Source organism: Tachypleus tridentatus, chromosome 4 (assembly GCF_004210375.1).
Source record: "Tachypleus tridentatus isolate NWPU-2018 chromosome 4, ASM421037v1, whole genome shotgun sequence".
NCBI classification, from domain to species: Eukaryota; Metazoa; Arthropoda; class Merostomata; order Xiphosura; family Limulidae; genus Tachypleus; species Tachypleus tridentatus.
In genome coordinates this window covers 43,073,861-43,145,949 of record NC_134828.1, presented here as the reverse complement: position 1 = coordinate 43,145,949, position 72,089 = coordinate 43,073,861, and the positions used below count along the sequence as shown (strand labels likewise).

Genomic DNA, 72,089 nt, shown 5'->3' with positions numbered 1-72,089 from the left:
TCCATATAACATTCTACATTCTGATTGAAGCCCTACCATCACCACCTCTCAGTGAAGCTACAGATACTTAGCATCTTATCATACAAATTCCTTGTAGATGGAAGCAGCAATAGATGATTCTTGTAATAAATCAAGTCATTCAAGTAAAACCACCAGGCTTAATAGTATGTATAGATTTCATTGTGATAAATGTTGATAAACTTAGACTGAATGGAGGGGGTAAATATTTTACTATGTCTCAATAACATGGCTCAAAGAAAGAAAGTGGTCATTGCCAATCTCAGTTCTGGCATTAGCATCTTTGTAATGGGTGTACTACAGAGGTTATCAGTTAGTTTTTCTGAGAAACCATTTCACTGATAGTACGTGAGAGAATTATCCAATGTCAAACATACGAGGGCTGTTCAAAAAATACGCGGACTGACGTCATAAAACAAAATGTACTTTATTTAGAAGTTACAGGTCTGGGACCCCTTCAAAGTACTCTCCTCCCCAACGCACACACTTATCCCAATGGTGTTTCCACTTGTTGAAACAGTCCTGGTACGCTTCTTTTGTAATGTCCTCCAGCTCCTTCGTCGCATTTGCCTTAATCTTGGGAATCGTCTCAAATCTTCTTCCTTTCAAGGGTCTTTTGAGTTTGGGGAACAAGAAAAAATAGCAAGGAGCAAGGTCAGGTGAGTAGGGGGGTGGGGAAGAACAGTGATCGAGTGTTTGGCCAAAAACTCACGAGTTCTGAGGCACAAATTTCGCAGCAACGCGGTGCATCTTCAATCTTTCGGTCAAAATCTCGTAACAAGATCCAACTGATATCCCACACTCTTCAGCAAGCTCCCTGACAGTCAGACGTCGATTTGCCCGCACCAGGGTGTTGATTTTGTCGACGTGTGGGTCGTCAGTTGACGTGGAAGGACGTCCAGGACGCTCATAATCTTCAATGGACTGTCGACCATCCTTAAAACGTTCATGCCACTTGAAACATGCCGTACGCTTCATAGCAAAATCACCGTAAGCCGTGTTAAGCATAGCAAAAGTTTCAGTCGCAGATTTTCCAGTTTAACACAAAATTTCACAGCAAGTCGTTGCTCCTTCAGGTCATTCATTCTGAAATCCGCCAAACGAAAAAATCGCACTTCACTTAAAACCGCGTAGCTAATACATAAATAAAGATATTTGCAATCGAGAAATGGCGTCGTAATCAGCTGATCTGTGCCAACCTATCGACACCAAGCGGATTCCCCTGCAACCAACTGGAGCCGCGCAATTCAAACAGTCCGCGTATTTTTTGAACAGACCTCGTATTAGACCTAAGAACAGTAAAACGTACATGTGCATGTGTAAGAGCAAGTGACAGTACTTCCATGTATCCAAATGGGGTTCTGTGATTTACTGTTGGTGAAGTCTGATACATAAGCGCTATGTGATGTAATTATAGAACCTATGGATGAAATTAGTTGTTTCTTATCCAAAAAGCAAGAATCATTAGTTTATGCAGTTACCAGTTCAAGGAGAAATGAAGTTCTAGTAATATTTTGAAACTATGAGTGATCAGTTATTCAGCTTTCTACTTATTTAAGACTATTAAAAAAAAAACATTTCCTGTAATGTAGAAGTCTAAGGCATTCTTTGATTTGCTGCACCCTTTGCAATATAATACATGTTTACATATTTAAGGTTTATCAGTCCACAGGGGCGTAGATCCTGGGGGGATGGGTGGGATACACCCCCTTCATTTTAGGTGGGGGGTATGGTGCATACAATCATCCCCGCTACAGTTTGCTCTGTTAAATTGTTTTATTGTATCACAGGCCTACAAATTGTATGTTTGTTCTTGTGATTCTCGTGTTCTTACCAATCGAATTACATAATTAGGCCTAGATGTAGGCTTTTTCAGTAGCCAAAATGCACATCTTTAATATAGGCGTGCTTCTAAGCTTTTCGATCTAAGCGATAGTTCGTAAGTATCAGTCAGTAGGCCAAAGTATACATGCAAGGCTTGCAAGCACTATCACAGAATCTACCTACGTCTTATACGTAGTGTAAGATTAAGTAAAATTTTCATCACAACGGATTTAACAGAGCATGAAACTCGAAAATATTACTCCCAAGCGTAAACTCCTGTGATTTAGATCTGGCAGGCCATTTGTTGCTTGTAGCTGCATCGATCTTATATATATATTGTGCAGTTTTCCTACGCTATTTCTTCTTATGCATGTCTAACCGGTTTTATTGCCGAACACCTTACTCTCCTTAGCTGCCGAATTCGCTGACCATAGCGTACGTTTAGTGTACAGTTAACGACAGGTTCGGGCCGCTCGGATCCAGACGCGCCCTACATCACCCCTCTCCGCTCCCTTTAGTCTGAGCTTTGATTTTACAACAGGGCTCATTAGACCTGTGTTTGTGGCCCTCATTAATCCATGAAATTTCAGATTATCACTGCTCTCTAATAAAGTGCTGGTGCTTTATGGTAAAAGAACAATATATTATCTTATTATAGATAGTAAAAATATTGTATTTTCTTGTATAATTAGAACACAAAAGGAGCGATTTCAACGGCCTGAAGCCTCTACTCGAATTGTATTGTTAGTTTTTGTTTAGGTGTTTTTATTTAATAGACGTGCTTATAGACATTATATCACAACGTGTTTGCCTTTTGATGAGCTTTAACAGGAATATAATATATTTGTGATTGTTTAAGTATTTTTCGAGAAACTCGCAATTACTTATGTTGTAACTAGCACACATTATTGTCCCAGCGATGCCAAGGCGGTAAGCCGGCTCGGTAGTTACTGTGAGGTTCGCGCATTCGACTTAAATACATTGTACAGTTCTGTCCTACTTCCATTCTGTTCTATCTTCGATCGTTGTATTAGAGTTTTTCAATAAAGACTGTATTTTAGCTAGTTGAGTCATCTGGGAAACAGATTCCAATTATGACAAAAAAGCGTCTGAAACTTTCCGATATTAGACAGTCCTGCAAGCCAGTTACTGGTACTACAAGAGACAATTCAGATGCAGATAATCCAACAACCTCAAGCAAAGGAATAAAAACTTGCCATACAGAGGAAATACCATGTTCATCAGAGGACGAGTCTGAAAATGCTTGTGCAACTATTGCACATCATGAACCCCAGTTAGTTGTGAAACAAGTTTGTGCAGTAATGAAAAATCTGACACTCCACAGATACAGTGTGGAAAGCCATATCATCCAGACGCACAACTAATACCACGACAGAAAGCAAAGTCTCAAAATATCAACTTCCAGGGCAAGTGGTTTGATGAGTTCCCATGGCTGCACTTCGACAATCAGACTCAGAAAGTCATATGCTTTCATTGTGCCAAGGCGGAAAATAGAGGCCTTTTTACAGGGAAATTGGAGAGGCCAATGGAGTATACCTTCATATCCACCGGTTTTTGCAACTGGAAAAAAGCAAAACAGAAATTCAACGAACACCAATCCTCCTCTCAGCACAGATTCGCTATATCTCCAGAAGGTTCATTTGATGTAACTCCAGTGACTGTCCAGCTACATGATGGAAAAAAGAAGCAGCAGGAAGAATGCAAAAGAAGTCTAGCCAAAATATTCAGAAGTTTAAGTTTCTTACTGCGTCAATGTTTAGCATTACGTGTACATACTCATACGGAGAGGAACTTCTTGCAGTTAATGAAGCTCTTGGAAGAGGAAGATTTTGAGTTGACAGCCTACTTGTCAAAGAAAACCACATTCACATCACCCCAGGCTCAGAATAAAATAATGGAGATGTTCAGCCATCAAATACTGAGGAACATAACACACGAAGTGCAGCAAAGTAAAATCTTTGCATTAATGGTTGATGGCACTCAAGATGTTACAGGTGCCGAACAGGAAGCAATATGTGTACGATACGTAGATGAGAACCTTGACATCCATGAGACATTTCTTGGTTTGTACAGTGTTTCCAATACAACTGGTGAAACAATATTATCGCCTATACTTGATGTACTGACTAGACTCAATTTACCACTGTCAGGATTAAGAGCACAAACTTATGATGGAGCCGCTAACATGAGTGGTGCGTACAGTGGATGTCAGGCAAAAATAAAAGAGAAGCAACCATCAGCTTTGTTTTTTCACTGCGGATCACACAAGGCTAATTTAATAATGCAACATGCAGTTGAAGATTGTGAATATGTTCGAGATTATATCCAGTGGGTACATGAACTTGGTGTTTTGCTTCATAGGTCAGGCAAATACAAGACAATCTTTGAAAATATTGTATCATCAGACAGCCACAACGGTCCAGTTAAATACATCCACCCACTGTGTCGAACATGCTGGTTGTGCCGCCTATCTGCAATTACATGTGTTAATGATCACTACAGTGACATTTTTCATTCTTTGTCTGAATTAGCAAATGAAAAATCAGATGTAGCAGTGAAAGCACGAGGTATGCTGGGCAGATTTGACAAAGGAAAGACATTTTTAGGACTGTTGATAGCTCATCATCCATTAGCTGCATTAGAGGAACTAAACCGTGCATTCCAAGCAAAATTAGCGACAGTATCTGGCATGATTGAAGCATCTGCAATAACAGTTGAGCAATTGCGGGTATTGCGAACAGAGGAAAATTAAACAAGATATTTGATGAAGCTGAGAAAAAGGTAACTTCCCTAGATCTGGTGCCTATTGAACTACCACGCATTTGCTGACCCCCCAGAAGGATCACAGGTGATGGCTCAGCACACCATTTTGCAACGGCTGGAGATTACTACAGAAGCCAATATTTGGAATTTATGGACACAGTCATAGAACATCTGACCACTAGATTCAAGCAGACAACAATGACTTGAGGCAATATCTGGCACTTGAGAACATGATCACATATGGCAAGATTGACAACTTGGTTATAAATTTATATCCAGAAATCTCTGCACAACGACTCGAGTTTCAGTTGTCCATGTTCAAAAGAACAACAAAAGCAGTATCTCTGAAAGGTGCGAAGGATGCTTACTGTAAAATGCATGAAACAAGCCAGCAGATGTTTAGTGAAGTGTTTCTTCTCATGAAAATTTTGCTTGTATGTCCAGTATCCAGCTACGAATGTGAACGCAGCTTTTTTGCATTAAGACAGTTGAAGACGTGGTTAAGGTCAACTATGTCTCAGTGCCGCCTCAACCAAGTGGCAGTTTGTCACACTCAGAAAGATGAGGTCGACAAGATAAATATAGAAGAGCTTATGAAAGAATTCATAAACAGATCATCATAAAGGAGGTCTACGTTTGGGAACATGTAGACTAGAGGACTAAATGAATCTTACTTGAATAAAAAGTATGAATAATTATGTGCTACTTTCTATTGATATGTAATTTTCAAGAGTTCGCAAAGACATTTTAATTATTTTTATCAAACAACATGAACAGTTCTTCAGTAGATATAAACTTATCGAGGGTAATTACTAATTTTATTAATATTTGAAAACGTAATTCATGCAGTGAAAGTTATTAGTAACGTTGTCAAGTATAATGACCATCTTTTATACTGTGCAGTGTGCAGGAATAAATTCATGTGGCAGTTAATTTGTGACACATTTGTCTTTATTCTATTAACATTTTGAAAACTGTTCACAACACCTCACTTATACAAACCTACATGGAAACCTTGAAGTATCGTGGCAACAAGATTACTCTGTGACTGCATGTTTACAGCTTTCAGGTTCACGTAATCAGAGATTACCAATTTGCAAATTGAACAGTCCACATAAGTGGTTGCAAAAATCATTCTCTCCATCGGATGTAAAAAAACCTACTCCCCTGTTAGTACAGCTTGAGTCACAGATAATATTTTGAATTTTACTAATGGTGAAAGGAAAAAATCTGTAATATAACCACTAAACAGATGGTCTGTTGTATAATATGAACAAGATACCAGGCACAATGCTGTAATAGTGTTCTCCATAAAAGTCTCAGATAATCAACTGAGGATTGTACAAAAAAACTTGCAACCAAAAACCTCGTGACTTATTTGAATATCCTGATTTATTTATGAAACCAACTAGCCAATTTGGGCAGAAAACATTGACATACCTTACATAAATACAGGTTACGCATATTCAATTAAACAACCACTGTGCAGGCTTCCTTGGAGCATTATGGATGTAGCCATTGCTGAGATACCATAGATGTATAAGTCTGATCATGCAATGTTCAAAGAGTGTTTGGTCATCTCCAATATGGGCTATAAGAAAATAGATAGAACCATATCTTTGTTGATTTTAGACAAGTAAACACAGTAAATTATATTAGTGTTTAAATGCATTGAAAAGCTCCTATTAGTTGAATATTTTAGATTTAGTATCTGTATACTTGCAAGTCAAAATAAATGACGAAAGCAGATCTAAGATCACTTTTACAACGAGCGATGGCTTTTATGAGTTTTGTGTCATGCTATTCAGCCTCTGTTATGTGCTTGTAGTTTTTCAGAGGTAAATTGAGCTTACACTGAAATTGCTGCAGTGGGAAAGTGTTTGGTCTATATTGATAACATCTTAGTAATTGTTCCACATTGGGATCTGTGACTGATAACTTAAAAATAGTAGTTCAGCAGATGAAAAACTCAGGCTTGAAACTGAAGTCAGGACAATATGTGCTCATGTTGATGAAAGTCGAATATTTGAGTTATATTGTAGGTAGCAGACTTCAGCAGCAATTTGTTGAATTTTCTTTACTGAGAATAGGCATGGATATCAGTATCCACTCCAAGAGACAAAATGAGATTGTCTGTATATACTCATTGTTATTTACTATGCCACAACTCAGTGTTGGATAGCATGGTTTCGAACATATATTTCAAGATGGCTGGCATGAGTATTAAAACTTTTACTAAAATAAAGTAGAAAACAACGTTCGACCTTCTTACGTCGTCTTCACGAAAGGCTTGAAACACTTGAAAAGATCTGCGTACGTGTGTAGACTATTCTCTGAGGCGTGCAAGTCACTGGACATAATGAATATACACACTTCATTTTATCACTTCCAGTTTGATAATGTAGCAGAACAAGTAAGATAAATTCTCAAGTATATGAAGGCTAGCTTCGTTACGCATGATTGAACTGACTGGGATGAACACTTAACCGTTTCGCAACGGATATATCAAAGTGTGCATGTCACACGGCCTTTTACAGAGAGATTGAACATTTAATTAAACTACTTTGTAATCAACGTATGCGAATAAACTTGGTATAAAAATATACGCAATAAATCAAATTATACGAATGTACATTTACGTGGATGTATAATTTAGCGTATATGAATAAAAATGTAGATAATAAATCAAATTGTAATGTTATTGAAGTTTGAAATTATTAATTTTATAATGAAATATTTCATAAAATTCTCAATCTGCCCTTTATATGAGAATCTAACATTTGTTTTCTAGATCTTCCCATTGAACTATGGAATTTAACATAAATTATTTATTGTAATATAGGTATTATTAAGGAAAATAGTTCAATTTTCATAGCCTTCGACTGTTCTTGTTTACAGAGTCTTAAAAAGTAGAAAATCAGACCCACTTTCCATGCCACCTACCACATCCTCTCTTTCATAAATTGCCATTAATTCTCTCTGAGGCCTGGCATGGCCTAGCGCGTTAAGGCGTGCGCTTCGTAATCCGAGGGTCGCGGGTTCGCGCCCGAGTCGCGCCAAACATGCTCGCCCTCCCAGCCGTGGGGGCGTATAATGTGACGGTCAATCCCACTATTCGTTGGTAAAAGAGTAGCCCAAGAGTTGGCGGTGGGTGGTGATGACTAGCTGCCTTCCCTCTAGTCTTACACTGCTAAATTAGGGACGGCTAGCACAGATAGCCCTCGAGTAGCTTTGTGCGAAATTCCAAAACAAACAAACAAATCTCTCTGACAGTTTATATAATTTATAACTAATACAAATTTTTAATCCAACAAGTGACATAAATGCTACATCATTTTCAGTACAGAGTATTGTCAATTTCGTTTATTGTTTGGAAGTTTATCTCGTGGTGTTCGGGTCGAAAAGTAAATGGAATTAATTTAACTTGTTTGTTTGTTTTTTAATTTCGTGCAAAGCTACACGAGGGCTATTTACGCTAGCCATCCCTAATTTAGTAATGTAAGACTAGAGAGAAGGCAGTTAGTCATTCCATCCACCGCCAACTCTTGGGCTACTCTTTTACCAACGAATAGTGGGATTGACCACACATTATAATGCCCCCACGGATCACGAGTCGAGTGCCTTAATCACCTGGCCATGCCGGGCCCTGTAAAGCGAAACGTTGAGTGTCTAATTGAATAGTAACAAATTTAGGTGTTATAAGGTCGTTTATTTCTGATATTACTCTCTTCTATATAGAACATAATAACATAGCATAATGTTTCGGGACAACAAGGGACCTGTTGCTCCATTTCGGCCATCCAGTCCTCTAAGTAAAACTAAACCTATTAAATAAATAAATTTAAAAAGGTAATTTAAAGCCAGCCCTTATCATTCATATCTATCTCGCTTTTCCTTTTTTTTTAGATTCACTTAAATTTACTGCTTCCACCACATCCAAAGGCAATTCATTCCATAGGCCAACCAACATATCTGAAAAATAAAATTGTCTCAGATGAAGGCAGTTTCTACTTGCTTAAATTTATATTTGTGTCCCCTAGTTCTATAATTCTCACTTTTAAGTACGAAAAATGTTGAAAAATCAACGTTACCAATTTTTCAATCTTAAACACTTCAATCATATCCCTCTCTAACTCTTCTTTTTTTCAAAGTGAAAACAGATTCTGTCTTTGTAAGACAACCTCTCATCCAAGATACTATTTTAGTAGCCCTCCTCTGAATCTTTTCTAATAATTCAATGCCTTTCCTAAGGCAAGGAGCCAAGACTGAACATAATACTCCAAATGTGGCCTAAACAGTGACCTGTAGAATGAAATAACAACCTCTTTAGTTTTGCATTCAGTATGTCTGAAGCAGGGGCGTAAATTTTTTACACCCGATGGGGGGATGATTTTTGCAACCACTTATGTGGACTGTTTAATTTGCAAATTGGTAATCTCTGATTACGTGAACCTGAAAGCTGTAAACATGCAGTCAAAGAGTAATATTGTTGCTACGATACTTGCATGTATACTAAGGCCTACTGACTGATATTTACGAACTATCGCTTAGATCGAAAAGCTTAGAAGCACGCCTATATTAAAGATGTACATTTCGGCTATTGAAAAAGCCTACATCTAGGCCTAATTATATAATTCGATTGGTAAGAAGACGAGAATCACAAGAAGAAACACACAATTTGTAGGCCTGTGATACAATAAAACAATTCAATAGACCAAACTGTAGGGGGGATGATTGTATGCACCATACCCCCACCTAAAATGAAGGGGTGATGTATACCCCCATCCCCCCAGGATCTACATCCTTGGTCTAAATATACAACATAAAATCCTATTGGCACTACCACTAACAACAGCCTACTGCGTAGATGTCTTACAAGACTGACCAACCATTACACTAAGATCATTTTCTTTCATGGCACTGTTCAGGTCATTTCCATCTAAATTATACTTATAATTCAAATTATGATAACCCACGTGCAATATCTTGCATTTATCATAAATTAAAACCAATACGCCATTTATTTGCTCATCTCACTAAATGATCCATCCAGCAGCATCCTCTTCACAGTCAGCAACACCAAAAACCTTGATATCATCAGCAAATTTAAGTAACTTATTGATCATTATTTCATCTATGTCATTAATTTAAAGAAAAAAGATCCTAAGACTGAACCCGGAGGTACACCATTTGCAATATTAATGCAGTTTGAATGAATTCCATTTATAACAACCTTGTACTTTCTTCTATCAAGCCACTATCCAATTAGTTAACTTAACCTTAATACTTATAGAAGTAAGTTTCTTTACAAGCATTTTATATGGCACTTTGTCAAATACTTTTGAAAAGCATGCTCAAAGATTTGTAAGGCAAGATTTTCCATTATTGAAACCATGTTGACTATCCGATAAAGTTTTAAACTCTGTTAAATAGCTTTGCAAAGTATCTTTTATCAGACAACATTTTTTTTTCCACAAGTGATGTAAAACTAATAGGTTTTTAATTACTGTAAGAGCTTCTATTACTTTCCTCGGAGATAGAAGTGACATTAGCTAATTTCCAATCTGTTGATACTTGTCCACTATTAAAGGACTTACAAAATATTTTGGGAAGTGGCTCACATATCCAGTTCTTGACCTCTCTTAAAACCCTTGGGGAAATTTTAATTAGTCCAGAAACCTTATCATTCTTTAAACTTCTCAATTTTATTTTAATAAGCTCAGAATTTGTGCAATTGTCTTGTTCAACTTTGTTTCATCTATCAATTGCTCAAGAAGAAGAATACTGCTTAAGTCTTCATTATGTACTACAGAAGTTCAATCAAGATGATCGATTGTTGCTCTGTCGTATAATTTTTGCATCTTAGCAACAGTTTAAACACATTACGCAACATATGATGGAAGAATACGATATAAAATTCTATAGTCACAAGACAAATAAAACTCAAATACTACATCCATAATTTAGATGTTAAGTCATTTTCATATACTAAATATCAGACTGTTGCATATGAAATGTCAGATTTTTAAAGCAAAATGTGAAACAAGTATAACTTTTTGTTGTTTGATTTATTTACTCAAAATAAGTTCCATTAGGCTCAGTACATTTCTGCCAATGAGTTTAGAGTTTACAAGTGTCAAATTTAAAAAGCTGGAAGTCCTTTGATGCAATGAAGTCTTCGAAGGCACTTTCAAATGACCTTTGGCTTGCAAAGTTTTTTCCTTTAAAAATCTCCAAATGTTCAAAAAAGCGAAAATCTGTATGGAAAAGATCTGGTGATAACGGTGGATGAGGTAAAGTTTTGTACTGAAGTTCGTTTAATTTTTGGACAGTAACGCGTAAGGCATGAGGTCGAGCATTGTCAAGAAACAATATAGGTCCACTGTGATTGACTGTTGCTGAATGTTTTTGTGACAACTTTTGATGCATACTTTTAAAGTTCACAACAATATTTCTCTGTTGTGATTGTTTATCCTAGGTTTAAAAATGAATAATGACTGAACCTGCTGACGACCACCAAACTCTGACCATAAGCTTCGTAGGGTAAAGAGTTGTTTTTGGCATATGTTTTGGTGCTTCATTATAGTCAAACCATTTTCTGGATCGTCGTCGATTGTCATAAAGAATTAATTTTTTTCATCACAGGAGACAATTCTATGGAGAAACAGATTGTTTTTGTTGTATGTAAAGAGAGAGGAACAAATTTCCACTCGTCTTGTTTGATGATTTTTCAGTCAGTTTGTAAGGTACCCATCCATCGAGCTTTTCACCTTACCAATTGTTGAATAATGAACATTAAGTTTGTCAGCAAGTTCGCTCACGATATCTGATTCAACTAAGTTTGTTTGTTTTTTGGAATTTCGCACAAAGCTACTCGAGGGCTATCTGTGCTAGCCGTCCCTAATTTAGTAGTGTAAGACTAGAGGGAAGGCAGCTAGTCATCACCACCCACTGCCAACTCTTGGGCTACTCTTTTACCAACGAAAAGTGAGATTGACCGTCACATTATAACGCCCCCACGGCTGGGAGGGCGAGCATGTTTGGCGCGACTCGGGCGCGAACCCGCGACCCTCAGATTACGAAGCGCACGCCTTAACGCGCTAGGCCATGCCAGGCCCTGATTCAACTAAGACCTTCAAATTCTTCCTCATTATTGAGACTGTCTGAGGGCAGCTCCAAGACTTATTGTCAAGGCTTGTGTTACCAGAGCAACATCTCCTAAACAAATGCTATACTGTGCGCTCATTAGCTGTGCCATCACAAAATGCACGATTGATATTAAGAGCTGCTATCTCTGCATTGTGATCAAGCTTGAACTCGTGCAAGAAAATTACACGAATATCAATTTTATCTATGGTGCCAAAAGTCAGTATAAATGCGGTTTAGTTTCTGAAATAAGAAAAATAAAGTGAGCTTGAAATAAAACAGATAATATACTATATTATTCTGACAAATTTACGATAATGCTACGCTTTGAGCCACTAAATTGAAAATATGGCTTATAACATTGTGGTACTTGATGTTAAATGTAGCGACAGCACCTAGAGAGGATTTTAGCCTGACACATTGTGTACAGAAGAGGGATGGTATAAAAAATAGACCCGCTTTGACAGTTTTGTGTGAGTTGGTCTTATGAAACACGTAATATTTGTTTCCCTGTTTTATTCATCCCATCACGCTTTTTTTTAAATGTATATTTCCCCCTTTTTAATAAAATAGAGAGTTCTGAATACTTTAAAATTAATTTTGTGGCAAATAAGTTTCAGAAATTAGTTTATTTGTTGGCATTTTCTTTTATCCTTTTTATTGTTGTTTTCTTAGAACAAAGCCAAACTGGGCTGTCTGCTGTGTCCACCGCGGGGAATTGATTTTAGCAATGTGAATCCGGAAACTAGTTTGTTTGTTTTGAATTTCGCCCAAAGTTACATGACGGCTATCTGCGCTAGCCGTCCCTAAGTTAGTAGTGTAAGACTAGAGGAAAGGCAGCTAGTCATCACTATCCACCGTCAACTCTTGGGCTACTCTTTTACCAACGAAAAGTGGAATTGGCCGTCACATTATAACGCCCCACGGCTTAAAGGACGAGCATGTTTGGTGCGATTGGGATTCGAACCCGCGACCATCAGATTAGGAGTCGAACGCTTTAACCCATCTGGCTATGCCGGGCCTCCGGAAACTAAACAGTGACTCACCGGACTTTACGATTTCTATTAATAAAATCTAACAGCTGTTAAGTAAATAACTGTCAGATGGATAATAATAATCTGTGTACTATAATTTTGCTTATTTGTTGCTAGCTACAGAAGCCGATCAAGATTGATTGAGCCCGGCATGGCCAGGGGAGTTAAGGTGTTCGACTCGTAATCCGAGGGTCGTGGGTTCGAAACCCAATCGCACCAAACATGCTCGCCCTTTAAGCCGTGGGGCGTTATAATGTTGCGGCCAATCCCACTTTTTGTTGGTAAAAGAGTAGCCCAAGAGTTAGCGGTGGATGGTGATGATTATCTGCCTTCTCTCTAGTCTTACACTGCTAAATTAGGAACGATTAGCACAGATAGCCTTCGTGTAGTTTTGCGCGAATTTCAAAAACAAACAATCAAGATTGATTAAAGTTGTTATTTGGTATTTCAAGAGTTAGCCAAAATGTGCTGGCCTTGACGTTACATCTTTAACATTTATTTGTTTGGAAATTTTAGGCTAAAGAATGCTTACAAAATAGCTTAAAACCCGATTTTTGACTAACAGAAATATAAAGTTTTCATATATCTAGTGTAAAAATTAGCCTAATTTTTCTGTTCACCTAAGAGAAAAAACGCTCACTCCAAACCATGTCACACTTTTTACTAATGTTTTTTTAACTTTTTTGGGGTCAGCGGCTCGTAGAACGGCTCTGTGTTTGTTTGTCAGTACAAACTTTTAGCTCATAGCTTCGTCATCTCTTGACCAGTTGAAGATCTAATTACACTTTTGGCTTCAGGAGGTGAAACCCTTTCAATCGATGTATTTAACCAAGCCTAAAGTTTCATAAATTAATTTACTCTAATCCTAACTAAAATAATTTCAAATTGGAGCTGAATTGGTAACGAACCTGATAAGTAATAAATTCGAAACGGGTATACGCACTCCACACGCTTTGTTTTGCTGGCGCACAAAAATTTAGCTAATGAAAAGGAAAAGGGTCTCATAGATTAATTTACTTTAATTTTGCCTTAAGGAAGTTCAAGCTCCACGGCTACTGAGAATTCTCTCTTTTTCAAAGTTTGTTTTGGTATAATGAATAAGACGGCAAAAATAAACCTGTAGGTTTGTTGTTCTTAAATTATGTTATGTTATATAAATTTAAGTATCATATAATGTGAATGGAGAGGACGCTTTCATTGGATTGCAAACATGGCAACCGCAGAGGTAAATAATAAACTGAAGAAAAATTTAATATTATCTGTTCAAGATATCAAACTTGAAACAGAAGCTGCTGAACCAGTGCTGGTTAAAATAAATAGTTACGAAGAGGTAAAGTGGAAATTATTGTAATAGTTAAAAGTTACAGTTATTACTTTCAATTTAACAGTAATATCGTGGAGCTTTTGGTTTTCTACTGTGATGTCCACAATATAACTTTACTAATAAAATAATCATTGCTGTTAAGCTTGAAATATTTCATTTCAATGTAAAATTATTTTAAAACTTAAGGTGTAACTTTTAAAGAAACAGGAACTGTTCACGTAAGTTTAAGTGTAAAAGATAAACACATATTGTTGCAAATGTATAAGTACATTTTGAAATATGTAAGGAATGTATCAGTGATATTGTGAATAATAAAATAAATGTAACACGATTAACGGGCTAGAAACCCACTGTAATTGTCTACACTATTTTGTATGTTTAATGCTACATCCAGACAGTTAACTTGTGTTATTGATATAATTGATTACATATGAGCATCAATTACACACACAAGTGTAAAATAAAATAATCAGTTAACCAAAATCATGATTAAATTGCTTAATGTTACAAAAATAATTAATTGAAATTGGTGTTTTGAATTATTAATGTTTACAGTTATTCCTACTATCCAAGTTTTGTGAGAATAATTTAGTAGTCAGTATTATATTTTTCTGTGTTTGAATTTATATAAAATTATTTTGCCTTATGTACCATGCATGATATGTTCGTTTTTAATATTCAAAGAAGTTTTCCTTGTTACTTAATACAGTGAGTATAATCATATGAATAAATGAATATTACTATCCAAGTATTACACTGTATGGTAATATTACTATTTGTGTATTTAATATATACTTGTTTGTCTCTTTGAGTATTATGTGACAAGAAAATAAATCATGGGTTTACACCATCTTGTTGCTAGAATACTGACATGTTGAACACATGCTTGTCTCTAATGTGACCCCAATCTTTACAAGGCATTCCCACAGGCAAGTAGTGGAATTTGCTAATTGATTAATTGATAGCTCCATTAATTGATTACATTTGATTAGTCAATTTGCATGATGTTCTTCAAGCCATGGTACACTCAAGCATTAAAAAAATGATTGGTCGATATGCCATCCATATATTGCCCTTCTAGTCAACAGTTCACCACCTCCACTAACAATGAAAAAAAAAGTAAGAGGCTAGTGTTGCTAGAGAATTATGTCTCTTCAAATCAGCAGTTCAGAGCCATCAAAAACAAACTATCGACCAGTTGTATTTCCTCTAGAGTTACATAGTTTTCATGGGTTAGGGAATCCAGGAGAAGTCAGTGAATTTTATATTTTGCTTTTTTGGCCAAATAAATGTTACACATTTTTTTTTGGACAAAAACCAGTGAATCTTGTGATTCAGTTATACTCCTAGGACACAAGAAAAGTAAACTATCATTATCTCTAAAAAATAAATAAATTGCATAAAAGTTAATCCTGACACATTTAGGAAATTAGTGTCCATATTTTTTTTGCATAATCATTATTTTGTCTACATTAGTCTTTTTTTGTAATGAAGACATATATAATATATTATGTAAACAGTAGCCTAGATTCCTGCCTGATCAGAGTGTAAGAGCTCTGGACAAGGCTTTGTCTTGCATCCCTTAATATCATGGAAGATTATTTTACTGCAGCCAAAAAGCTCTTAACAAATTACTACTGAGAAAGAAGCTGTTTCCATGATCTAAATTTGGCCTTACAGATTTTAATGCATCAATAAAATAATCCCCATGACTAGTTACAGAAGGATGTATTTGTAGGAATAATTTGAAATGTGCCAAAGAAAAATAAAACAATTTGATTATTTTGTTGAAGTTTAACAGTTTAGAGATAGAGCAAATCTACAGTTTTGGTGAGTTTTTATTTTCATTTCATATCTGTACTTATATTTATTCCATTAATTATCAAAATAAATTAAATGTTATAATAATTATTTAAAATAAAAATTTATCAGTAATTTTATTATCTATTTATCATTAAATAGAATATACATCACTAAACATTGCCTACATCACACAATATCATGATGCATAGTACAGTTTAGGCAGGGTCTGTTGACAGGTGATACCTCAAAGAGACAGTTGTAATATCACCAGTGAAAACTAAGGGAAACATGTATAAAGCAAAATATGTATGGCAGTGTATAATATCAGTACTATGGTACAAATATATTGATTACAATTTTGCTGTTTTCTCTTCACTACTAAACACATAAACTTTCTTTGAATACACAGATTCTATTTACTCCAACATTAAATTCACTATCAAACTTGAAAATAACCAGCAGTGAAATTTTGTTAATATCAACAGTATTAGATCTGACACACTTCATAACCAAAATCCAACATAACAATGCTTACATGGTCATCTATATCCCCTGAAATTTCAAATAAAAAGGTCAATAAACTAATAACCCTCATAAATGCAGCTTCATGACTCTTCATGAAGAAACAACTTATAGAGCATTCTTTTATTCACACCAATAACTCTCCATACAATCACCAAAACAAAAATCTCTTAAGCTCAACTCATGAACAAAACTAATAACCCAAAGAATTATGTGACATTACACTGCAATTTACTGTTTATTTTTGAAAACAATTCAAGTATATAATTCATACTTAGACAAAATTTGCCATTAAATATATAATTCCTGTTGACTTCAAATTCACTTAAAAATTTGGCCATAAAATAAAACTGTTACTCAATAAAAGTTAACATATCTTAACTAAGCTATTAAACAATTGCCAATCAACTGATCTTTGTTCCATACAGTGTATATATATATTTCTGTATCAGTTGCTTGTACTTGGTGGTAACAAAACCTTGTCAAAATGTGGTACATTTGCTAGTTTATTAAACTTTTAATAACATTTTCTTCATTACCTATTCAGTCTCTCTCTAAACTTTAGTGTCCCAAAATGGGTTTCTTGTCATTCATCTTGATAAAAGTATATCAACAGCCTGGAATTTGTACTTGGTCTTACCTTAACACTAGTTTGATGGGGATTATTGTAGTTTATAAGGTTAATTAATATTTTAGATATTTTTGGATTTATTTGTAGGAACTTTACAAATACCATACCTTACTATATGTGTTTATATACTGTGATAAAAATGTGCATTATGTTAACTGTATTTGTTTGCATGTGTAAGTTATCTTTTGTAATTGAACTGCTGTATTTTGTATACCCAAAATTTTGTAAAATATGGCACTCATAACATTTGATACTGCTTCGTGTTTTGAAAACTTTACTACTACTACAATTTATGATAGATACAATTTTATTCTTAGAACAAAGATGAGGCACAGGAGAAAAGAGAAGTTGGGTTTACAGAGGTCTCTTTAGACACAAGTCAGAAAGCAATAAAAAAAACAAAAGTCCCCAAGAGAGTTCTTCATTTTAGCGATGGTGTCTTAGAAGAATACAGCACAGATGATGGAGAAGAAGTTGAAGATGTAACAGATTCTACAGCCTTGCTGGATACAGTAAGCACTATGTTCTTAGTGTTGTTGTAGCTTATGATATTTGAGCCATATTTGAAAAAAATGAAGTTGTCTAGAATGAATGAATAAATTTATTAGGACGAGTTATTCAGTACTGATTTTGTTAGTTAATAAGCAATATCAATCAGCTAGTTAGTTTGTTACTGTGAATATTTAATTCGGAAATCCTCCTAGCTTCTCAATAGATCAACTATCTAATACCTCAAACAACCATCAAAAGGTTTTTGCACATGAACCTTGATTTTAAATGAAACTACCACCCCTACCCATAATAACATGTATTATGCTAATTTATGATGCAGCCAGTATTAGCCTATAACCTTCCACCCATATGAAGGGGACACATTTTCTGTGTGCAAGATTTACCTTGAGCTTTTCTTTATATGCCAAAAGCTCAGTTTTTCCTTAGTACTATAGTGTTTAATCATGTTTTTTTTGCACTAGGAAATACAGAAAGTTTATACTTACTATTTTCAACTCTTAGTTAACATACGAAGTGTTATATTTCTTGATTTTGAGAAAGAAAGATACCAATTTTTAAAATTGATTTGGATTAGATTGTTTTAGTAAAAAGTTACATACTAGGCTATCTACTCAGTATCAGCCATGGAGAATTAAATATTTCAGTTGTACGTACTGACACAAATTATTATGTTTTATTATATTAATTTCATTTAATTTTTTAATTGAAGTACAGTATTTTGGGATATGTGTTTCACATTGTGTGATATGGTTTTTTTTACAGGAATATTCCCCATTGTCATTAATCCAGTGTTGAGGTTTCCATATTTGATTCCAGTTTTTGTCAATATGAAAATAACCAATGCCATAATACCAGAGACATACTAGACTTGCTGAAAAAAAAAAAAGATAATACATAATATTACTACTTTCTGTAAATTATGTTTTGTAGGTATTATTTAATATGATTTCTCATATTTATTCCTTCCACCTCCAAAGTACAACATTTTCTCCAGTTGAGTTGTCCTTTTTTTTTTTTTTAAATGGCAGTTAGAGTTACTCAGACTAAGCAGTGCTACCACCATTTTATATCATGAGGTTGGTTTTGTCCTTTTGTACATTCTTCATCTCATACCCAAAACTTCTGCTAAGGCTGTTTTTGTTTTTAGACATTTTATACCAGCTGTTTTCATGACTTTCCTTTTCACCTGGAAATTTTCCTCCTGTGGATAAAGTAACACCTACCTTTGTTTTTTGCTGCTCTTATAACTTCAGTTTTTTACATTTGTTCTTTTTCTGTCAGTTGCTTTAATGGTCCTCAGGTGATCTTCTTGCATATACTTTGTCATATAAAATTATTTCCCCCCTCTTCCCAGCATGTTAATTGTTGCATTTTTTGCAGATTCTTTCTGTCATTACTCCATGTTTACTCTCAGTTACCACATCCTTCTGAAACTTAAGACTCATTTCTCGTGGCCTGTAGTTGGAAATAGCTCTCTTATTCCTTGAATTCCTTCTCCAATCTTGGGAATTTTCTTCTTCCTCTCCTGCTTGGATCTTTTTTTTTAACCCTCAATCAGCTCTTCTATGTCTTTTTCTTACTCAACTTCTTAGCTTGCTGTCATTTTTTCACTCTTTCCTTTTGAGGTTCTGCATTCTGTACCATTACTCAACTGCATTATTGGGAAAGATTGTATTAACCTGTTCTTTATTCTGCCATATTTTCATCTTCAGATATTGTCCAATTCACTTGCTTGCTTTGTTCTTCAAATTTTCTTTATTGGATACCTGATTTTCTTGAATTAGAATCCTTCAGTTTCATCTTATGAAAATCAAATTAACATTCTTTTCTTCATGTGTATGTGTTTTGGAGAGTCCCTTATTCTGTGGCATTTTCATTGTGTACTTCTTCTAAATAGGCCAGTCATCATGAGGCTTATTGATCAGTTGTTTCTGGAACTACCCCTCATCTTTGATGTTGTGAAGACTATGTTGTTACACTTTGTCCATTTGTGAATTAACTTTGCAGAAAACTTCTAAGAGTATAGATTTTTCTCTCAAGAGTTTTCTTTGTCTTTTAGGACTCCCACTTGTCTGCTTTAAACTAATTCCTCAGAGCTTTCACATGGAGAATATACTTATTGGACCTACATTTCTACTACTATATCGACATTTAGCATTTCCTAGTTCTGCTGTTTTGGTCTTTGATCATTTAGGCGTGCTGGTCAGGCTTCTAAATCATTATTACACTTGTTCCATATTTGATTCATTTGAGGGTCTGTTTCTCCTCACTTACTGGATAGGCTCAACATTCTCCTTTATTTGCAAGACATGTAAGTTCTTGTTTCCAAGGTTTTATATGCATGCAGTTTTGCCTCTCTCAGCTCTTTCATGCCCCTTTTTCTTCTTTTGAATGTTTTCTTAAGTTTCACCTTCAGCAGCTTCTGGTAGATCAGTGTAATATATCCTGAAACCCATCATCTTCTTTCATTTCTCTTCCTCCATCTTTTTACTCCTTACTGTCATGTTGGCTCAAGTGTTTCTACATGACTCAGGAACACTTTTTTATCCAATCTAACCCAGGTTTACACCTGTTTATAGATATTTCTTTAGCTATTTGGTGTGCAATTATGGATACCTTCTCCATTTTTATGTTTGGTCTTCTGTGGATCAAGCTTTTCATATCAATGCCCTTGAGATGTGGGCACTTCTATGGAACTGCCACCATCTTTTGGTATAGTTGTCTGGACATTGTTTTCTTATATTTTGACAACTCTACTGCAGCTTCTTACACCAACCATCAAGGAGGTACTTATCCTTGGAACCCTCCACTTTCTTATTCTTTAGCTCTACTTTTTAGTTCATGACAACAGTACCTGGTTGTTAGTCTTTGGTCTTCTGGGAATTTTACTTAGTGGCAGATATGTGTCTTGCCCAGAATAAATCTTTCTGTGAGGGTAATATTTGTATCTTTTATTGTTTCTGTGAGTTCTTTCACACCTTATGAGTTCTCTTATTGATGCATTTGTGACTTCCCTCTAACCTTCTCTTCAGATTTTCCAAGGGTGATGCCTAATTCACATCACTTCTTGACAAATACCTCCTGTTACCTCTCTTTGTTACCTTCTTCATGATTTATTCTCTTTCACCTCTTGTATTTTTGAGGCCTTTATCTCTTCTGTTTTGAATGTATTTTTTATGTCCAACTTTCCTCAGGTGTTGTACATTTTTATCTTCATATGTGGCTTTTGTCCAGCATTTTCAAGATAGGGTCTTCTCATAAAGTAGCCCATTTTATTGCTCACTTTTGTTGTCCACCTACCTTTGCAATTTATCATTACAAGTGAATGGTTTATCAGTGCTGGCTATTTGCCTCCCATTTCCTCCATGTTTTTTCACTCTTCTTTATCTCACTTTTTTTTTGTCTGGCTTTCCAAGGATGGTCCATCCATTTCTGTACTCCTCAATTAAGTGAAGCATTATCAATGACCTGCCATCTTTGTCTTGGCTATTCACCTTTTCTTTCACCAGTCATTATCAAATTCTCCTAAGACTTTCTAATGTTATCTTCCTTATTCAGTTATACTTCTGATATGTACCTTAATCAGTTGGGTTAAGCAGTTCATCCAATTTCTCTATTTCTATATGAGAGATGATTCCTTTCAGTTTTTTTATGTCATCTCTAGCTAATAAGTAATATTACTGAAAACAAGTAACAGATTTGTAAGATAAGATTTCCCTTTGTTGAATCTTTGTTTGCTTTCATTTATAATATCATATTTGAACATGTGATTTTGCAAAACCTTTTTTAAAGCTGAAATCTTAATCTCACTGAAAAGTTTCTCATTAATTTCACCACTTTTATCTGGTGGTCTCTAACAAATTTTAACTAAGAGCTTTCTCACATTATATCTCATTAATTTGATCAATGTTATTGTTGATCAGTAATAAATTCCAACTGAAAGTTTACTCTCCCTATGTGGACATAGGCACCTACCATCTTTCTTTTGACTCATCACAAATAAAAGACAGAACCTCACATGTCTAATTTTTTACTTTCTACGTAATTTTAAGTAAAATCTTGTCTGGCCCTAGTGCTTTATCCAGATTGGATACAAACTAAATCAAGAGAAGGTTTAGAGATACTGTTACACATTAAGGGAGGGACAGTGCCACTAACTGGGACAAATGAATGTTTACTGTTATATAAGATAAGAAGCCTTTTATTACTGTTATTTTTTCAACTTTGAATAAGTTGCAGTGGCTTTTATTTCTTTTCTGAGTAATATATTTGTAATTTTTATACATACAGCAGGTGAAAGTGATACCACAGTATGATTGTTTTTGATGAAATATATATTCTTTCACAGAGAATTTCATAATTTGTTTAATTTAAATAATTTGGATGTATGATAAGTTAGTATTTTTAGTTCATATTGCCACTGATTCTGTGGATTGTAAACTAATATTTTAGATAAATTTATTTATTTTAATTTTATTACATTAGTGAACAGTTAAAAAGTTATTATTTGAAAAATGTGTATTTTGAGTCACCTATTCACTTTTAATGCATTTATTATGATTAAAAATGTTTGTGCTTTTTTTTTACCAATTATCTGAGTATCTTAAGAAAACAATTGGTAAGAAATGGCAGTAATATTTCTTGTTATGACATGCAGTTTAAATTATGTGGCATACACACTTTTCTTAGCCCTCTGTGGTAATTATTTTTATTTGTAGAAACAAATGGCTTGGATTCCATACTTGTGGTACCTAGCCTGGTGGATGGGAAGTCGAACTTTAGCTGGTAAGTTGCTTCCTGTACTGCATTCTGTCCTTAGCTAGTTAACTGCTTTATTGTGGTACCTTCTATTCTTAGTTGATAACCTACTTCCTTGTGTTACATTCTGTCCTCAGCTGGCAACTGTTTCTTTGTAGCACATTTTGCCCTTAGCTGGTGGGTTGCTTCCTTGTAGTGCATCCTGTCCTTTGCTGCTGGGCTTCTTTTTTAGTCACTCTTCTTATTTAGTCGCCCTAGGAAATTACTACACACACTATATGGGTGAAAAGTCTCATTTAATTCTGAGGCTAACTCAAAGCTAATACTTTTTTTTTTTGTGTATCTCTTTTGTTAGCTGAGCCCTTTTGAAAGATAGAGGTTCATTTGAAGTCCATTTCAGAAGAAAAGAAACTTTAATTTTTGAGAAAGCTTCAAGATTATCAAGTTTTTTAAGTATCATTATCACCTAACCTTATGCATTTGTTGCCTACACATATATATTATATATATATAATACTTTAGTATCACCAATACTTTAGAATTTCAGTTGACAAAAAAAATTACCTAGACTGTTTGATTTCCACAGCTTTATCCTCCCCTTCACTTTGTGCACCAGAGGTTCTCTATCTGTTGGGTACTTGGACTTCCTTGGAACCTCTTATCCCTTGAGTCATGCTTGCATGCTTCTATTACTATAGATTCTATATGATCAATGGATCATCTATTACAACCCCTTTTCTGGAATGTTCCCTCAATCTTTGTGTTTTTTCATGGTCTGAGCACCCTCACATTAATGCCTTTGCCACTTATGACAGTTATAATTACGCTTATTCGGGTCTCCTGTTCTACCTCCATAAGCATTGGCAGTGAATGTGTTCAGTCAGAAATGGTATAGTCTATTCCTTCATGCTTCATCTTGTCCCTCAAGTTTTCTTCTTCATTTAAGACACTTCTTATTGGGTTTATATGAAGTTGCCCTATTGGCTGGCTCAATCATGGTTTTCTTTGCCAAGTCTTCTGACTCACTCTTTTGCTCCCTTCTTTTTCATCCTTATACTTCTCTGTATCATCCAGCCATGTCACCACTCTGGCTTCACACGTGGGGCACGTCCAATTTCTTATAGGGTGATTGGACTCTCTTCACATAGAGCTTTCTTTCTGTCCTGGTCAAAAAGAGTTTCCATCTGTTAAAGAAATACAATGATCAAGATGTTTAGAACTATTTATTCCTATGCTTCAGCTTATAACATTCAGTAAATTGAAATATTCTTTCTTTTTTTCAAATTATGAATAATTCAGTAGCAAATTTTGAAGAGAATTAGTAAGATTTGTTGAAAACAGAATGTAGTGGAAGGGCATTAAATGAGGTGTTCAGTTTATTCCCCATGTGTTAAAATGCTTTGTTGCTATAAGTTATTTTTGCTCAGGGATATGTACTGTGTAAGTGTAGTATTCCACAGAAAGGTCATACAGGAGTAGAACAAAAAATAAAATGGACAATCCTAAGTGAAAAAGTGTCACATGATAGAAAGAAGTGAGCTTGAGAATTTATTTTAAATATTTACTTTTGAAATTAAGAAAAATAACTTGTACAGTATTAATATTAGAATTATAAACCATTTTTTAATCCAAATTTATCGATATACACTGATAATAAAGTTGTTCAATTAAATTTTGAATGTAACTTTGTAGAAAATGCTGTAACATGGGAATGTTCACTCATTGTGCTTGGAAAGGCTAAGAAAAAAATATTTTCAAGTCTTAAAAAAATAAAAGTACTGCCCACAACTATAAATAAGTATAGTAATTTTTTAAGCATATGTATTTTCTGGAGAAATGTTCAAGTAATCTTTATTATTAATGATTGACACATTGTATACAAATACATTTACTTACATACGTTCAAGAAATACTACTCCCATACAAGTGTATACCTCAGAAAGCATGCAAATCGGTAAAAATAATTGCTGAATAGTACATGTAGAATCAGGCTTTATTTATACAAATTTAGTTATTATTTACATATATTAGAAGGAAAAAGTCCTTTTGTGACAAAATAAAAAGCACTAATTGAACATATTAAACTACTGATTTGGAAAACTGACCCATTATAAAAGATGTCTATTGGGTCAGCTATGAACACACTAAATTTATAACACAATAAAATAGGAGGTTTGTGCTGATGAAACATCCTCTTTGAATTTTGTTATATTGAAAAGTCATAAATGTCCTGGTTCTTATAAGATGAAAATCATACAGTCAATACATATTCAAACTATGTTAGGCTTAAAGCTGTTAATTTGACAGGATATTATAATACCTGATACATATATTTTTCTGATGGATATCACTTTGCCTAGATGAACATAAATGTAGTATAGACACAACAGTCTGTACTTTCACTATAAAACATGTCTACCACATTTATAAGACCAAGTTTATAAACACTTTAATTTCCAGTTGGACCTACATTAAAAACATGATAGTCTATATGTTTCAGGTGTGCCAACCTTATAAAAAATTGGCCAATACTTCCATTTTTACTGAACTTTTTTCTAATATTCTTATTCTCTAGGTGAAACCAGCATTCAATTACTGTAGTTAAAAATTTATGAAAAGATTTGTTGTAGCAGTTATCAGTGATCATTTTATAGTGAACAAAACAAACTTAGTTTTTGGATTCTTAAAGAGATGTGTGATAGATTAAGTCATTGTTAATTGTTTTATCTTTATTAATAATATTGAGATTTACTTGTTAATAAAATATACAAACTTTTATAAACACACATTTTGCTTTTTATCATAAAATTCAAATTATTGTCTCAAATCAGTACTTATACTGGACAGATATTTTAATTTTTGATCAACAAATATATGATCAGTTTATATATAGATTACAGTTCTATTTACAAAACAAAATAGGGTTAGAAATATGACTTACGTTTTTGGCTGTTATAAACATTTATCTGAATGTTTTCAGCTTGTACTTTCAAATTTTGTTTTCGAATTTCTGACAGGTAAAATGTAACTTTTATGAATGTATTTCTGTATATATGAAACATAGTTTGGTAAAATCAACAGACACTCAGGTGAGTGTTACTGTATAAAACTTAAAGTTATTTTAATAAATACTTGTTAAATTCTAAGTAGAAATAATTGCTCCAAATTTTATAATTTGCTTGAAATTCAAAATTACATTTAATTGGTATTTTGTTATTTAATCAACATGCTTTTGAGAAGATGCTAAAACATTTGTAAAACCTCCCAATAGGAACTTGATATCAAATAGTTTTTGATGTGCTGATAGTAAATTGGTGTATAATACAAACAATATTCATGTTTTCTAAACATGTTTTAATTCCTAAGGTTGGAATGTACCTAGGTGCTATTGCGAAGTTGAATCCTTTGTTAAGTAGGTGTATATCGTCAGTGTTTAATTGTCTGTCGGATCTGTTAATTATGAGGTTAGTTAACGATTTGTCGTGTTGATGTATTTTCTGTTGTTTGCATCTTAGTTTTCTAGTTTTTTGTTGTGGCAGATCTTTTTGTCCCTGCCATTCCTAGTGTTGATTTGGTTTATGTTTCATTGTATAAGTTCGTAAATCTCTGGTTTAATGCAGCATGCCAGTTGATGGTCTAGGTTCATTTTTTGTTTCTGTAAGTCATGTAGTTCTTTGTATTTCATGTTCAACATGGCTTTAAGTAGTTTTTTTCTGTAAATTTTGGATAATGTTTATGCATTGATTAAAATTTTTTGATAGTTTTACCTTTACAAAGTTAGGGGTTAGTTGTTCCTTTCTACATTGTTGAATGAAATAGACGTCATTTCTTCTAGAAGACCTAGACACGAGATTTGTAATATTCATGTTTTATTGTACTTTTACATGTAAATAATTATAAATGTATTTAATAAGATTATTTTGCATTTTTTCAGGTAGTGAAGAACATATGATTGTCTGAAATTTATTTTTGTTAATGGACAAACTTGCAGTCTAGTGATATTTTGGATTTTATGAAAGTTAAATTGTATACTTTATACATTTTCTTAACCAAATTTCAACATTATAAACCTTTTAATCTTTTTTCAGGATGTGACTTCCTTGGTGAAAAGCTTGCATATTTCTTTGGAATCACCTCACCAAAGTATCAATATGAATTGGAAGAATACCAGAAAATGTTGGAAGAGGCAAATTTTGTTTTTTATATACTTATTTAATATTTTATTTAATAGCTGTAGTTGAGGTTTTTCTTATCTTGATATTGATAAACACTCAATATTGCAAAAAGTATAAAGTACGTGTATCCTCCAAAATTAAAATATGTTAAAGAAGCAATATTCAAAAGAATAAATTAAATAATCCTACAAAAGATCAAACTAATACAACTGAAATAAAAAAAATAGAATGGAAAGTAAGAATTTCAATAATAAAATATTGTATTTGTTTCAAACGTGAATAGATATATTTTTGGAAACTAGTATAATGATCTGTTTTGATTTCAATTTAAAAGTTGCATAATTGCAAATTATTATTGTTGCAGAAAGAGGAAGAGAAGAAAATAGAAAATACAGAAAATGTTGGCTGGAAGCAAATGGAAGAGCAGCTGAATAGTATTGAAGTCAAACCTCCAGGTAAAAATTCCCTGGAAGATAAGCAGTCCCTTTCTACTTTTGTTGGCAGTATCCCAGTGGATGGACCAAATGTTTTATCAGTAGATAGTGGAGACATCCAGATGACTACCAGAAACACCACTACAGATATCAAATCACAACTATCTGATGATACCTTCTTAACATATGGCACAGAGAACAACATGATTGAAAGTGGTTCTACAACATCCACAACTAATGATTTGGTTTACCAGAGTAGGGGTACTTCAGAAACATCTAAAGTTGATACTCAGCCCCAGGATTGGGAAAGATTTTGAAGTTATTTGGTGAAGTATTTGCACGGAATCTGTATGAAACTGCACTGTGTTCTACTAAAGTTCTAAATAATTTTTAAGACTGTTGTTCTTTTTGTTGTTGTTGTTGCACAGTAGTAACAAAAAAAAAGATTTATAAAGTAAATATGTACATACAGAAGATACTAAATTATTATGTCTAAACAAAGAGTTATTATACTTTAGATATTTTTTGCATGTGATAGAAGTGTTTAAAATTTGAGTTTTATGAAAAGCTTAGGAGAGAAAATAAGAACTGAACAATTGGTTTAGAAGTTTTGAGGAAATTGTGATTCAGGCTATTGAACAGCATGAAGTAATATTAAGCATACGAAATTAACAATATTCCCTATATAGAAGTTAAATATTATAGTACATATGCACCATATGCCTTTCCCATACTGATTTTTCTGCTTTAAATAGACCTGTTAGCTTATGCAAACTCAATACTATGTTTACTGAGACCTCCTTGAAGTGAGTGTGTGTGCTTCTCTTAGGAAAACCACATCGGGCTATCTGCTGTGTCCACCAAGGGGAATCGAACCCCTGATTTTAATGTTGTAAATCCATAGACTTACCACTGTACCAGTGGGGGACCCTTGAAGTGAGACATCAAATATAATATAATTAATAAGTCAAATCAGTTTTGTTATTCATTTTATTATAAGTATTTTTGTTACAAATATTACTATTTGAACATTGAATTTAGAAGGTTTGCAATGTTTTCACCAAAAGCTTCCATGCATGATAAAAACTGATATCAACAAAAATAAAATCTGTTGTTAATAGTGACAATAATTTATATTAACCCAATATAGACAGGCTAGCTAGGTCAGTTTAACTTTTTAACCACCATGTGAATATGATATTAGACACATAACTCTAAAATGTACTAAGTGTATCTTCGTAAAGTTTAGCAAGTTTTTAGAAAACATTACAAGTTTTTGTATACAAAAAATCAGATGTTTAAGAAAATATTTTTAGAAAAGCCTTTACTGAATCAATTTGAATGAAAGGAAACTTTTATGCTAGGAATAAGAATATTGCTTTTTATATTACAATTTTCATATTTCATTTTCATAACTTCTGTAATCTACTTAATTAAGATCAAAATTTTTTTAGTAAAATTTCATACTGTCTCTTATTTTCTCTACCCTAACACTATCTATAGTAAAATCATCAATGTATAGCAAGTTATATACTTAATAAAATCAAAAACTACTTTTTTACTGTATATTATAACAAACAACAAGAATTATTCTAACATCTTCAGGCCTCTTAACATTTTCACAGCTGCTTTCTTTAATTTTATTAGTTTTTGAACCATATCTAATTTGTATAGAAAAGTGATATAAGTCACGCAGTGAGAGCCTAAAAGTAAACAAACTTATTTCCAAGAAGAGACAAACACCATTATACAGAGAAAGCTATTTTTCCCATGAGTCTTCCTTAGAGACTTGCATGCCACTAGCCTATAGGTAACTCCTACTTAATCTCACAAGTTTTCTTATGAATTGCAGTACTGCATGATGACATTATGTGTGCTCTGTGTTGCTATTTAGCTTGTACTTCTCACTTTCAGGGTTTCCATCTTCAACTCTTATGTTCCCTGGGGTTTCTCTTCCTCCAGGGACAAATCTCCTTCTACCTTTAAAGGTATAGTCTGCCAATTTTTATATCTGGTCTACTCCTCGTAGGAAGTAGTTGCTTGCAGGTGATTTGCATTTCATCCCATAAGATTTGATTCTCTGATTCTCTCACTGCTTGTTTTCAGTGGGTACTCCTTCAAGCTTGCATGTGGACTACTTTGCATAGTTTCTTTTCTCATGCTCTTCACCACCTAGCTGCCTCATATACAGAAGGTTATTCCCTGTCTCAGTTTGCTATCCTACAGTTTATCCACAGTCTTTAGTCAGGTGAGTACTTTCTCTTTTGGTTTATAGCATTTACTGATCAAGTCCTACTGGGTGGCTGGTTGTGCCTCCCAAGGTACATTTACATCCCAAAATTATGCATTGAGCCAGGATATCAGAAGATACTCATACCATTCATCCTGGCTCCATATATTTCAACAGTTGTTATAGGGTATACTGCAAGACCTCAAGGTATCCTCATGGTATATTCTTATATCTGACTACTTGATCCATACTATTTCTATTCCATGAACTATAATGCCTGCTTCCTTGTCTTGTACTTGGTGGCTTTCAAAAGACTTTTCTAGCTAAAACAGGACCTAAGGGGACCTGGGCATTTTCTCTGGGTCTTCCCTCCTTCCTTTTCCTTGAGTGGAGCATTAAGGATTCCAACTACTTACCGTTTCCTAGGTGCTGAGGTGGTGAACCATAGAGAACCCTCACTGATTGGGACCTAGCTGCTGGGGCGAGAACTAGAGGTGCAAATCACTGAGAGGTTGGGTAGTAGAGACATTGTTAGTGTAGCACAGATCACTCATCATATCATTGTACCAACAATGTGGAGAAGCACTTTACATGATATTGTGCCCTCCTTCTGCAGTCTGCATCTGTCCATTAGAGTTAAGATGAGACATTACAAGACTGTGTCCTTCTCCTTTAGACTGTGATTGTTCAGTAGAGTTGAAGTGAGCATGTACCACTGTCCCATGTCTTCCTCCTATAGTTGTGTCTGTTCCACAGAGGTGAAGTGGGCATACGCTATACACATGTGCCCTGCAATCATGTCTGTTCAGTGAAATGAGATAAACACTTAATAACAAATCGTGCTTTCCTCCAGCAGTGTATGACTGTTCAGTCATGTTGACACAAGTATGCCCTATGTTACATACCTTAAGACATAAATTTCTGTACACTCCTCCTGCAACAGGTATCATTCCAATAATGTCTGATGGTAGATTTGAAGTGTGCACCAGGTACAGTCTGAACATGCCCCAACCACACTTGCACATATTAACTGTCCAACCTCTTTGGTGTACTTATTACACCCCTACCCACAACACATGTAGTTTGTTTGCTTTTGTTTTCATCTTCTATACAGGGCAAAGAGTGTATTCTGGAGGAGATGCAGTCTCCCATGTGTGAATGTCACACATCCTTCAGATGAAACAAAACAAAAACTCAACATACTAAGAAACCAAATAAACACAGCCATAAAATTGTGCTAACCAGATAAAATTAACAACGAATTAGACAAAATAAAACAATACTTCATCAAAATTAATAAGTTTTGTCCACAAACCGTAGAAAACATCATACACACACACCTAGACAAAAAGCAAAATCAACTATACTTCATCAACATCAATAAGTTTCCTCCACAAACAGTAGAAAACATCATACACACACACCTAGACAAAAAGCAAAATCAACTAACAAAAGTAAATATATCCCATGAATTAAAAAATCACGAAACCATATACTGCTGCATACCATATATTCCCGATATCAGCAGAAAAATAACCAACATTTGGCAAAAACTAGTAACAAAATATGGCATTCCAGTTAATACCAAATTTATTCAAAAACCAGGCACAAAACTAAGGTCTGTACTCTGTAAAAACTACACTGACAAACACCACACCAACATTATTTATAAAATACAATGTGATAACTGCCACGACTTCTATATTGGAGAAACAAGTAGAAACATGGAAACCAGATTCAGAGAACATAAAAAAAGTTATCTTCACATGTGTTTGAACACTGCAAATCAAATAAACACAACATAACCATAGAAAACACCCAAATAATAAATAAAGAAACAAACATACACAAATGCAAAATTAAAGAAGCCTTACTTATACGACAACTCAAGCCCAAAATAAACCAATACAAAGGAACACCTTTATACTTATATTAATAAATATAATCAAACATCTAAGTAAGCACGCCCTCTACATTCCTACACTCAGTTACACAACCCCATTCAAACATGTGGTCAGCTATTGATCATTCACCTCTTTCTTTTGTGAACCTGACAATGACCGAAGGTCGAAATGTTGTTCGCTCCTCTACATAAAAAATTTTCTTGAACCAAACCAGCCATTTTTACATATATATCTTTGTAAAATAAGTTTATCTTAATAAATGTCTCACCAATACCTCTACCACTTTTATGTGGGATTCTAACTTTCCATGCAAAGAGGGGTGTATTTTCTCAGAAGCTAACATTTTACTTACCTGAAACTGTATTTCTAATAGATATTGACTTCTATACACACTTCACACCCTCATCTCCACTTCCAGTGCATCTTAGACATACTTGTTTCATCAGTAATGGAAATTCATGAGTGCAAAAGCACAGAGACAGTTAATGTGCAGAGAGGACATTATAATGTTTTATAATAACATTAATATACAGTAGTGCAATTCCTGAGAAAACTCATGAGGTGGAAATAATTGCCTAAAAGGTAGTGGCATGCAGTTCTCTAAGACAGGAAAATTTAACTTTTTGTGTGAGAAGGTAAGCATCTGTTGGAAATACATTTTCATTTAAGAAAAATGTTAAAATTACTTCATGAGATGGCAGTCTGATCCAATAGAGATCATGGGAATATTTCAATTTAATTTTACTCATTCAAATCTTCTTATCTAACCTAATAAGTTTCTGATTTTTGTTTCAGTTGCTTTTATAAATAAAAGTGTATACCAATAAACAAAAAATAACATAAAAGACAAAAAATCAGCACTTTAGCCTCAAGGCCTTTTTGTTTTCTTATTATCCAAAAATATTTCTTGTAGCTATCGAACATATGTTCTGGAACATGTTCTAAAACTACTATAAATTAATAGGCTTTATAACTAACCTATATATATATATATTTTTTAATTCCATTATTCCTTAGAGCAACATCTTTTGTTTAAACGTACCATAATTTCCTCCCAGGTTATTGGCTTCAACTTCTAGAACAAAATATATAACTGTCTGATTCATTTAGTTTACAATAGGTTCTTTCTATTAGTTATAAAAATGTCAAATAACAGTGTCAGAGAGAAATATTGACCTTTTATACTAGACAGAAAATATGGGAAGGATATATCATGTGTGTTGAACAAAAGTAGTGATATGTCATTAAAGGAAGAAGATTAAAGTAGAAATGTTACATTTTTATTATAAATACCTGTACTGTGTTTTTCTGATTGATTTCAAAATTTTAAACCCTTATAAGGAAAGAGAAAAAAAATTCAGTAAATTAGAATTCAAAGCACCACCATATCATGGACTAAGAGATGCAAATTAAAGAATTTATTAAATATTTCCTTTTGAAATTAAAACTTAGATAATACAAAAACTGGAATGTTTTGATACCATGTTTATTAACATACAATGGTAATAAAACAGTTTAATTACTGACGTATGCATTTTAACCCTTTCATGTCCATTGAGGTTAATATATAATGTTTTGTTAAGTGGTTTTCAGTTAGCTTACACCTATTACTAATACTGGGATATAAGAAAAAAGCAGTGAAACAAATAAACCCCTAAAATATAAGACAACTGAATATTAAATACCTGTAGCTGACATGAAATTTAATTAAAATCATTTTGTGCTTAAACAAACAACTTTGATTTTTAGTGGTTAAAGCTTGCCAAATTTCTTCTTCTAAGGACGGCATGGCCAGGTGGTTAAGGCACTTGACTCATCATTTGAGGGTTGCGGGTTTGAATCCCCATCATACTAAACATGCACATCCTTTCAGCCATGGGGCCATTATAATGTGGTCAATCCAACTATTTGTTGGTAAAAGAGTAGCCCAAGGGTTGGTAGTAGGTGGTGATGACCAGCTGCCTTCCATCTAGTCTTACACTGCTAAATTATGGACAACTAGTGCAGATAGCCCTTGTGTACCTTTGCACAAAATTCAAAACAAACAAACAATCTTTTTCTAGTTAGATAGTATGTTAGCAGTGCCTTAATAATTGTTGAATTTGTGATTTATTTTGTTTGTTTTCTAATCTTACAAATCAATCAAGTTTAATTATTTAAATAGAAGAAGTGAAGATATCTACAAGTGAAGAGATATCAGGTTATAGCAGCAATCTTGGATTAACCATAATTTATAACTGATGATGTAATTTTTCCAAACTTTAGGTGATGAATTTCAGTGTATATAAGTATCATTGTCTATATATATGTATAATGTGAGTATTTGTGTGGATTGAAGTTACATATCGAACGTTATTATTTATGTGTGTTTCAAATCAGTATTTAAAAAATATACATAATCTCACATGGTGAGCTAGATAAGCTTCGGCATAACAACAGTTAAAGCTATAAAAAAAAGTTTATCCTAAACTCAATATTAAATTAGGTCTAGGTCCTGCAAATATACATTATGTAAATTTATTTTAAGGGTTCAAGTTTACATATTCTAATTAATTAAAGGCTAAGAAAAAGTATTTTGAGAAAACATTACAAGCTAAAATTATTTACAGAGGAAAATAATATCAAACGTAAAGAGATACTTGGATAACCACTAGCGTAGATGAGGCTTCTACTGTTTGATAAGTTAGTAGAATTATTGGATGCAGGTCTTATGTGTATTAATATAAGCATTACATTATTATCTTTATATAAATCTAATATGCAAAGACTCTGAAGTAACACCAAAGCCCAATAAGTCTTTAATACTTTTTTCATTAAGTTAAACATAACGATACTCATCTACAAAAAAACCTGATCTTTTACTTTCAGTATGTTCTGTACTTACTTCCTTAATGATCAGCTTAGAGCTAATCTGAAAAGCAAAATAGCCACTGTCATTAAAAAATTGAAACTGATTTTGGTTGTTATGTTATACTTTGAGAAGTTATCTCTCAATATCTATGCTCCTCTGTACTGCCATCTACTGTGAATTAAAATTACAAAATTTAACTAATATAAAAAATGAAAATACTTATGAACAACGTTTTTGTTTCTGAAAGTGTATACTGGTAACTTTTTTTGCTTACTGATGTTTACAATAGGTGCATAACTTCAATACTACCTAATGAAATACAAGTCTCTGTTACAAACCAACCCAACGTGTGATATATATTTAAAGATCCAGCTGTGTTTGACACACAGTACTGTATTACACATTTCTGTGCATTTTACTGCTATGTATTTTAGACATTTAAGGGCAGTTTTATTACAACTCTAAATACAGTAAATACTATTTAAATGCATAACACTACAAAACAATACACAAGCTCTGATTGACTTTTAAGTTTCACTTCAACAAACTGTTTTAATGTATGAATCTAGACATAGGTCTGTAGGGAAAGTTAATATTTCTGAGATGGTTGTTTTTATGTACAGTATTAATCTCGTATGATGTAATAATTAGTTGCTATAAAATGTTATAATTACAATTATAAATATGCACCTTTAGATTTGAGTAAACATTGAATAAGTTACCTGTATCTTGGGTCTGAAAGTCATCTAATACTATTTTTATATTAGTAGAGAACTGCATTTAAATTATCTTCACAGAATCTCATCGTTACATTACACAAAAATTCCAGCTTTACTCTCACAAGGTTTTGACCAGTAAGCAAAATTTTCTTAATCATTTGACTTGTATAATTAAAAAAAGAGTAATTCTTTGTATTGTTGGCTACTGTTGAGGAATGTGTAGTGTCACTCACGATACTAATCTTAAAATCATGTTACAAAACATATAATAGCATCTTACATTGATGTACAACATATTTTCAAAGTAGGGTCTCATTAATGTTGTGTAATTTATGTTCAAAACATGCTTACATCAGTCTATCTTGTGTAATATTTTAAAGTTTGTTACAATGGAAACACATGCAAGATATAGTGTCCAGTATTCAACTAATGTGATAAAAATACTGTTTCTCTTACTCTCAAAACAATGTTTTAATGATGCTTTTTGACAAAAACAAACTTATTTTTAAACTTACCATCTGTGCCTTACTGCATTTTTTTTAATTGACTGTAATAAAAAACTTTTCATTGTATCTTTTCTCAGGTAATTGTAGTTTAACATCATTTTTTTATAAGTTGAGGATCTCTTTTTGTACCAGAGCAGATAATGTAATAATTTTATTATTATTTTTTAAAGCATAAAAATGACACCAAATGTCTTTGAAATTTATAAAATATGAAGAAAATCTCTAAGATCTCAGAAATGTAAAATTAGAATGTAGATTTTGTTAGTTTACATATATCATTAAAACATGTTTATGTTTAAGTTTTAAATTGCCACTGAATGTTCTGTTAAAATACAGGATATCCACAAACAATGACCTTGATTCATCATATGACACCCAGGCTGTTGACAGATTTGGGCAATTAGTAGGTTTATACATTAGCTATTGACAAATTTGAACAATTGGCATATTTTTATACATTATGTTTAATAACAAGTTTGAACAGTGAATGGATTTACACAATATGGTTAATAGCAATTTTGACCAATTTCTGAATTCATATTCCTTTGATTACTTGAAAGTTCTGCCAATTGATGGATTTACATAGTCATAGTATGGATTTAATGACAGTTTTAACTAATAGTGGATATACATCATTAATTTGATAACAGATTTGGTTAATATGTTTAATAATAATTTTGGCTATTTTGTGAATGCATGGTGTATGTTCAGTAACTTTTTGGCCAGTTCATAGACGCACATCACATATTTACAGATCTGTGACAGATATTTTAGACATAACAACATATCTTTCTTTTAGGTGCTCTCTCCTCTCATGATCAAATATGTTGGGTTTATTCTTTTTTCTGTTGGATTTTTACACTGCAAGTTTCTGCACAATGCCATATTTATGATTGTGTGTTTTAGGGGATAGCTATAGAAATCTTGTGTGGATATAACAAATACTTTATTAAACACGCATGAAACTCAATGGTATTCAAGTAACCAAGTGTTTTGAAGTGCAGACACCCGGTATTATTCTCATTATTTACAAGCATGTATGACTGATAGTTGTACTGTTGATTAGTATATAGTTAATATATCGTTTATCAGTTGATGTAAACGTGTTTTATGTTAATATGCTAAGAACTTTTGTCATTGATTGCAATTTTATAAGTAAATGTATCTCTTAAACACACATTTTAAAAGAACCTCTAAATGGCTTTTGGTACAAAAATTACACCAGAATTTCATAATTTAAACTTTTGTAGTGAAATAATGTTTGTTCATCAACCCAAAAAATGTTATTGTTTAAAATGAAAGAATCGTTTTCAAACTGAAATTGTTCTTGATAAATGACAGTCATTAAAGAATTGAATCATGTGAATGTTGTTGTTTCTTGTGAAATTTGGTTTTTCAATAATTTTATGTTTTAGACTTTGTCTCATGTGATATCCCACACTTCAAAGTTTCCTCTGGTAGTAATATTTTATGTTACATAAAATACATAAATATATTTAAAAGAAAATTAACCTCCAAGTCATACCACCTTATACAATTCTCTGCACTACCTCATCAGTGGGGTATGACTCTTATCTCAGGGGAAAAAAAAATAAGAACTTGTGCAAAGTGAATGTAAGCTTTCTTTTATGACCACTGTGATATATAACTTTAAATTTAGCTAATGATTAAAGTAAACTTATGATAGGCATTTCCTATTTAGAAGGATACTCACTGCAGAAAGTCTGCACAAAAAATTATTAAAATATGTGTTCCTAATATACCTGAATAAAGATATATATTATTTTTTCTAATTAGATAACAGTAAAACCTAGTTGTTTTTGACTACCACACTTCCCTCTCTCTTCATCTAAAAGCTTTACTTGGCTTTAACACTAAAAATGAACTTTAAATATTTAAGAATTTAACTTAGTTATGGATTTCTTGATCATACTCTTAGATGCTGCAGAAGATTTCATGACACTGACTCATGCACAGTGTAAAAACATTACAAAATGAAAAGTTTCAATAAAATCAAATCAGAATTAGAAATGTGTGCAAAAATCAAATGTAATGCAAAAAAGAATGAATGCAAAGTGAACTACAACAGAATTAGATAAAATATGAATAAATAACAGAGGTGCTATGCATAATAAACTTAAAATCATGTAGAAATAGTGAGCTAAACAAAAATAAAATGAACACGTAGTGCAAGCCTGTACATTATACAGAATAAGTGACTTAAAATCTGGAAAAAAAAATAAATGAAATTGAACAGGAAAATTGTATTAAATTAAAATAAAATATATTAACAAACATAAAGAAAACACAGGATGAGTAAAAAATGTAACATTCAAAATGAAACATAAAATACATACAGGAAAAAAGTATGACCAACTACCTTCAAAAAAAAAGGTAGAACTTAATGAAAAATAACAACAGCTTGAGACCAGTTCAGAAATAAATCTAATTCAAAATCAAACTGTACTGGTTTAAATAAAGGAAAATATAAAAATCAAAAGTCAGGATTAACTTATAAATAAAACATATTTCAAACCACACAAAATTTGGTGTTACTCAGAAATAGGGGTATAAAATTTATCATAAGTCAACCAAAAAGTAAGATCTGGGAAGTCTGCAGTAAAACATTCTTCAACAGTTTCCAGAATGCCAGGAATTTTCAAAGTAGTTAAAACCAACAATTAATGCACTGGATCACAATTAACAGTCTTGGCTCTCCTAATTATATGTATCCAGAGAGTATCATTTTACAGAAAGTTTATTACAACCAATTTTATAAATCAAGTGAGTGTCACTCAGTAGCTCAAAAAATAAAGATTATAAGTTTCAGTTGTTCATTCATCAGTTATGTAACTGCTTCATAACTTAGCAGCTATCACATCATGTCTTGTAGAAATTCTATTTTTAACCAACATTTAGTAACCTGGAAAGTAAAGAATAATCCTTTATATTCATTGAATTGACAGTCATCCACCTGTCTTAACTGTTGGTTAATTTGTTAATTTCAGCCATATCAGTAGGATGTTAATGGCAAAGTAGCAAATCTCATCTCACAATTTGTCATTCACTCTCTCATAGACTATCAAAAGTGTGTGACCGTCATCTTATTCCTCAGCAACTGAATTCAAATTATGCAATATAAGTGCTCTAATCTTCATCATATTAATCTGCTCATCCACCTTTAACTCTTACGAGTAAACAACTCTTGTGAGGCTTATTACTGACAGAGCTACCACTTGATGAAGCACAGTTGTGATTCATGTGAGTTGACAGAACCAAGTTGCTTATCCACTAAAGGTTTATATAGAAGCCATGCCAAATTACCAGGCTCAGTATTATTTAACTACTGTCTGGCCTTAAGATTATTTTTACATGCTACCATCTACCCAGCTTTTAACATACAAATTGATGTATATCAACTTTTTAAAAATGTAGCCACTTGACATATTTCTACTGATGCTGGAGCACATCTGCACTAGGTGAAGCGTTACACATCAGATTTACTGAAAACTAAATTTTCATACGAATATCAGGAGACTTTTAAAACAATCAGTCAGTTGTAGTTTAATTCTGAGTATACCATAACGACGTATGATAGTTGTTTCAGCCCATGTAGTATAGTAATCTATATGACAAGCATATCTTATTAGTTTTGAGTGGTATACTAAATATATCTAGAGCTATTGTCTTGAGACAAGAACTAAAATATATTTTATGGATTTTTTCTTCTGAGCACTATATGTGATAATAGTGTCTACACTATCAATATCTTTCTGTGGTCAAAACTGCTTCAACGTGTTTGTTGCTATTATTCAAAGTTCAGATCTCCTGCATCACAGATTGGTTGGCCAGGAACCACGTGAATCCTCAGTAAATTAGCTGTGCTATGAAGTATTGTTGTAAAAAAGATGCTATTATGCTATTTTCATTTGGAATCCACATATGGCAATAACAAAATGATAATGCTAAAAATTACAATAATTATTATGACATAATATTCACAAACAGACAATCTATACCTCACGTTACTCCACTCCAAGACATTGTTCACTATACCTGTATATATATCTTATAAATGTACGATGTAAAGATCGATTTTGGCCGAGGCTTCGTGTTTTGCATATCCTGCCGACTTGAAGAGCTCTGATATTAATTGAAAGGTCTTATCAGCAGTGTTGTAGGGCACACAAAGGTGGAATGCTGCTATATTTGTCTTACTGAAAATTCACATACATTAATTAAAACATACATAAGATCATTATCCTACTTATCGTCATTTAATGTCACGAAAACTGATCTATAGTGTTGGTACGTTTGGCAGGTATTATATTTAATAATTAAATAATTACTTCTTTGTCTCCTATATTATTTGCACTAGCAAGTTCCACTGTAAACCGAGTTACCAAAAGTATAAGTTAGGTAGGTCTACTGTGTATCTGGAAAATATATTGCAAAGTGATACCGAATTGCGCTAAAAGTAAGCCTGACTGTGTCTGTGCTAAGAAACAAATAAAATTAAAACAGACACAAAGTATAATACACACAATAAAACAATCTTTAGTTAAACAAAACAAAACACTAGTACGTACACTTCACCCGGGATTAAAGACAGTGCAAGTTGTCTCTATTAAAACAGTGAATTGACTAACAATAAGATGGCTACAATTAGTCACAGTTTATTACTTCTAAACTTAGCAACTTGCTCAATACATTGTTGTACTTCAAGAAGACTAAGCAAACCTGAAATCGAACCAGCAACATCTGAATTTCCCAGAGCACTAATACAATTGATACTTCGATCACAACTACAGAGTTCTACATTTTAAAACCTTGACATTGAATTATGTACTATAGCAAACACTATTCACTTCAAGTACCAGTTTATGAATAAGAAGGCTCTTTTTTTTTTTTTTAATACGGAGGTTTCTTTCATCAGCGTCCCTAGCTAAAATCCTAAACAATTAAATATGATGACTACGTTACAACCTCCTAGGGAATGTTCAATTATTCTGGGGGCCTGGCATGGCCAAGCGCGTAAGGCGTGCGACTCGTAATCCAAGGGTCGCGGGTTCGCGCCCACGTCGCGCTAAACATGCTCGCCCTCCCAGCCGTGGGGGCGTATAATGTGACGGTCAATCCCACTATTCGTTGGTAAAAGAGTAGCCCAAGAGTTGGCGGTGGGTGGTGATGACTAGCTGCCTTCCCTCTAGTCTTACACTGCTAAATTAGGGACGGCTAGCACAGATAGCCCTCGAGTAGCTTTGTGCGAAATTCCAAAAAACAAACAAAAAAAAACAATCAATTATTCTGGAATTGGTGGGTGATCTGACATTAAAATTTGGTCCAAAAATTTAAAACAAAACATGATTGTTGGCAATATTTAGGTATAAAAACATTCCTTAACTGCGGGATTCGATTCCTCTCAGCGGACTCAGCAGGTAGCTCGATGTGGCTTTACTATACGAAAACACAAAGAAACACACTTAACTGCGGATACATGCTATGTGTAATTTATCTTAACTGATTATTGTTGATAACTAGAGCATCTTAACCTATAAAAGGTAAACAAATGACGCAGGATATTTAAACACTTTGGCCCGGCATGGTCAGGTGGTTAAGGCGCTCGACTCCTAACCCGAGGGTCGCGAGTTCGAATCCCCATCACAACAAACATGTTCAGCCGTGAGAGCGTTATAATGTGACGGTCAGTCCCACCATTCGTTGGTAAAATAGTAGCCCAAGAGTTGGCGGTAAGTGGTGGTGACAAGCTGCCTTCCCTCGAGTCCTACAATGCTAAATTAGGAACAGCGAGCGCAAACAACCCTGAGGTAGCTTTGCGTGAAATTCAAACCAAACAAATTCAAAACATTTAAACACTTCAAAGGAATAATATTAGAAAAGTTTTTCATGTTTATTAAGTTGCCCAGAAATAAATGTCGGAATTCTCACGACGATTTATTGTTGGTTGGTTGGTTTAATTTAACGTTTGTCGCTTACAAGGTGTCTTCATTGTCTGCTGTTTCAATTCTACTAAGAGTAAATTTTGAAATCCCCAAGGCAGCATGGACAAGAAGGACTCCCGTCTTATTTTCTTCTACGACTTCAAACTTGGACGAAAAGCTACCTAAACTACATGGAACATCAGCCAGATGTTCTACAGATCTGCTACTGAACGTACAGTCCGGCGTTGGTTCCAAAGGTTTCTACATGGAGATGAAAATCTTGAAGACCACGAAGGCCATGGAAAGAAGCCATTCTTAGACGAAAACACATTACGGGAAGCATTTGAGAGAGGCCCTCACACAACAGTACGTGAGTTTGCAGAAAAGCTAGGCAAAATCAAATCAAGCATTGCCAACCACCTGAGTGCGATGGAAAAGACGAAAAAGTTGGATGAGTGGGTTTCGCATAAGTTGACTGAAGATCAACAAAATCGGCGTTATGAGACTTGTAAAGGATGACGCTCCGAAAACTAAACGAATTGGGAATCGAAGTTTTGCCTCATCCACCTTATTTCCCAGACCTTTTTCCTACATATTTTCATTTTTTAAGCAGTTTGACAACTTTTTGAACAATGAATGCTTTCAAAACCAGGCAGCTGCAGAAAAAGCTTTCAGGGAGTTCATTGACCATAGAAACTGATTTCTACAGTAGGTGCATAAACAGCATCACTACACGTTGGCAAAACTGTTGAAGCAAATGGTGCTCACTTTGATTAAAGCATATTTTACAATACTGGTTTATACTTTTCCAAACTTCGCAGTTCAAAAACATTTATATACAGACAACCTAATATATATTCTCAAAGTATTTTAATCAATAATTCCATAAGAAATATTTTTAAACAGAAAATTCTGGTGTTATATTATTTGTACATACTTTCATATGCAATACACATTTTAAACGTGGGATGGAATAGTATTTTAACTAGATTTTCTTTTAAAATCTTCCGAATAAAATTATCAACAATAAAAGTATAAACCAACGTTATTACAAACGTAACAGAGTTACTGTTACACGTTTATTTTAGTGCCTAAGTTTGTGTCTGTATAGTTTTCTTTTTTTCATGTGACGTATATCCTTGACTGTGTATTGCGCAAGCCCCGCCTGTTCTCAAAACTTGTAGAGAATTCTTGAAAGTAAGAAGCAACAATATCTGTTAATCAGTGATGTCGAGAAAACCCACTTGTAGAGAAATATATATGCAAGAACGGCTCGTTTGGGTTGAGAAAATATTTTACATAGAAGAGCGAACAACGTTTCGACCTTCTTCGGTCATCATCAGGTTCACAAAGAAAGAGGTAACTGACCGGAAGTTGACCACATGTTTGGAAGGGGTTTGTATACCAAATAAACCAATATAAAGGAACGCCTTTATACCTATATTAATATAATAAAATAAATAAAATTATATATTCAAACATCTAACACCGCCCTCTACATTCCGACACTCAGTTACACAACCCCTTCCAAACATGTGGTCAACTTCCGGTCAGTTACCTCTTTCTTTGTGAACCTGATGATGACCGAAGAAGGTCGAAACGTTGCTCGCTCTTCTATGTAAAATATTTTCTCAACCCAAACGAGCCGTTTTTGCATATATAGTAACACTCAGTTGTATTGCCCTTTCCACATCCACTTCAAAAGTTGCACAATGCGCATCGCTGTCGAATTTAAATTGTTGAATTTCTTGAGTACATTAAATATGTCGTGGTGAATGTGATCATTTGTGACAAAAAAACTTAAAAATCAACTATAAAACTAACTAATACGTGATTATAAGTTCCGAAATTGAAAAGAGTAGGATTTAAAGGATGTCGTTCATTATGAACGTAGAGAGTACTTAATATACCAGGGAGACAACCTTAAGGTCTAATATCCAAATGCTGTTTTTCACTAAAAATATTATACTTTCTAGCTTTAACAAACACCTCTGCAATTGACCTTCCCTCCTACCAATGGGAATATGATTCGATTTCGCATATTAAATTCTATCTTGAACAATTTATTCAGCTTTCTTTATATAATCATCTTTATCCAAAATTATAACACTCTTACCTTTATCAGATTTAGAAATAATAATATTTTGCTTTTACTTAAATGTATTAAAGCTTTAGATTTTTCTTTATTTAAACTTGAAAGATGTTTATATTCATTATTACAATTATTAAAACAAATAAAAGCTAAACTATTGATTTAAGTTCTGATATTACTTGAAGTTTAACCCAAACTCTCCAAAATCTTTTTATGGGAAAATGTTGGTAAAAATTGTTCAAATTAAACAGTTTGTTAGGAATACAAACTTAAAATCGTATTTAATAAATCAAAACACTTTCGTCACCCATGAAATAAATAAATAATCACAGAAAAAGAATATATTACAATTTTTAAAAAATTATATTACATTATACAAAATAAATACAAATTTAAATAAATATTTCTGATAAAAGTTAGAAAGTTTAATTTGGTATTTTGCACATATATTCAAAATAAAGGTTTGCTGTTGTTTCAGAAATAATTTTCTTTAAATACGTGAATTGTTGTCAACCTATCACTTAAAAATTATTAGCCTTTATACGCCTCTCATTTTTAAACACCATACGGAATATGAAAATTTAAATATGTAATGCCTCAACAGCACCAGCAGGGGAAGATTGAGACTCTTCGGAGTCCCCAACAACCACCAATGACCGAACCCGAACAGGGGGCAGGATCCTCTTCAGAGGGACCCTCCCCAACACTTACAGGGGTGGCAGGATCGTGGGTGCCCACACAGCTCCCAACCCCCACTCCACCCGACAGGGAGGCCAGAGTCCCCACAGAGGCAGCGGACGCCACAGGGCCACCTGGGCTGGCCTGAACCCCCACAGGGGCCCCATCCAAACTAGGGCCTGAAGGATGGGCTGAAGTCTCCACAGAAACTCCTCCACCTGAATGGTACCTAAAGCGCCACCCACCTCTCCAGAGGGCGCAGCCTCCACGATCAGGGTGGGCGAGATGCGGTCCTCCTCAGGTAACTGAGACTCCCCTCCCCAAACACTACAGCCGCCGGGTCAGGCGCCCCCTCGGGGACCCACCCACAGTAGCAGCAGATGACTCGGGAGGACAAACTGCTGCTCCCGCCTTCTGCGCTCGTGTAGTCTTGGGCCGCGAAACCGTCGATAGCCCCGCAGCCACCGAGACATACGTCTCCACACGCCTCGGGCAACGCGAGGGCGTGTGGCCACCACTGCAAATACTAGAAGTTATTTTACAAGAGTCATCTACATGTCCATCGGCTAGACATATCCCGCACCACAGGGTCTGTCACTCAGCCAACACGTGACCCTCGAGGCCACAGCAGCGACACAGCCGACGCATTCTACGATAATGGCACATTACCCAGAACCCGCTCATTGATATAAAGTTTGGAATTGGCGTCTTCATGTTCAAACACACACGTCGGTTCCCGGTGCACACATTCGGGCGCATCTGGTGCGTCTCATCTTCCAGTTTACGCACAGTCCCATACGCCAACAATACGCCCTTGACGACGCCATGGGTCCACTCGAAGGGAATCGACCGGAGGATGATCCACTTCACGTTCTGTCCGGCTAGCTCCACAGGCACACGCTCGTCTCCCAAGGGATAGTCTCCCTGGTCAAGCAGGCGACGGGCGAGAGCAGCCGACGCCAGCGTCGCCACATAACGTCCGTTGCCAAAATGTTGTAGACATTCTACATGGCTACCCCCGACAGCAGCGTTCAAAGCGTCAATGACCGAGGAGGGTAGCGTGGCTGCAGGCACCATAAGGCGGATGGACCGCGGCGGACCAGAGTTAGGTCGGATGGCCGTAGTCATACCGACTCACACACACACACGAAAACTCGGACACCAACACAGCACAGAGGCGACACTCGAACACGGATCACACAAGAAACGGAACACGGTACTGGACACGATACTCACGATATACGGAAACAAGCAATCACAGTCCCCACGCCACAGACGGGAACGACCACTTCACACTTGACGGCCCGAACACGGAGAACGACACGGAAGGCACAACAGCCGGAGAAAAAATTATGTGGTGCATACTCTCACTTCAACAATCAGGAGCACACCAAACTACGAGGGCTGTTCAAAAAATACGCGGACTGACGTCATAAAACAAAATGTACTTTATTTAGAAGTTACAGGTCTGGGACCCCTTCAAAGTACTCTCCTCCCCAACGCACACACTTATCCCAACGGTGTTTCCACTTGTTGAAACAGTCCTGGTACGCTTCTTTTATAATGTCCTCCAGCTCCTTCGTCGCATTTACCTTAATCTCGGGAATCGTCTCAAATCTTCTTCCTTTCAAGGGTCTTTTGAGTTTGGGGAACAAGAAAAAATCGCAAAGAGCAAGGTCAGGTGAGTAGGGGGGTGGGGAAGAACAGTGATCGAGTGTTTGGCCAAAAACTCACGAGTTCTGAGGCACAAATTTCGCAGCAACGCGGTGCATCTTCAATTTTTCGGTCAAAATCTCGTAACAAGATCCAACTGATATCCCACACTCTTCAGCAAGCTCCCTAACAGTCAGGCGTCGATTTGCCCGCACCAGGGTGTTGAATTTATCGACGTGTGGGTCGTCAGTTGACGTGGAAGGACGTCCAGGACGCTCATCTTCAATGGACTGTCGACCATCCTTAAAACGTTCATGCCATTTGAAACATGCCGTACGATTCATAGCAACATCACCGTAAGCCGTGTTAAGCATAGCAAAAGTTTCAGTCGCAGATGTTCCAAGTTTAACACAAAATTTTACAGCAAGTCGTTGCTCCTTCAGGTCATTCATTCTGAAATCCGCCAAACGAAAAAATCGCACTTCACTTAAAACCGCGTAGCTAATACACAAATGAAGATATCTGCAATCGGGAAATGGCGTCGTAATCAGCTGATCTGTGCGAACCTATCGACACCAAGCGGATTCCCCTGCAACCAACTGGAGCCGCACAATTTAAACAGTCCGCGTATGTTTTGAACGGACCTCGTAAATGTCTGAGGTTTAAATAGTGCAAGCCTCATTCAAAATGCTGAGTAACGATCTTCTAATCACGTTCACCTGGTGTGATACACCTGTGTGTGAGTTGAGCCATTTTAAGTGTGAATAAATGTGGGAGTGTCCTAACTTTTTCCTCAGTTAGAATATACATTTTTGTAGAATTACATTTACAGAAGATCTTGAAAAGTCTTTTCTTCAGTTTTAATTGTTTAGTTATATTTCTATAATCTCTCAGTATTGTTGAAATTGAGATTATATATCTATATATCCAAAAATGTTACAAAAAATATACAGGCTTTCATAGGGTGTCCTAAGTTTTTCACATGACTGTATATACTCGAATATGGGGTAATAAGTGCGAAATGCTTTTTCGCTTTGATCCGTAGTAGTTTAGTACTGTTTTGGTTAATAAATTCAAATAGTATATTTTTAGCAGCTTCAATGATGTGATTGTTTTCTGTATTCGTTTGCAAATTAACTGGCGTTTTAAATATACGCGTATTATTGATATCCAGTTTTACGTTTGTTTGTATTTTTGTGATTTCTTTCTTTTGTGACTGCGTTTCTTTGTTTGAGTGGTTCATTTCCTTATTTGGTAGTGTTCTTACTGCTGCTACATATGTGTATGTGGGTATCGACTGTGTGGTTAGGAACGGTATTTCCTGTACTGGTTGTTCTAATTGTTGTATGATTTTGTGTACTATATATATATATATATTCGTGTTTTTATGTCTTTATTCTTTTAACATCCTTTATAGTTAGCTGTGTAGTTTTTCATGTTCTCCAAGACACGTTGAGTTATGATGTTTTTCACCACAACTCACACATCGTGGGAGAGATTTGTAAGATCCTATTACATTTCCATGTTATTGACAACTGAAGCATTGTGTAACGATACCAGTAAGATGCACGTATGTTTGGCAGCTGAGAGGGTCAGGTACATTTAACTATTAATTAAAAAACTGGCAAAAGCTATTGATGGTATTCCGCGACACAAACACAGATTTATTTCCGCCTTTTCAGGGCCATGTTATTGAATAGAATACTGGTTGCATTTCATGTAATGTTAGTTCTTCTCTCTAATTGGTCACACCCATTAACAGACACTTTATACAGAGGTATTTCGCTTCATTCGATTTTGTATGGTCACAAACAGTTCCTATATTAAATCACCTGTTCTCAAGATATATTTACCAAAACGTATCTATGCACGAATACTTTTTTTAAATACACCAGTGGTATGTAAATCTTCGTGACAAATTTTGACGTCTAATTCTGGTGTCTTAATCTTAAAGTAGAAATTTAGTGGAGAGAGGCACTTAGCTCTGTCAACATCGTGTATGATATAGCGATCATTTTCGGTAAACAAATAATCATTTTATAATTTTTTTATTAAAGTAGCAGAACAAATAATCTATTAGCCTGTCTTTTAGGGGAAGTAAGTTTGTAAAATTATGTAAAAATGTCGAGTTTGTATATTACTGTGCTCTGAAAGGTGTAGTCAGTACTGAATTTTGTATTAGTTGCAATGTTCTTAAGTTTTTTTGTTTGCAACATTTAATTACGCTGGGCATGCATATTCTATTACTAATTTGATATATTGTTTATAAATTTTAATAACGTTTTCTTTTAAGATAATTCACTAACAAACGTCAATTTTTCGTCAATTAAGCACTTATTTCCTTTTAAGATAATTTACTCATTGCCACGCTTTTTTTCGTTACTTCCACTGTATGTCTGATCGAGGTTAGTTAAGTATCATACATTAACCCTAAACAGTTTGTTGACAAACTAGTATCAAGAAGACATATAATTTGAGAGAGTTTCTACGTAGTGTAAGTGATTTTGTGAATAATTTTAATTTTGTTTTCGATATTTCTGTTGTTGTTGTTGGAATTTCGCACAAAGCTAATTGAGGGCTATTTGTGCAAGCCGTTCCTAATTTAGCAGTGTAAGACTAGAGGGAAGGCAGCTAGTCATCACCACCCACCGCCAACTCTTGGGCTACTCTTTTACCAACGAATAGTGGGATTGATCGTCACATTATAACGCCCCCACGGCTGGGAGGGCGACCATGTTTGGCACGACTCGGGCGCGAACCCGCGACCCTCAGATTACGAAGCACACGCCTTAACGCGCTAGGCCATGCCAGGCCCTCGATATTTCTGACTGCATTCTGCTATTGGATTTAAAACTAGTTGTAAATTATTTGATACTATTAAGGGCGTGGTTGAGCTCTTCCAGATAGCCACATCACCGGCAAACTGTGAAGCTGAGCCACTATTTATATTGTTCAACAGAATATCGCTTACATACATTGCAAAATACAAGCAGGAATTTATGGTTGCAAGCTTAAATCTGATGTCCTTCCTGCGAATAACGACGCTTCTCATGTGTGCTGCATATGCTTGCCAAGTTTTTGAAATACAATTTTAGGAGGTAAATCTAAATTCTCCCTATTCAACCGCTTTGCAGTTGATGCCATTTTTTTGCAGCAGATCCATTTTGCTTCTCGGAGGGACCACTTTTCTTTTTCATCCCGTTACCCTGTCCGTGCCTTCTGATCTTTTGGTTCTACACGTATGCATGGGGTGGGGATTCTCTTCCACCCGCATTTTAATAGGACCATCCTTGCATCACATTGTGATGCTGAGGGACGGGTGGTGTACGTTAATGTTATTGCTGGGGGTCGTAAAATTCGGTTTGTCAATGTCTATGCGCCTGTCTGGACCCAGGAGCGAGAGGCCTTCTTCTCGGGCTTGGACAGGTTCATGGTTACACAGGCCGATATCGTCCTTGGTGGCAACTTCAACTGCAATTTGGATCCTCCCCTTGACAAGATTGGGGGTGATCCTCTTTCTGGTGATCAGTGTACGCGGTCTCTGCGTGCGGTGCTGTCGGATTTCCACTTTTCCTATGTCTGGCGTGCATTACATGGATCTGCTTTTGTGGCTACCTGGACTGGACACGGCGTTTCTTGTTGCCTTGACAGTTTCTGTGTGACACCTGGCCTTCAGCAGAGCCTTGGCAGGGCTGCTGTTCATCGGGTTGGGGATGTCTCGTTTTACGTGTCTGACCATCAGGCGTTACTCACCACATTCCGGGATTTTGTCCCGTTTTTCGGGGCTCCGGTGTGTAACGGCTCAACGTCTCCCTCTTTGCCGAGGATGGGGTTGCAGACCCTTTGGCTTTGCTTGCCCTTGTTCAGGAGCTCTGTTCTATCGAGTCTGTCACTGGGTCTTGGTGGGTGGGTCTCAAAGAGGCCTGTGCCTACTTGCTGAGGCAAGTTAGCATGCAGCTTTCGCGGGCCCGCCGCCTGGCCTTGCGAGGCAAGCAGGACATCTTGGCTGCCTTGCTTCATGGCAGACCGATGGATTGCTGGGTCCTCTTGAACATTGAGACACTTCATCGGGACATCGATTTGGATTATTCCAAACTGTTCCATGTGGCAAGTGTCTCCAGTCTGATCGAGTCACTCGATCCCAGAACTGCCACCAGAGTTCTGCTGTGCAAGGCAAGGGAGATCTCCAGTCTGGTGTTGGTGAATGGTCAATCTTCATCTGACATCTCCAACATTCTGGACGCGTGACTCGGCTACTATCGCCGTTTGTTTTCGGCCTCGCCTGTGGACGAGGGGTTGTGGGATGACATTACTCGATTTTTGCTCTCCCTTTCACGAACAGCTGATGAAACCAGTCTCCTTGGGTGAGTGTTGGTCAGCCATTCAGTCCATGCTGCTTGGTAAGTGTCCTGGGCCGGATGGGCTGCTAGTGGAATTTTACAGCCATGTGTGGCATGTCATCGGACCCTTCTTCGTCCGACTTTTTAACGATTGTCTGGCTGCAGGGTCTCTGCCACCTGGAACACTGGATGGGCTAATTACACTTATCTGTAAGGATCCCAGCGAGTCTGAAGATCTTTCCTCGTGGCAACCCATTTCTCTCCTGAACGTGGATGCAAAGATTATTTCTAAGGTCTTATGTGCCTGTTTGGGTGCAGTCATGCCTTCTCTGGTCCACTGCACTCAGACTTGTGGCGTGCAGGGCAGAAGTATCCAACAAAATCTGGTGCTTCTCAGGGACCCATTCCATTACATCATGGATTGGGATATCCCTGCAGTCTTTGTGTCCCTCAATCAGAGCAAAGCTTTCAATCGAGTTCACCATGGATTTCTGTGGTTTGTTCTGGAGAGGTGTGTCCTCCCTCCAGTTTTTGTGTGCTACGTGAAGGCCTTGTACGCGACTGCTTCGAGCAGGCTCTTGGTTAATGAATACCTGACATCCTCCTTTCCCATCTTGCAGGGGGTTCGTCAGAGCTGCCAGTTGTCTCCAACACTTTACATGTTGGTTATCAAGTGCCTGCTCTCTCATCTGTACCACTCGGTCTCGGTGTGTGGCCTCCAGATGCTGGGGAGTTCATATGTGAAGTACGTCGTGCATGTGGACAATGTGAACCTGTTCCTTGAGAACCTCACATCCTTAGGTTCAGCGCTGGCTATTGTCCATCGTTACTCTCGGGCCAGCGCCGCCCAGTTGAATGTCCCCAAGTCTCGTGCACAGGGCTTTGGCAAATGGGCCTCGTTTGCCGTCTCCCCGTTTGGTCTGGATTGGACCCTCTCCCCGATCATCTGCTTCAGGGTTCATTTTCTCGCGGGCTCTAGGGCTGCTTGGGAGGGGGTGGTTCAGCATGTTGGTTCGGCTATGCACGATTACCGTTACTGACCTGTCAACTTGTTTGACAGGGCAGAGGTGGTGCAGAGGAGGATCCTTGTATGGTACCTGGGGCCGTCCTTCCTCTGGATAACTGCACTGCTCGAGCCATCGAATACCATGTCTTTGGCTTCCTGTGGGGCAGCAAGCGTGAGGCAGTGTCTCGGCCCTCCTTGACGCTGCCGCCTCGTAGGGGTGGTCTGGGCATCCCATGTGTCTGGACCCAGTGTCTTTCCCTTCTTCTCTCTGTTAGCTTTTGCTGTCTGTCTTTGGAGAGTCACCACTGTTGCCACCTCATGCGATTCTTGTTTGGCATGGGGCACAGACTCGTTGGTATTCCTTTGAGCCTGCAAACACCTATGTGTTTTGACCCTCCCTCGCTTTCATTTGCGTGTGGTGCATAACATCCTGCCAGTGAGGGAGCGTACCTATCTGTGGAACTCGTGTACATCTGAGTTGTGTCCAGTGTGTCACACCCAGGTGGAGTCTGTCTTGCACAGGTTGGTCCTCTGTCCGACGTTGGCAGAGATCTGGGAAAGGGTTGCGGGTCTTTTCCGGGTCCCGCTGTTCTTGGCAGAGACCATCCTGTATCACGCGCCGATCCCTGTTCCCAGCCACCTGGCCTTATCTTGTTTGTTTTACGTTTCGACACAAATGTTTCGAGCAGGCTTTTTGTACTTTTACGATACTGTCCTCCATTCGGACTACATATCGGACTTCTTGTTTGTTTACGTCTTCCATCTCGCTTTTTTGTATAATTCATTTTTTCATTTTTAAATATTCTTGTTTGTTTACGTTTCATGTTTTATTTCCTCCATTCGTACATATTCTTGTTTGTTTACGTTTCATGTTTTTTTGTCCTCCATTCGTACATATTCTTGTTTGTTTACGTTTCATGTTGTTTTTTTTTTTTGTCCTCCATTTGTACATATTCTTGTTTGTTTACGTTTCGTGTTGTTGTTTTTTTGTCCTCCATTCGTACATATTCTTGTTTGTTTACGTTTCATGTTTTTTTGTCCTCCATTCGTACATATTCTTGTTTGTTTACGTTTCGTGTTGTTTTTTTTTGTCCTCCATTCGTACATATTCTTGTTTGTTTACGCTTCGTGTTGTTGTTTTTTTGTCCTCCATTCGTTCATATTCTTGTTTGTTTACGTTTCATGTTTTTTGTCCTCCATTCGTACATATTCTTGTTTGTTTACGTTTCATGTTGTTTTTTTTTGTCCTCCATTCGTACATATTCTTGTTTGTTTACGTTTCATGTTTTTTTTTGTCCTCCATTCGTACATATTCTTGTTTGTTTACGTTTCATGTTGTTTTTTTTTGTCCTCCATTCGTACATATTCTTGTTTGTTTACGTTTCATGTTGTTTTTTTTTTTTGTCCTCCATTCGTACATATTCTTGTTTGTTTACGTTTCATGTTTTTTTTTTTTTGTCCTCCATTCGTACATATTCTTGTTTGTTTACGTTTCATGTTGTTTTTTTGTCCTCCATTCGTACATATTCTTGTTTGTTTACGTTTCATGTTGTTTTTTTTTGTCCTCCATTCGTACATATTCTTGTTTGTTTACGTTTCATGTTTTTTTTTTTTGTCCTCCATTCGTACATATTCTTGTTTGTTTACGTTTCATGTTGTTTTTTTTGTCCTCCATTCGTACATATTCTTGTTTGTTTACGTTTCATGTTGTTTTTTGTCCTCCATTCGTACATATTCTTGTTTGTTTACGTTTCATGTTGTTTGTTTTTTGTTTTTTTTGTCCTCCATTCGTACATATTCTTGTTTGTTTACGTTTCATGTTTTTTTTGTCCTCCATTCGTACATATTCTTGTTTGTTTACGTTTCATGTTGTTTTTTCATGTTGTTTTTTGTCCTCCATTCGTACATATTCTTGTTTGTTTACGTTTCATGTTGTTTTTTTTGTCCTCCATTCGTACATATTCTTGTTTGTTTACGTTTCGTGTTGTTTTTTTTTTTGTCCTCCATTCGTACATATTCTTGTTTGTTTACGTTTCATGTTTTTGTTTCGTACATATTCTTGTCCTCCATTCGTACATATTCTTGTTTGTTTACGTTTCATGTTTCATGTTTTTTGTCCTCCATTCGTACATATTCTTGTTTGTTTACGTTTCATGTTTTTTTTTTGTCCTCCATTCGTACATATTCTTGTTTGTTTACGTTTCATGTTGTTTTTTTGTCCTCCATTCGTACATATTCTTGTTTGTTTACGTTTCATGTTTTTTTTGTCCTCCATTCATTACATATTCTTGTTTGTTTACGTTTCGTGTTTTTTTTTGTTTTTTTTTCTCCATTCGTACATATTCTTGTTTGTTTACGTTTCATGTTGTTTTTTGTCCTCCATTCGTACATATTCTTGTTTGTTTACGTTTCATGTTGTTTTTTACGTTTCATGTTGTTTTTTGTCCTCCATTCGTACATATTCTTGTTTGTTTACGTTTCATGTTGTTTTTTGTCCTCCATTCGTACATATTCTTGTTTGTTTACGTTTCATGTTGTTTTTTGTCCTCCATTCGTACATATTCTTGTTTGTTTACGTTTCATGTTGTTTTTTTTGTTTTTTGTCCTCCATTCGTACATATTCTTGTTTGTTTACGTTTCATGTTGTTTTTTGTCCTCCATTCGTACATATTCTTGTTTGTTTACGTTTCATGTTGTTGTTTTTTTTGTCCTCCATTCGTACATATTCTTGTTTGTTTACGTTTCATGTTGTTTGTTTACGTTTCATGTTGTTGTCCTCCATTCGTACATATTCTTGTTTGTTTACGTTTCATGTTTTTTTTTGTCCTCCATTCGTACATATTCTTGTTTGTTTACGTTTCATGTTTTTTTTTTTTGTCCTCCATTCGTACATATTCTTGTTTGTTTACGTTTCATGTTGTTTTTTTTTTTTGTCCTCCATTCGTACATATTCTTGTTTGTTTACGTTTCATGTTTTTTTGTCCTCCATTCATACATATTCTTGTTTGTTTACGTTTCATGTTGTTTTTTTTTGTCCTCCATTCGTACATATTCTTGTTTGTTTACGTTTCATGTTGTTTTTTTGTCCTCCATTCGTTCATATTCTTGTTTGTTTACGTTTCATGTTGTTTTTTCCTCCATTCGTACATATTCTTGTTTGTTTACGTTTCATGTTTTTTTGTCCTCCATTCGTACATATTCTTGTTTGTTTACGTTTCATGTTTTTTTTTTGTCCTCCATTCGTACATATTCTTGTTTGTTTACGTTTCATGTTGTTTTTTGTCCTCCATTCGTACATATTCTTGTTTGTTTACGTTTCGTGTTGTTTTTTTTTTTGTCCTCCATTCGTACATATTCTTGTTTGTTTACGTTTCATGTTTTTTTTTTTTTGTCCTCCATTCGTACATATTCTTGTTTGTTTACGTTTCTTGTTGTTTTTTTTGTCCTCCATTCATACATATTCTTGTTTGTTTCACGTTTTCATGTTTATTCTTTTTGTTTACGTCCTCCATTCGTACATATTCTTGTTTGTTTACGTTTCATGTTTTTTTTTGTCCTCCATTCGTACATATTCTTGTTTGTTTACGTTTCGTGTTGTTGTTTTTTTGTCCTCCATTCGTACATATTCTTGTTTGTTTACGTTTCCTGTTGTTCTTGTTTGTTTACGTTTCATGTTGTTTTTTCCCCTCCATTCGTACATATTCTTGTTTGTTTACGTTTCGTGTTGTTTTTTTTGTCCTCCATTCGTACATATTCTTGTTTGTTTACGTTTCATGTTTTTTTTTGTCCTCCATTCGTACATATTCTTGTTTGTTTACGTTTCATGTTGTTTTTTGTCCTCCATTCGTACATATTCTTGTTTGTTTACGTTTCATGTTGTTTTTTTTCCTCCATTCGTTATTCTTGTTTGTTTACGTTTCATGTTGTTTTTTGTCCTCCATTCGTACATATTCTTGTTTGTTTACGTTTCATGTTGTTTTTTTTGTCCTCCATTCGTACATATTCTTGTTTGTTTACGTTTCATGTTGTTTTTTGTCCTCCATTCATTACATATTCTTGTTTGTTTACGTTTCATGTTGTTTTTTTTTGTCCTCCATTCGTCCTCCATTTTGTTTACATATTCTTGTTTGTTTACGTTTCATGTTTTTTTTTGTCCTCCATTCGTACATATTCTTGTTTGTTTACGTTTCATGTTTTTTTGTCCTCCATTCGTACATATTCTTGTTTGTTTACGTTTCATGTTTTTTTTTGTCCTCCATTCGTACATATTCTTGTTTGTTTACGTTTCATGTTGTTTTTTTGTCCTCCATTCGTACATATTCTTGTTTGTTTACGTTTCGTGTTGTTGTTTTTTTGTCCTCCATTCGTACATATTCTTGTTTGTTTACGTTTCATGTTTTTTGTCCTCCATTCATACATATTCTTGTTTGTTTACGTTTCATGTTTTTTTTTTTTTGTCCTCCATTCGTACATATTCTTGTTTGTTTACGTTTCATGTTGTTTTTTTTTGTTGTCCTCCATTCATTACATATTCTTGTTTGTTTACGTTTCATGTTTTTTTTTGTCCTCCATTCGTACATATTCTTGTTTGTTTACGTTTCATGTTTTTTTTTTTTGTCCTCCATTCGTACATATTCTTGTTTGTTTACGTTTCATGTTGTTTTTTTTGTCCTCCATTCGTACATATTCTTGTTTGTTTACGTTTCATGTTGTTTTTTTGTCCTCCATTCGTTTGTTATTCTTGTTTGTTTACGTTTCTTGTTTGTTTTTTTTTTGTCCTCCATTCGTACATATTCTTGTTTGTTTACGTTTCATGTGTTTTTTTTTTTGTCCTCCATTCGTACATATTCTTGTTTGTTTACGTTTCATGTTTTTTTTTGTCCTCCATTCGTACATATTCTTGTTTGTTTACGTTTCATGTTTTTTTTTGTCCTCCATTCGTACATATTCTTGTTTGTTTACGTTTCATGTTGTTTTTTTTTTGTTTGTTTACGTCCTCCATTCGTACATATTCTTGTTTGTTTACGTTTCATGTTTTTTTTTGTCCTCCATTCGTACATATTCTTGTTTGTTTACGTTTCATGTTGTTTTTTTGTCCTCCATTCATTACATATTCTTGTTTGTTTACGTTTCATGTTGTTTTTTTTTTGTCCTCCATTCGTACATATTCTTGTTTGTTTACGTTTCATGTTGTTTTTTTTTGTCCTCCATTCGTACATATTCTTGTTTGTTTACGTTTCATGTTGTTTTTTTTGTCCTCCATTCGTTACATATTCTTGTTTGTTTACGTTTCATGTTTTTTTTTTGTCCTCCATTCGTACATATTCTTGTTTGTTTACGTTTCATGTTTTTTTTTTTTGTCCTCCATTCGTACATATTCTTGTTTGTTTACGTTTCATGTTTTTTTTCCTCCATTCGTACATATTCTTGTTTGTTTACGTTTCATGTTGTTTTTTTTTGTCCTCCATTCGTACATATTCTTGTTTGTTTACGTTTCATGTTCGTCCTCCATTCGTACATATTCTTGTTTGTTTACGTTTCATGTTGTTTTTTTGTCCTCCATTCGTACATATTCTTGTTTGTTTACGTTTCGTGTTTTTTTTTTTGTCCTCCATTCGTACATATTCTTGTTTGTTTACGTTTCATGTTTTTTTTTTGTCCTCCATTCGTACATATTCTTGTTTGTTTACGTTTCATGTTGTTTTTTTTTGTCCTCCATTCGTACATATTCTTGTTTGTTTACGTTTCATGTTGTTTTTTTTTGTCCTCCATTCGTACATATTCTTGTTTGTTTACGTTTCATGTTTTTTTTTGTCCTCCATTCGTACATATTCTTGTTTGTTTACGTTTCATGTTGTTTTTTTTTTTTTTGTCCTCCATTCGTACATATTCTTGTTTGTTTACGTTTCTGTTGTTTTTTGTCCTCCATTCGTTATTCTTGTTTGTTTACGTTTCATGTTTTTTTTTGTCCTCCATTCGTACATATTCTTGTTTGTTTACGTTTCATGTTGTTTTTTTTTGTCCTCCATTCATTACATATTCTTGTTTGTTTACGTTTCATGTTGTTTTTTTTTTTTGTCCTCCATTCGTACATATTCTTGTTTGTTTACGTTTCATGTTTTTTTTTTCCTCCATTCGTACATATTCTTGTTTGTTTACGTTTCATGTTGTTTTTTTTTTGTCCTCCATTCGTACATATTCTTGTTTGTTTACGTTTCATGTTTTTTTTTGTCCTCCATTCGTACATATTCTTGTTTGTTTACGTTTCATGTTGTTTTTTTTTGTCCTCCATTCGTACATATTCTTGTTTGTTTACGTTTCATGTTGTTTTTTTCCATTCGTCCTCCATTCATGTTTTTTTTGTCCTCCATTCATATATTCTTGTTTGTTTACGTTTCATGTTTTTTTTGTCCTCCATTCGTACATATTCTTGTTTGTTTACGTTTCATGTTGTTTTTTTTCCATGTCATTCATTACATATTCTTGTTTGTTTACGTTTCATGTTTTTTTTGTCCTCCATTCGTACATATTCTTGTTTGTTTACGTTTCATGTTGTTTTTTTGTCCTCCATTCGTACATATTCTTGTTTGTTTACGTTTCATGTTGTTTTTTTTGTCCTCCATTCGTACATATTCTTGTTTGTTTACGTTTCATGTTTTTTTTTTTTGTCCTCCATTCGTACATATTCTTGTTTGTTTACGTTTCATTTGTTTTTTGTCCTCCATTCACATATTCTTGTTTGTTTACGTTTCATGTTGTTTTTTTTTTGTCCTCCATTCGTACATATTCTTGTTTGTTTACGTTTCATGTTTTTTTGTCCTCCATTCGTACATATTCTTGTTTGTTTACGTTTCATGTTGTTTTTTGTCCTCCATTCGTACATATTCTTGTTTGTTTACGTTTCATGTTTTTTTTTTTCCTCCATTCGTTTATTCTTGTTTGTTTACGTTTCGTTTTGTTTTTTTTGTCCTCCATTCGTACATATTCTTGTTTGTTTACGTTTCATGTTTTTTTTGTCCTCCATTCATTATATTCTTGTTTGTTTACGTTTCATGTTATGTTGTTTTTTTTTTGTCCTCCATTCGTACATATTCTTGTTTGTTTACGTTTCATGTTGTTTTTTTTGTCCTCCTCCATTCATACATATTCTTGTTTGTTTACGTTTCATGTTGTTTTTTGTCCTCCATTCGTACATATTCTTGTTTGTTTACGTTTCATGTTGTTTTTTGTCCTCCATTCGTACATATTCTTGTTTGTTTACGTTTCATGTTGTTTTTTTTGTCCTCCATTCGTACATATTCTTGTTTGTTTACGTTTCATGTTGTTTTTTGTCCTCCTCCATTCGTACATATTCTTGTTTGTTTACGTTTCATGTTGTTTTTTTTTTGTCCTCCATTCATACATATTCTTGTTTGTTTACGTTTCATGTTGTTTTTTTGTCCTCCATTCATACATATTCTTGTTTGTTTACGTTTCATGTTGTTTTTTGTCCTCCTCCATTCGTACATATTCTTGTTTGTTTACGTTTCGTGTTTTTTTTTTTTTTTTGTCCTCCATTCGTACATATTCTTGTTTGTTTACGTTTCATGTTGTTTTTTTTGTCCTCCATTCGTACATATTCTTGTTTGTTTACGTTTCATGTTGTTTTTTTTCCCTCCATTCGTACATATTCTTGTTTGTTTACGTTTCATGTTGTTTTTTTCCTCCATTCGTACATATTCTTGTTTGTTTACGTTTCATGTTTTTTTTTTTTGTCCTCCATTCGTACATATTCTTGTTTGTTTACGTTTCATGTTTCTTGTTTTTTACGTTTCCATTCGTACATATTCTTGTTTGTTTACGTTTCATGTTTTTTTTTCCTCCATTCGTACATATTCTTGTTTGTTTACGTTTCATTGTTTTTTTGTCCTCCATTCGTACATATTCTTTTGTTTACGTTTCATGTTTTTTTTTTGTCCTCCATTCGTACATATTCTTGTTTGTTTACGTTTCATGTTTTTTTCCTCCATTCGTACATATTCTTGTTTGTTTACGTTTCATGTTTTTTTTTTTTTCCTCCATTCGTACATATTCTTGTTTGTTTACGTTTCATGTTTTTTTTTGTCCTCCATTCATTACATATTCTTGTTTGTTTACGTTTCATGTTGTTTTTTTTGTCCTCCATTCATTACATATTCTTGTTTGTTTACGTTTCATGTTGTTTTTTTTGTCCTCCATTCATACATATTCTTGTTTGTTTACGTTTCATGTTTCATGTTTTTTTTTGTCCTCCATTCGTACATATTCTTGTTTGTTTACGTTTCATGTTGTTTTTTTTGTCCTCCATTCGTACATATTCTTGTTTGTTTACGTTTCATGTTGTTTTTTTTTTTGTCCTCCATTCGTACATATTCTTGTTTGTTTACGTTTCATGTTGTTTTTTTTCCTCCATTCGTACATATTCTTGTTTGTTTACGTTTCATGTTGTTTTTTTTTTGTCCTCCATTCATACATATTCTTGTTTGTTTACGTTTCATGTTTTTTTTTTCCTCCATTCGTACATATTCTTGTTTGTTTACGTTTCATGTTGTTTTTTTTTGTCCTCCATTCGTACATATTCTTGTTTGTTTACGTTTCATGTTTTTTTTTTGTCCTCCATTCATACATATTCTTGTTTGTTTACGTTTCATGTTGTTTTTTTTGTCCTCCATTCGTACATATTCTTGTTTGTTTACGTTTCATGTTTTTTTGTCCTCCATTCGTACATATTCTTGTTTGTTTACGTTTCGTGTTGTTTTTTTTTTGTCCTCCATTTCTTGTTTGTTTACGTTTCATATTCTTATTCTTGTTTGTTTACGTTTCATGTTTTTTTTTTGTCCTCCATTCATACATATTCTTGTTGTTGTTTTTTGTCCTCCATTCGTTATTCTTGTTTGTTTTTCGTTTCATGTTTTTTTGTCCTCCATTCGTACATATTCTTGTTTGTTTACGTTTCGTGTTGTTTTTTTTTTGTCCTCCATTCGTACATATTCTTGTTTGTTTACGTTTCGTGTTGTTTTTATTTGTCCTCCATTCGTACATATTCTTGTTTGTTTACGTTTCATGTTGTTTTTTTTGTCCTCCATTCATTACATATTCTTGTTTGTTTACGTTTCATGTTGTTTTTTTTGTCCTCCATTCATTACATATTCTTGTTTGTTTACGTTTCATGTTGTTTTTTTGTCCTCCATTCGTACATATTCTTGTTTGTTTACGTTTCATGTTGTTTTTTTTTTTGTCCTCCATTCATTACATATTCTTGTTTGTTTACGTTTCATGTTGTTTTTTTTCATGTTGTTTTTTTGTCCTCCATTCATACATATTCTTGTTTGTTTACGTTTCATGTTGTTTTTTTTTGTCCTCCATTCATACATATTCTTGTTTGTTTACGTTTCATGTTGTTTTTTTGTCCTCCATTCATACATATTCTTGTTTGTTTACGTTTCATGTTTTTTTTTTTTTGTCCTCCATTCGTACATATTCTTGTTTGTTTACGTTTCATGTTTTTTTTTTTTGTCCTCCATTCGTACATATTCTTGTTTGTTTACGTTTCATGTTGTTTTTTTGTCCTCCATTCGTACATATTCTTGTTTGTTTACGTTTCATGTTGTTTTTTTTTTTTCATGTTTGTCCTCCATTCGTACATATTCTTGTTTGTTTACGTTTCATGTTTTTTTTTTTGTCCTCCATTCGTACATATTCTTGTTTGTTTACGTTTCATGTTTTTTTTTTTGTCCTCCATTCATACATATTCTTGTTTGTTTACGTTTCATGTTTTTTTTTGTCCTCCATTCGTTTTTTTGTCCTCCATATTCTTGTTTGTTTACGTTTCATGTTGTTTTTTTTTCATGTCCTCCATTCATACATATTCTTGTTTGTTTACGTTTCATGTTTTTTTTTTTTTGTCCTCCATTCATTACATATTCTTGTTTGTTTACGTTTCATGTTTTTTTTCCTCCATTCGTACATATTCTTGTTTGTTTACGTTTCGTGTTTTTTTTTTTTGTCCTCCATTCGTTCATATTCTTGTTTGTTTACGTTTCATGTTTTTTGTCCTCCATTCGTACATATTCTTGTTTGTTTACGTTTCATGTTGTTTTTTGTCCTCCATTCATACATATTCTTGTTTGTTTACGTTTCATGTTGTTTTTTTTGTCCTCCATTCGTACATATTCTTGTTTGTTTACGTTTCGTGTTTTTTTTTTTTTTTGTTCTCCATTCGTACATATTCTTGTTTGTTTACGTTTCATGTTGTTTTTTGTCCTCCATTCGTACATATTCTTGTTTGTTTACGTTTCATGTTTTTTTTGTCCTCCATTCATTACATATTCTTGTTTGTTTACGTTTCATGTTTTTTTTGTCCTCCATTCATACATATTCTTGTTTGTTTACGTTTCATGTTGTTTTTTTTGTCCTCCATTCATACATATTCTTGTTTGTTTACGTTTCATGTTTTTTTTGTCCTCCATTCGTACATATTCTTGTTTGTTTACGTTTCATGTTGTTTTTTTTTTTGTCCTCCATTCATTACATATTCTTGTTTGTTTACGTTTCATGTTGTTTTTGTCCTCCATTCATTCATATTCTTGTTTGTTTACGTTTCATATTCTTGTTTGTTTCCATTCGTTATTCTTGTTTGTTTACGTTTCATGTTTTTTTTTTTTGTCCTCCATTCGTACATATTCTTGTTTGTTTACGTTTCATGTTTTTTTTTTGTCCTCCATTCGTACATATTCTTGTTTGTTTACGTTTCATGTTGTTTTTTTTTCCTCCATTCGTACATATTCTTGTTTGTTTACGTTTCGTGTTTTTTTTTTTTGTTCTCCATTCGTACATATTCTTGTTTGTTTACGTTTCATGTTTTTTGTCCTCCATTTGTACATATTCTTGTTTGTTTACGTTTCATGTTGTTTTTTTTTTGTCCTCCATTCGTACATATTCTTGTTTGTTTACGTTTCATGTTGTTTTTTTGTCCTCCATTCGTACATATTCTTGTTTGTTTACGTTTCATGTTTTTTTTCCTCCATTCGTACATATTCTTGTTTGTTTACGTTTCATGTTGTTTTTTTTTGTTTGTTTACGTCCTCCATTCGTACATATTCTTGTTTGTTTACGTTTCATGTTTTTTTTTTGTCCTCCATTCGTACATATTCTTGTTTGTTTACGTTTCATGTTTTTTTTTGTCCTCCATTCATTACATATTCTTGTTTGTTTACGTTTCATGTTGTTTTTGTCCTCCATTCATACATATTCTTGTTTGTTTACGTTTCATGTTGTTTTTTTTGTCCTCCATTCATTACATATTCTTGTTTGTTTACGTTTCATGTTTTTTTTTTTGTCCTCCATTCGTACATATTCTTGTTTGTTTACGTTTCATGTTTTTTTTTGTCCTCCATTCGTACATATTCTTGTTTGTTTACGTTTCGTGTTGTTTTTTTTGTCCTCCATTCGTACATATTCTTGTTTGTTTACGTTTCGTGTTGTTTTTTTTTTGTCCTCCATTCGTACATATTCTTGTTTGTTTACGTTTCATGTTGTTTTTTTTTTTTTGTCCTCCATTCATTACATATTCTTGTTTGTTTACGTTTCATGTTTTTTTTTTGTCCTCCATTCGTACATATTCTTGTTTGTTTACGTTTCATGTTTTTTTTTGTCCTCCATTCGTACATATTCTTGTTTGTTTACGTTTCATGTTTTTTTTTGTCCTCCATTCGTACATATTCTTGTTTGTTTACGTTTCATGTTGTTTTTTTTTGTCCTCCATTCATACATATTCTTGTTTGTTTACGTTTCATGTTTTTTTGTTTTTTGTCCTCCATTCGTTTACATATTCTTGTTTGTTTACGTTTCGTGTTTTTTTTTTTTTTGTTCTCCATTCGTACATATTCTTGTTTGTTTACGTTTCATGTTTTTTTTTTTGTCCTCCATTCGTTATTCTTGTTTGTTTACGTTTCATGTTTTTTTTTGTCCTCCATTCGTACATATTCTTGTTTGTTTACGTTTCATGTTGTTTTTTGTCCTCCATTCGTACATATTCTTGTTTGTTTACGTTTCATGTTTTTTTTTTTGTCCTCCATTCGTACATATTCTTGTTTGTTTACGTTTCATGTTGTTTTTTTTTGTCCTCCATTCGTACATATTCTTGTTTGTTTACGTTTCATGTTGTTTTTTTGTCCTCCATTCGTACATATTCTTGTTTGTTTACGTTTCGTGTTGTTTTTTTTTTGTCCTCCATTCGTACATATTCTTGTTTGTTTACGTTTCATGTTGTTTTTTTTTTGTCCTCCATTCATTACATATTCTTGTTTGTTTACGTTTCATGTTTTTTTTGTCCTCCATTCGTACATATTCTTGTTTGTTTACGTTTCATGTTTTTTTTTTGTCCTCCATTCATACATACATATTCTTGTTTGTTTACGTTTCTTGTTTGTTTACGTTTCATGTTTTTTTTGTCCTCCATTCGTACATATTCTTGTTTGTTTACGTTTCATGTTTTTTTTCCTCCATTCATACATATTCTTGTTTGTTTACGTTTCATGTTGTTTTTTTTTGTCCTCCATTCGTACATATTCTTGTTTTTTACGTTTCATGTTTTTTTTTTCATGTTTTTTTGTCCTCCATTCATTACATATTCTTGTTTGTTTACGTTTCATGTTGTTTTTTGTCCTCCATTCATTACATATTCTTGTTTGTTTACGTTTCATGTTTTTTTTTTTGTCCTCCATTCGTACATATTCTTGTTTGTTTACGTTTCGTGTTTTTTTTTTTGTCCTCCATTCGTACATATTCTTGTTTGTTTACGTTTCATGTTTTTTGTCCTCCATTCATTACATATTCTTGTTTGTTTACGTTTCATGTTGTTTTTTTTTTTGTCCTCCATTCGTACATATTCTTGTTTGTTTACGTTTCATGTTGTTTTTTTTGTCCTCCATTCGTACATATTCTTGTTTGTTTACGTTTCATTTTTTTTTTGTCCTCCATTCTTACATATTCTTGTTTGTTTACGTTTCATGTTGTTTTTTTTTTTTGTCCTCCATTCATTACATATTCTTGTTTGTTTACGTTTCATGTTGTTTTTTTGTCCTCCATTCATTTATTCTTGTTTGTTTACGTTTCATGTTGTTTTTTGTCCTCCATTCGTACATATTCTTGTTTGTTTACGTTTCATGTTGTTTTTTGTCCTCCATTCATTACATATTCTTGTTTGTTTACGTTTCATGTTTTTTTTTTTCATCCTCCATTCGTTATATTCTTGTTTGTTTACGTTTCATGTTGTTTTTTTTTGTCCTCCATTCGTACATATTCTTGTTTGTTTACGTTTCATGTTGTTTTTTGTCCTCCATTCATTACATATTCTTGTTTGTTTACGTTTCATGTTGTTTTTTTTTTGTCCTCCATTCGTACATATTCTTGTTTGTTTACGTTTCATGTTGTTTTTTTTTTCCTCCATTCGTTACATATTCTTGTTTGTTTGTTTACGTTTCATTTTTTTTGTCCTCCATTCGTACATATTCTTGTTTGTTTACGTTTCATGTTGTTTTTTTTTGTCCTCCATTCGTACATATTCTTGTTTGTTTACGTTTCATGTTGTTTTTTCATGTTGTTTTTTTGTCCTCCATTCATTACATATTCTTGTTTGTTTACGTTTCATGTTGTTTTTTTTTTTTGTCCTCCATTCATACATATTCTTGTTTGTTTACGTTTCATGTTGTTTTTTTTTGTCCTCCATTCGTACATATTCTTGTTTGTTTACGTTTCATGTTTTTTTGTCCTCCATTCGTACATATTCTTGTTTGTTTACGTTTCATGTTGTTTTTTCCTCCTCCATTCCTCCATTCGTACATATTCTTGTTTGTTTACGTTTCATGTTGTTTTTTTGTCCTCCATTCGTACATATTCTTGTTTGTTTACGTTTCATGTTTTTTTTTGTTTTTTGTTCTCCATTCGTACATATTCTTGTTTGTTTACGTTTCATGTTGTTTTTTTTTTGTCCTCCATTCGTACATATTCTTGTTTGTTTACGTTTCATGTTGTTTTTTTTTGTCCTCCATTCATTACATATTCTTGTTTGTTTACGTTTCATGTTTTTTTTGTCCTCCATTCGTACATATTCTTGTTTGTTTACGTTTCATGTTTTTTTTTTTGTCCTCCATTCGTACATATTCTTGTTTGTTTACGTTTCATGTTTTTTTTTGTCCTCCATTCGTACATATTCTTGTTTGTTTACGTTTCATGTTGTTTTTTTGTCCTCCATTCATACATATTCTTGTTTGTTTACGTTTCATGTTGTTTTTTTTTGTCCTCCATTCATTACATATTCTTGTTTGTTTACGTTTCATGTTTTTTTTTTGTCCTCCATTCATACATATTCTTGTTTGTTTACGTTTCATGTTTTTTTTGTCCTCCATTCGTACATATTCTTGTTTGTTTACGTTTCATGTTGTTTTTTTTGTCCTCCATTCGTACATATTCTTGTTTGTTTACGTTTCATGTTTGTTTTTTCATGTCCTCCATTCGTACATATTCTTGTTTGTTTACGTTTCATGTTGTTTTTTGTCCTCCATTCGTACATATTCTTGTTTGTTTACGTTTCATGTTGTTTTTTTTTGTCCTCCATTCGTACATATTCTTGTTTGTTTACGTTTCATGTTGTTTTTTTTTGTCCTCCATTCGTACATATTCTTGTTTGTTTACGTTTCATGTTGTTTTTTTTTGTCCTCCATTCATACATATTCTTGTTTGTTTACGTTTCATGTTGTTTTTTTTGTCCTCCATTCATTACATATTCTTGTTTGTTTACGTTTCATGTTTTTTTTTTTTTTGTCCTCCATTCATTACATATTCTTGTTTGTTTACGTTTCATGTTGTTTTTTTTTTGTCCTCCATTCGTACATATTCTTGTTTGTTTACGTTTCATGTTTTTTTTTTTTGTCCTCCATTCGTACATATTCTTGTTTGTTTACGTTTCATGTTTTTTTTTTTTGTCCTCCATTCGTACATATTCTTGTTTGTTTACGTTTCGTGTTGTTTTTTTTTTGTCCTCCATTCGTACATATTCTTGTTTGTTTACGTTTCATGTTGTTTTTTGTCCTCCATTCCGTTTCATGTTGTTTTTTTTTGTCCTCCATTCATTACATATTCTTGTTTGTTTACGTTTCATGTTTTTTTTTTTGTCCTCCATTCGTACATATTCTTGTTTGTTTACGTTTCTTGTGTTGTTTTTTTTTGTCCTCCATTCGTACATATTCTTGTTTGTTTACGTTTCGTGTTGTTTTTTTTGTCCTCCATTCGTACATATTCTTGTTTGTTTACGTTTCATGTTGTTTTTTTTTGTCCTCCATTCATTACATATTCTTGTTTGTTTACGTTTCATGTTTTTTTTCCTCCATTCGTACATATTCTTGTTTGTTTACGTTTCATGTTGTTTTTTTTTGTCCTCCATTCGTACATATTCTTGTTTGTTTACGTTTCATGTTGTTTTTTTGTCCTCCATTCGTACATATTCTTGTTTGTTTACGTTTCGTGTTTTTTTTTTTTGTCCTCCATTCGTACATATTCTTGTTTGTTTACGTTTCATGTTTTTTTTTTTTTTCCTCCATTCGTTTGTTTACATATTCTTGTTTGTTTACGTTTCATGTTGTTTTTTTCCTCCATTCATTACATATTCTTGTTTGTTTACGTTTCATGTTTTTTGTCCTCCATTCGTACATATTCTTGTTTGTTTACGTTTCATGTTTTTTTTTGTCCTCCATTCGTACATATTCTTGTTTGTTTACGTTTCATGTTGTTTTTTGTCCTCCATTCGTACATATTCTTGTTTGTTTACGTTTCATGTTGTTTTTTGTCCTCCATTCCTTGTTTGTTTACGTTTCATGTTGTTTTTTTGTCCTCCATTCGTACATATTCTTGTTTGTTTACGTTTCATGTTTTTTTTTTCCTCCATCCATTCATATTCTTGTTTGTTTACGTTTCATGTTTTTTTTTTTGTCCTCCATTCGTACATATTCTTGTTTGTTTACGTTTCATGTTGTTTTTTGTCCTCCATTCATTACATATTCTTGTTTGTTTACGTTTCATGTTGTTTTTTTTTGTTTACGTCCTCCATTCATTACATATTCTTGTTTGTTTACGTTTCATGTTTTTTTTTGTCCTCCATTCATTACATATTCTTGTTTGTTTACGTTTCATGTTTTTTTTTTTGTCCTCCATTCCATTCACGTTTCATGTTGTTTTTTTGTCCTCCATTCATTTTATATTCTTGTTTGTTTACGTTTCATGTTTTTTTTTTTTGTCCTCCATTCGTACATATTCTTGTTTGTTTACGTTTCATGTTTTTTTTTGTCCTCCTCCATTCTTGTTTGTTATTCTTGTTTGTTTACGTTTCATGTTTTTTTTTGTCCTCCATTCGTACATATTCTTGTTTGTTTACGTTTCATGTTTTTTTTTTTGTCCTCCATTCGTACATATTCTTGTTTGTTTACGTTTCGTGTTGTTTTTTTTTTTTGTCCTCCATTCGTACATATTCTTGTTTGTTTACGTTTCATTTTTTTGTCCTCCATTTGTACAAATTCTTGTTTGTTTACGTTTCATGTTGTTTACCTCCATTCATTACATATTCTTGTTTGTTTACGTTTCATGTTGTTTTTTTCCTCCATTCATTACATATTCTTGTTTGTTTACGTTTCATGTTTTTTTTTTTGTCCTCCATTCGTACATATTCTTGTTTGTTTACGTTTCATGTTGTTTTTTTTGTCCTCCATTCGTACATATTCTTGTTTGTTTACGTTTCATGTTTTTTTTCCTCCATTCGTACATATTCTTGTTTGTTTACGTTTCATGTTTTTTTTTTTTGTCCTCCATTCGTACATATTCTTGTTTGTTTACGTTTCATGTTTTTTTTTTGTCCTCCATTCGTACATATTCTTGTTTGTTTACGTTTCATGTTGTTTTTTTCCATTCCTCCATTCGTTTGTTTATTCTTGTTTGTTTACGTTTCATGTTTTTTTTGTTTTTTTGTCCTCCATTCGTACATATTCTTGTTTGTTTACGTTTCATGTTTTTTTTTTTCCTCCTCCATTCGTACATATTCTTGTTTGTTTACGTTTCATGTTGTTTTTTTTTTTACGTCCTCCATTCGTACATATTCTTGTTTGTTTACGTTTCATGTTGTTTTTTTTTACGTTTCCTCCATTCGTACATATTCTTGTTTGTTTACGTTTCATGTTGTTTTTTTTTTGTCCTCCATTCGTACATATTCTTGTTTGTTTACGTTTCATGTTGTTTTTTGTCCTCCATTCATTTTATATTCTTGTTTGTTTACGTTTCATGTTTTTTTTTGTCCTCCATTCGTACATATTCTTGTTTGTTTACGTTTCATGTTTTTTTTTTTGTCCTCCATTCATACATATTCTTGTTTGTTTACGTTTCATGTTGTTTTTTTTTGTTTGTCCTCCATTCGTACATATTCTTGTTTGTTTACGTTTCATGTTTTTTTTTTTTTGTCCTCCATTCATACATATTCTTGTTTGTTTACGTTTCATGTTGTTTTTTGTCCTCCATTCATTACATATTCTTGTTTGTTTACGTTTCATGTTGTTTTTTTTTTCCTCCATTCATTACATATTCTTGTTTGTTTACGTTTCATGTTGTTTTTTTTTTTGTCCTCCATTCATTACATATTCTTGTTTGTTTACGTTTCATGTTGTTTTTTTTTGTCCTCCATTCGTACATATTCTTGTTTGTTTACGTTTCATGTTTTTTTTGTCCTCCATTCATTACATATTCTTGTTTGTTTACGTTTCATGTTGTTTTTTTTGTCCTCCATTCGTACATATTCTTGTTTGTTTACGTTTCATGTTTTTTTTTGTCCTCCATTCGTACATATTCTTGTTTGTTTACGTTTCATGTTGTTTTTTTTTTTTGTCCTCCATTCATACATATTCTTGTTTGTTTACGTTTCATGTTTTTTTTTTTGTCCTCCATTCGTACATATTCTTGTTTGTTTACGTTTCATGTTGTTTTTTGTCCTCCATTCATACATATTCTTGTTTGTTTACGTTTCATGTTTTTTTTGTCCTCCATTCGTGTTTGTTTACGTTTCATCCTCCATTCGTACATATTCTTGTTTGTTTACGTTTCATGTTGTTTTTTTGTCCTCCATTCATACATATTCTTGTTTGTTTACGTTTCATGTTGTTTTTTCCTCCATTCATTACATATTCTTGTTTGTTTACGTTTCATGTTGTTTTTTTTTTTTTGTCCTCCATTCGTACATATTCTTGTTTGTTTACGTTTCATGTTGTTTTTTTTGTCCTCCATTCATTACATATTCTTGTTTGTTTACGTTTCATGTTTTTTTGTCCTCCATTCGTACATATTCTTGTTTGTTTACGTTTCATGTTGTTTTTTGTCCTCCATTCATTACATATTCTTGTTTGTTTACGTTTCATGTTTTTTTTGTCCTCCATTCGTACATATTCTTGTTTGTTTACATTTCGTGAGGTTTTTTTTGCCCTCCTTTCGTACATATTCTTGTTTGTTTACGTTTCATGTGTATTGTCCTCCATTCGTACATATTCTTGTTTGTTTACGTTTCATGTTGTTTTTTTTTGTCCTCCATTCATTACATATTCTTGTTTGTTTACGTTTCATGTTGTTTTTTTTTGTCCTCCATTCATACATATTCTTGTTTGTTTACGTTTCATGTTGTTTTTCTTGTTTGTCCTCCATTCATACATATTCTTGTTTGTTTACATTTCGTGTTGTTTTTTTTTCCTCCATTCGTACATATTCTTGTTTGTTTACGTTTCATGTTTTTTGTCCTCCATTCATACATATTCTTGTTTGTTTACGTTTCATGTTGTTTTTTTTTGTCCTCCATTCGTACATATTCTTGTTTGTTTACGTTTCATGTTTTTTTTTGTCCTCCATTCGTACATATTCTTGTTTGTTTACGTTTCATGTTGTTTTTTTTTGTCCTCCATTCATTTTATATTCTTGTTTGTTTACGTTTCATGTTTTTTTTGTCCTCCATTCGTACATATTCTTGTTTGTTTACGTTTCATGTTGTTTTTTTTTCCTCCATTCGTACATATTCTTGTTTGTTTACGTTTCATGTTGTTTTTTTGTCCTCCATTCGTACATATTCTTGTTTGTTTACGTTTCATGTTGTTTTTTTTTTGTCCTCCATTCGTACATATTCTTGTTTGTTTACGTTTCATGTTGTTTTTTTTTGTCCTCCATTCATACATATTCTTGTTTGTTTACGTTTCATGTTGTTTTTTTTCCATTCGTCCTCCATTCATTACATATTCTTGTTTGTTTACGTTTCATGTTTTTTTTTTTTTTGTCCTCCATTCATTACATATTCTTGTTTGTTTACGTTTCATGTTTTTTTTGTCCTCCATTCGTTATTCTTGTTTGTTTACGTTTCATGTTGTTTTTTGTCCTCCATTCGTACATATTCTTGTTTGTTTACGTTTCATGTTGTTTTTTGTCCTCCATTCATTACATATTCTTGTTTGTTTACGTTTCATGTTGTTTTTTTTTTTGTCCTCCATTCATTACATATTCTTGTTTGTTTACGTTTCATGTTTTTTTTGTCCTCCATTCATTATTCTTGTTTGTTTACGTTTCATGTTTTTTTTTGTCCTCCATTCGTACATATTCTTGTTTGTTTACGTTTCATGTTTTTTTTTTGTCCTCCATTCGTACATATTCTTGTTTGTTTACGTTTCATGTTGTTTTTTTTGTCCTCCATTCATACATATTCTTGTTTGTTTACGTTTCATGTTGTTTTTTTTTGTCCTCCATTCATTACATATTCTTGTTTGTTTACGTTTCATGTTGTTTTTTTTGTCCTCCATTCATTCGTACATATTCTTGTTTGTTTACGTTTCATGTTTTTTTCCTCCATTCGTACATATTCTTGTTTGTTTACGTTTCATGTTGTTTTTTTTTTTGTCCTCCATTCATTACATATTCTTGTTTGTTTACGTTTCATGTTTTTTTTTTTACATATTCTTGTTTGTCCTCCATTCGTTTTGTCCTCCATATTCTTGTTTGTTTACGTTTCATGTTGTTTTTTTTGTCCTCCATTCGTTTTTATTCTTGTTTGTTTACGTTTCTGTTCATGTTTTTTTGTCCTCCATTCATACATATTCTTGTTTGTTTACGTTTCATGTTGTTTTTTTTGTCCTCCATTCATACATATTCTTGTTTGTTTACGTTTCATGTTTTTTTTTCCTCCATTCGTACATATTCTTGTTTGTTTACGTTTCATGTTGTTTTTTTCCTCCATTCGTTACATATTCTTGTTTGTTTACGTTTCATGTTTTTTTGTCCTCCATTCGTACATATTCTTGTTTGTTTACGTTTCATGTTGTTTTTTTCCTCCATTCATTACATATTCTTGTTTGTTTACGTTTCATGTTGTTTTTTTCCTCCATTCATACATATTCTTGTTTGTTTACGTTTCATGTTGTTTTTTTGTCCTCCATTCGTACATATTCTTGTTTGTTTACGTTTCATGTTTTTTTTTGTCCTCCATTCGTACATATTCTTGTTTGTTTACGTTTCATGTTGTTTTTTTTTGTCCTCCATTCATTTTATATTCTTGTTTGTTTACGTTTCATGTTGTTTTTTTTTGTCCTCCATTCGTACATATTCTTGTTTGTTTACGTTTCATGTTGTTTTTTTTTTGTCCTCCATTCGTACATATTCTTGTTTGTTTACGTTTCATGTTTTTTTTTGTCCTCCATTCTTATTCTTGTTTGTTTACGTTTCGTGTTGTTTTTTTTTGTCCTCCATTCGTACATATTCTTGTTTGTTTACGTTTCATGTTTTTTTTCCTCCATTCGTACATATTCTTGTTTGTTTACGTTTCATGTTGTTTTTTGTCCTCCATTCGTACATATTCTTGTTTGTTTACGTTTCATGTTGTTTTTTTTTTGTCCTCCATTCATTACATATTCTTGTTTGTTTACGTTTCATGTTGTTTTTTTTTTGTCCTCCATTCATTACATATTCTTGTTTGTTTACGTTTCATGTTTTTTTTTTTTTGTCCTCCATTCGTACATATTCTTGTTTGTTTACGTTTCATGTTGTTTTTTTCCTCCTCCATTCATTTTTTATATTCTTGTTTGTTTACGTTTCATGTTTTTTTTTTTTTTTGTCCTCCATTCGT

At 33.9% G+C, this 72,089-nt stretch overlaps 1 protein-coding gene across 2 annotated transcripts; it reads left to right on the top strand.

The window, feature by feature from the left end:
- Positions 1–13,893: 13,893 nt before the first annotated feature.
- Positions 13,894–36,542, top strand: LOC143248975 (uncharacterized). 2 transcript variants are annotated; one of them, XM_076498052.1, is made up of 5 exons: positions 13,894–14,031; positions 17,404–17,598; positions 22,318–22,384; positions 26,446–26,543; positions 26,897–36,542. In XM_076498052.1, the coding sequence occupies exons 1-5, from the start codon at positions 14,017–14,019 to the stop codon at positions 27,281–27,283; spliced, it is 762 nt and encodes a 253-aa protein (XP_076354167.1). In that variant the 5' UTR covers positions 13,894–14,016; the 3' UTR covers positions 27,284–36,542. The 2 variants fall into 2 exon arrangements, with proteins under 2 accessions (XP_076354167.1, XP_076354166.1); XM_076498051.1 differs by having other exon boundaries at positions 13,991–14,136.
- Positions 36,543–72,089: the final 35,547 nt, after the last annotated feature.

Bases quoted from the DNA above. Each gene is read 5' to 3' on its own strand.
- LOC143248975 (XM_076498051.1), top strand. From the start codon at position 14,017: ATGGCAACCGCAGAGGTAAATAATAAACTGAAGAAAAATTTAATATTA. The intron at 14,137-17,403 runs GTAAAGTGGAAA...TTTTATTCTTAG, and splicing joins AAATAAATAGTTACGAAGAG to AACAAAGATGAGGCACAGGA. The intron at 17,599-22,317 runs GTAAGCACTATG...TTTTATTTGTAG, and splicing joins CTACAGCCTTGCTGGATACA to AAACAAATGGCTTGGATTCC.